At 41.3% G+C, this 71,735-nt stretch overlaps 4 protein-coding genes across 5 annotated transcripts; 2 read left to right on the top strand and 2 right to left on the bottom strand.

Moving 5' to 3' along the window:
* Positions 1 to 15,597: 15,597 nt before the first annotated feature.
* On the bottom strand, positions 15,598 to 30,227 carry LOC127532740 (SPRY domain-containing SOCS box protein 1-like). Its single transcript, XM_051944782.1, has 3 exons — positions 30,167 to 30,227; positions 28,666 to 29,394; positions 15,598 to 15,968 (listed from the first exon to the last, which is right to left on the bottom strand). Exons 1-3 carry the CDS (start codon positions 30,225 to 30,227, stop codon positions 15,598 to 15,600), a joined length of 1,161 nt encoding a protein of 386 aa, XP_051800742.1.
* An 11,901-nt stretch (positions 30,228 to 42,128) lies between these two features.
* Positions 42,129 to 51,578, top strand: LOC110946372 (H-2 class II histocompatibility antigen, E-S beta chain-like). Its single transcript, XM_051944401.1, has 6 exons — positions 42,129 to 42,263; positions 42,743 to 43,015; positions 43,369 to 43,582; positions 50,820 to 50,887; positions 50,964 to 51,077; positions 51,172 to 51,578. Exons 1-6 carry the CDS (start codon positions 42,134 to 42,136, stop codon positions 51,198 to 51,200), a joined length of 828 nt encoding a protein of 275 aa, XP_051800361.1. The 5' UTR covers positions 42,129 to 42,133; the 3' UTR covers positions 51,201 to 51,578.
* Positions 51,579 to 52,950: 1,372 nt separating this feature from the next.
* psmb6 (proteasome 20S subunit beta 6) lies at positions 52,951 to 62,465 on the bottom strand. Its single transcript, XM_051944403.1, has 7 exons — positions 62,325 to 62,465; positions 58,337 to 58,404; positions 58,149 to 58,214; positions 57,254 to 57,319; positions 57,038 to 57,167; positions 54,605 to 54,749; positions 52,951 to 53,130 (listed from the first exon to the last, which is right to left on the bottom strand). The coding sequence occupies exons 1-7, from the start codon at positions 62,421 to 62,423 to the stop codon at positions 53,003 to 53,005; spliced, it is 702 nt and encodes a 233-aa protein (XP_051800363.1). The 5' UTR covers positions 62,424 to 62,465; the 3' UTR covers positions 52,951 to 53,002.
* Positions 62,466 to 62,577: 112 nt separating this feature from the next.
* On the top strand, positions 62,578 to 65,929 carry LOC110972041 (trafficking protein particle complex subunit 1). Of its 2 annotated transcripts, none has more exons than XM_051944457.1 (5): positions 62,578 to 62,664; positions 63,527 to 63,625; positions 63,723 to 63,793; positions 63,889 to 64,027; positions 65,637 to 65,929. In XM_051944457.1, the coding sequence occupies exons 2-5, from the start codon at positions 63,527 to 63,529 to the stop codon at positions 65,763 to 65,765; spliced, it is 438 nt and encodes a 145-aa protein (XP_051800417.1). In that variant the 5' UTR covers positions 62,578 to 62,664; the 3' UTR covers positions 65,766 to 65,929. The 2 variants fall into 2 exon arrangements, with proteins under 2 accessions (XP_051800417.1, XP_051800418.1); XM_051944458.1 differs by having other exon boundaries at positions 62,629 to 62,664; positions 63,500 to 63,625.
* Positions 65,930 to 71,735: the final 5,806 nt, after the last annotated feature.

Raw genomic sequence — 71,735 nt, 5'->3', positions numbered from 1 at the left:
TTCACACATGAATCAGAAATATCCTTATTATATTTATTAAGTTTAACGCGTGTGATGTAAGTTCTCATAATCCACTTATATTGTAACATTCTAAGATTAGTATTTATTGTAAATGACTGATCTGGCACACATCTTTCTCCAATCATCCATAGGAATGATCTCTTGTAAGTCTTTTATCCACATGTTTAGTCTTTTAATAGAAGATTCTGGAGACTTATTTAATAATATTTGATAAAATTTTGATGTTAAACCTTTTTTTAAACAATTACTCATCATTTTTTCTACTGATGAAGTTTCAGGAATAGTTAGTGAATGGTTTTGTTGGGACCTTATAAAATTTCTTATTTGCAAATATTTTTTTAAAAAATGGTTACGAGGGAGGTCATATCCTCTAACAATATCTTCAAACAGTAGTAATTTTCCAGTTTTCACATCATATAAATGATATATTTTTTCCAACCCTTTCAGAGCCCACGCCTTAAAACCTGGATCTGCCCTGCCTGGTGAAAACTTCTCATTTCCCCGGGTTGGGCTGAATATTGATAGAGGATTGATATCCCCACAATGTTTTCTCACTTGGTGCCAGATCTCAATCATGTTCCTGACAATAGGGTGTTTTGTCTTTCGTTTTAACTTATTTCTTTCATCCGAGTACAGGTACATTGGGAAGGACAGACTCAACGGCTGTTCTTCCATATTTCTCCATAAAGGGGCATTGTCATTTGAAAAATAAAACATTAATGACCTAAGTTGTACAGCCCAGTAATACCATAATAAATTTGGACAAAGAGACCCCCTCTGTCATATGGTAAATACAACAGTGACAGCCGTAACCTTGATCTTTTATTATTCCATAAGTATCGGATGAATTGTTTATTAAGGTTAATCAAAAACCTTTCCGGTGGAGGTAATGGTATGTTCTGAAACAAGTACAACAGTTTTGGAAGGATGTTCATTTTTAAGGTGTTAATTTTGCCAATTATTGACATCGGAATGGGTGTCCATCTGTCGAGGGATTTTGTAATTTCTTGCTGTACTGTTTTATAGTTGACATCGACAATTTCCTCAATTGAAGGCATGATGATAATCCCCAAATATGTAAAAGAACTAACAACCTTAAATTGAAGAGCTATGTCAGGCGGGTGCTTGCCCTCTTCTGGGTTTAGAAACAAGATTGAACTCTTAGAGGTATTAATTTTATATCCCGAGTATCTGCCAAAGGATGAGATTACATCTAACAGAGCGGGGATAGACCTTTGCACATTTTTAAGAAACACAATGACATCATCTGCATATAAAGCTAAACGATATTCTAACTGGCCCACCGTTATTCCAGAGATGTCATTGTGTGTTCTTATATAAACTGCTAAAGGTTCAATTACCATTAAAAAGAGCAATGGTGACAGTGGATCGCCTTGTCTACAACCCCTTTTAAGTTTTATAGTTTTCGAAAGATTATAGTTAGTCAATATTTCAGCATATGGTTCGGTATAAAGCAGTTTTATCCAATTACAAAAAGTTTTCCCTAAACCAAAACGCTTTAAAACTTCAAATAAAAAAATCCATTCCACTCTGTCGAAGGCCTTTTCTGCATCCAATGACAGTAGTACAGTATCAGGTGCCCCTTTTTGATAAAATAAAATATTTAAGAGTTCTCGAACATTATGCCATCCCTGTCTACCTTGAACAAATCCATTCTGTTCTATACCTATAATAACTGACATTACTTTTTCAGGTCTTGTAGCTAGGATTTTGCTCAAAATTTTTAAGTCTGCATTTAGGAGACTTATTGGTCTGTAACTTTCGCACTTGTTTTTGGGTTTACCTTCTTTTAGAATTAGAGTAATAAGAGCGCCTCGGAGTGATTGTGGTAATAACCCTTGGCACATAGACTCCTTATACATTTGCAATAAAGGTGTTATCAATTGATTTTTATACAATTTATATATTTCAATGGGTATCCCATCTGGCCCCGGAGATTTCCCTGCTTTAGCATCATGAATGGCTTTTGATATCTCTTCTGGTGATATATCGTCATCAAGTTATTTTTTAAAATCTTCAGATATTGAAGGTAGCTGAATTTTGTCAAAAAAGTTGTTTAGATCACCTATATCAAAATCACTATCCGAACTATATAGTAAACTATAAAATTTTCTAAAAGTCTCGTTAATTTCAATTGGATCTACAATAGTTTCACCTATATCGTTTTCTAGTGATATCATTGCTCTTTCTGTTTGCACTTGTTTGAGACGCCACACAAGCACTTTACCAGCTTTTTCACCTCGCTCATAAAATGTTTGCTTGGTACGAACCAAACTAGCTGTTGCTTTAGCTGCTGACAATTCATTAAATTGTGTTTTAAAAGCAATAATTGTTTATGGAGCTCCCCGGAGCCCGACTGGAAATACTTATTTTCTAACAGTTTTATCTGTATCTCCAAATACTTTTCATGTTCATAGGTTCTTTTAGCTTTACTGCTGGTAATACTTATTATCTGTCCTCTTATGAAGGCTTTAAAAACTTCCCACCTGACACTGCATGATGTTTCGGTTGTATTTGTTTCAAAGTAAAATTTAATTTTATCCTCCAACAACTTAATGAAGTTAGAATCAGATAACCATTTTTTCTTAAACCGCCATCTTGGTGGTTCTGTTTGTAATTTTGGGTCATGGTAAACCAACGCAACAGGCGAATGATCTGATATTGTGATCGTGTTATAAGTACACTGCTTTATCCTATGTCTCAAATTAGCTGAAATCAAAAAAAGTCTATTCGTGAATATGTCTGGTATTTTCCAGAAAAACATGAGAATTGTATCTCAAACGGATTATTCTCCCTCCAAATATCTATCAAATTCATTTCTTTTGAAAAACACTGTATTATCTTTCTAGTACGTGGGTGAGAGTATTCAATACCTGAGCTTCTATCTTTCAGTGGTTTAGAGTACAATTAAAATCACCTGCTATTATATAATTACCCGGGAGTACTGAAAGCTTAAAAATAGATTTTGAAAAAAGTGAGGTTCATCAGTATTTGGCGCATAGATATTAATAAAAACCAGTTGTTCCTGTAATAGTCTTGTTTGAATAATTATATATCTCCCAGCTTTATCTTTAATTACCCTATTTATCTGTAATGGAATAGAATCCTTTATCAAGATTAGTACTCCTGTAGACTGAGAGGCATAAGGTGCAGAAAACATCTTACCCTTCCATCTTCTAGTAATTTTTATCTCATCCTTAGCCAAGAGATGGGTTTCTTGAAGAAACACAATATCTGAATGTGTACTTTTTTTATCAGATTCAACATTTGTTTCATTTTCTTAGGTTTTCTACAATTCCATGATGTAATTTTTAAGTCAAGTCCTTTATGCATTTTGAATTAACAAATAAAGTTATCTTTAATTCTGTGAACATTAGACAATGATCAGATTTAAAATAAAAAAAACTCAAAAAACACAAAAAAATAATCCCTACCCCATAGCTTCATAGCTACCCTTCCCTTCTTGTGTATACTCTGGATAAGAAGCAACTACCACTCCTTGCACAAAGGAGCAGCAAAGCTGTGCTGATTGTTTTCTTCCTTAGATTAAAACCTCTACTTCCTACTAAACAAAAATAAAGGCCACATTTTTAAATAATATTTTAGAGAGAGAAGAAAAAAAAAGTACCTATACACCTATTTATATATCTTATTTTATTTAGAATTGTTACTTTTTATTTACCTTTGAAATATTAAGTAATTTCCTAAGTAGAACGAGAGGTAAAACATATTACTTTCACAATTAATCTTTTCCTTTCTCAAAAAAAAAAGAAACAAAAAAATTATATTTCAAGGCACATTTTTTAAGTTCGATTACTCACTCAGGGTGGTTATATTAAGCAGTCCTTATCCGTATAGTCCTTTTCTTCAGTTCACTAATTAAGCATCCTTCTCCTCTTGAATACAGCGAGCAAAACGTTCAGCCTCAGACGGAGATGTAAAGGTCTGTGTGTGATCCTTGTACGTCACCTGAAGTCGGGCTGGAAAGAAAAATGTACGTTGTTTGATCCCGAGCTCCCAGAACATCTGACGCGATCGGTTGAATTTTTTCCTTTGTTTTACCACTTCAGTTGGCAGATCCTGATAAAAACGCACTTTGTGCTCCTTATAGAAGATCTGCTTTTTCCCCCGTATAGCCTGCATAACCAAAGATTTCTCACGGTCATTCAGGAACTTTATTATTAAGGTCCGCGGGGGTGCACTGGGTCCGCGTCGCTGGCCAACACGATGTGCCCTCTCCAATGTGATTCTTGCGTCCGAGGGAAGCTCCAAAACCTCCGGGATCCACTTTTCCAGAAACAAACACGGATCGTTTTGTTCACAGTCTTCAGGGATCCCAACCAGTCTTAAGTTGTTTCTGTGGGATCTCATCTCCAGGTTAGTGACAGTGTCCTCCAGCATTTTTTTGTTTTGCTGTAAAGTAAGTACTTTTGCTTGGAGCGCTGCCATGACGTCCTCCACAGTGGAGACTCGAGTCTCCACAAGTGTAATACGTTCCATAAACTGTCCCATCTCCCTTTGGATAATGTCAATGGTGGTCTGGATGCCGTCAAGTTTGGCAGAAAAGTTCTTTCTGAGATCGGTAAACTCTTCCTTAAGCTCGCAAATCGCTTTCAATACGGCGTCTTCTTTCCCCATTGTGCCACTAGAGCCTGCGGCTTTGCTACCTTTGTGGTTAGCGTCCTCAGTAGCCACGCCAGTTCCAAAGTCGGTCATTTTCGCTTGGTGGGTTTTAGAACGCGTTACTGCCGCCTTGGTTGGTGCAGATGTCATTTATAAAGTCTTTTAGGTACCTCTAAGGTTTAAATGTGGTCTAAATACGTTACATTCTGGAGGAGAGCACAATTTCACAGTCAGCACGCCGCCATTACCGGAAGTCTAATTTAGTTTAATTTATTTTTTATTCGTAAGTGTGTGTGTGTGTAAAAGTATCTGAGACCCAAAATAACAAATAAAACAAAAACAATAATTCAGATCTACCCTCCATACTCACATGATGTACTATCTCACTGCCCTGATGTGCCCTGAGCTCAACACTAACGCCGCTAGTCTAGAAACGGAGACCAGAGGGAGGACTTCAACAACTAATGGTCTTGATCAGTGGCGGCTGGTGAATTTTTCTCTTGGGGGGCGCACTTAATTTACCAAACCAAATAGCAGAGTCGGCATAACCGGAATACTAGCCTAGCCGCGCTAGACAACACACAGCAACGAATTTAATTCTCTGCCAGGGTCGACAACAAAAACGACAACAGTCATTGAGCTCCATTAGCACCGACTCTGAATAATCTTTCTGTTAACATGTCTGTAGTGCTTCTTCTGTCAACAACATATTTATATTTACATACTCAAATAAACAAAAACAAATCCATACCTGTGAAGCCAACAAACATTGGACATTTTGTTAAAAAAACCTAACCATAAGGCTTAAAGCAGACAGTGCTTCTGTGAGCTAACTTTACATGAACAACCTTACATGACAATGAGAAAACAGCAAATCTGCATATTTAAGATCAAAGCAATAAAAAAATAGTGAAACCATGAGGCATTATACTCTGTATAACTGTGCATGTGACAAATAAAACCTATCTTATCTTATCTTAGGCTTTGAGCCCAAAGTGCTTCTGTCAACTAACATGAAATATTTATAATGAAAATAAAGAAAAACAGGAATTCCTCAGATTTCAGAACATATAAATCAACAGGCTTTCAGTCTAAAGTGCCACTTGTGTCAACTAACATTTATATTGACATTATTAAATGACAAATAAGTAAATCCTCACATTTTAGAGATTAAAGCCAGCACCTCTACATCTGTTATTTTTTGTATGCAAGTTTTGCTCTTCTGTCTTTGAGACATGCAAATTTCTCAATGACTCTGTGGTTAAAATCTGGGGTCTCCCTGACAAGTTTCTTTTCCACAGAGAGCATGGCCAGTGCATAAAGACGATCCTGCGACATCGTGTTCCTGAGGAAGGTCTTGATTCTTTTTAGTGTTGAGAAGCACCTCTCAGATTCAGCTGTCATCATTGGAGTCGTGATGAGGATCTTCAGGAGAGACACAGTCTCTGAGAAGGTGTCCTGAAGATTGTTGCTCATGAAGAGCTGGTACAGAGCCACAGCACCATTGCAACTCCTGAACTCTGTGCTGCTGAAGATGAGCGACAGTTCAGTTTTCAGCTTGCCCTTGTTCAGCATTGGATAGGCCTCCATGGTGGTGTTGAGCGCTGCTTCAGGGAACTGGCTGTTGTACTCCTGGAATCTGTCTCCTTGAAGCAGTGTAGCACTGATTAGGTGTTTGGTGAAGGCAAACCTCTCTTTTGCATGGCCCAGGATTGTGTCACAAACCTATAAAGAAAGACACACATTATATCACACAGAACCTTCATAAAAGTGTCTTGTCCAATTGTTCCCATAACAGCTTACTATGATTATAACACTGTAAAAAAACCATACAACACACTCAGGTCATGTCCATATTATTGAATCTTATTAGGAAAATGTTTATCTACAACAGAATAGCATATACTTTATTGGAGAAATTGGAGGTTTGGGAATATGGCTGTGGACACCCTCATGTCCCTCTTTAATTTACCAGGTTTCAAACATGTTACTTTACAGAGGAAAATAACAGACTTCAGCCTTGAATACCAGTGTTAATTCACAACACGGTCTCACGGGGATTCGTGAAACTGTTACGTAAATTTTTGTTTCTTTTTCGTGCGCACCAACACGATTTCGTCATGTTTTTCGTGCCGCTCACCACAAAATGTTTTTCGTGTTGCTCACAACGAAACCCGCTGTGGTAATCACATCTGAAAGTGGTTTATACCGGCGGATTCATGACGATCTAAGCTGTCCATCGGCGTATACTGCTTGTGTGATCGCGTTTGCGGCCGCCGGCCGCCGGACATGCTTTAAATTCCTATGCTAATTGGTAAGTGTACCACCGGCTTATGGTTAGGTTATGGTTAGGGTTATGGTTAGGGTTATGGTTAGGGACGATGTCATGCAAAATATAGCGTTGGATTTGCCGCGGTTTTACATTAAAAATATAATATACACATTCGTTTGAAATACGTTCTGGGTGGCACGAAAAGTCCGCCGTTTAAAATACATTGGTGCGCATTTCGTGGTGAGCGGCACGAAAAACATGACGAAATCGTGTTGGTGCACACGAAACCGAAACAAAAATTTACGTAACAGTTTCACGAATCCTCGTGAGATCGGGCTGTAATTCAACAGATAATCAATTATTGTTGCTGACATATGTGTATGCACTAGCAGCTGTTGTGCAGTTGAATTCTGTTTCATAAACACCCTGCTATCTACATGTGGCAGTTTGTCCAGCAGGTTTATCAGCGCTACATGGAGCCATGTTGTTCAGATTGCTAAGGCCAGGAGGAACCACTGCCAGCTGATATTAGATATATTTATCAAGCTGTGTGTCCTGATGAGTGGTTAGAAAAGCTTTGATTGTTCAGGTCACCACTCATCAACTTCAGGAAGAGACGACGTCTACATAGAGAAAGAAATAACAACAGGAAGGACAACAGTCACAGACATATGGTAGGATACTAAGTTACCAGAGCCTCAGCTTTCACCCCTGTAGCTATCCTCTGTAGTTCATCTGGTCTCAGTGTGCGGCGCTTCTTGGCCAGCTGCTGCTGAGGCACACAGCTGTGATGTTCTTCACTGACAGTAGGGAGGGAAGAGAAAAAAATTAAACTTTAGTTGCCAGGAAACAGAAAGAAATTAAGTATCACAAATAATGACTTATTATGGTTAACATTAATCAGAAGTTTTTTTATTAGTCATGTGATGTGCACATGACTGAGTGTGAGTTTTTCATTTCACAAAAATTATCCACAAATAAATAATGATGGAAACAAAATCAATCATTGTTACTCATCACTAATACATCCAAGACTGCATTAGTTTGAAATATTTCCTTTAAAACTCAGTTTATTTTATTTTTTCACAATGAACAATAGTGATATATAGTAAATGAACTGGGAATTAAAGGTAATAAAGAAAATGTTAATACTCTGAAAATGATCAGTTCAATCAAAACATTTATTATCTGGACTGATGGTTTAAAAATCTAACTATGTAAAAGGAAAATGATATTATTATATAATAATTTTATTACAGTTTTTGACCTGGACATTTTTGTCCCATAGTACTGCGTATGACACTTTTTGTGAGAGGATGCATAAGGCTTTAATATGGTTACATACAAATGTATTTACCTGATCATCTGCACGTTGTCGGTGAAATGCTTCATCACTCTATGGACAAAGACCGAATCCATGGACCTCTTCTGGAGCTGGCTGTAGAGCATGTCCACATGAGGCATGATGCGAATTCTCAGACTTTTTATCTGAATTAGTGCTCAGTTCAGACAAAGTTATTATTGTGGGTGACTTTAACATTCATGTTGACGTAGACAGCGACAGCCTTACAACAGCTTTTAATTCATTATTAGACTCAACATGTAAATAAACCAACTCATAGTTTTAATCACACTCTTGACCTTGTCCTGACTTATGGCATAGAAATTGAAGAGTTAACAGTATTTCCCCAGAACCCTCTTCTTTCTGACCATTTTATGATAACATTTCAATTTAAAGTAAAGGATTGTTTAGCAGCTGAGAACAAATATCATTACAGTAGGTGTTTGTCTGACAATTCAGTATCTAAATTTAAGGAAATAATACCCTCACTGTTTACTTCAGCAACATTTACTGATAAATCAGAAGGCAGATATTATTATTTTACCCCCACAGAAGTGGATTATTATGTTAATAATGCTTCAGCCTCACTGCGTACAACTCTTGATAGTGTTGCACCTGTAAAAAAGAAAGTTCTATCTCAGAGAAGACTTGCTCCTTGGTATAATTCCAGCTGTGGACTTTAAAGCAGGCATCCCGAAAGCTGGAAAGAAAGTGGTATTCCACTAATTCAGAGGAAGTGTATGTGGCTTGGAAAAATAGTCTAGTAATCTATAAAAAGCTCTTCGTAATGCCAGGACAACTTATTATTCATCTTTAATAGATGAGAACAAGAACAACCCTAGGTTTCTCTTTAGCACTGTAGCCAGGCTGACAAAGAGTCAGAGCTCTGTTGAACCTTGTATTCCTTTAGCTTTAACCAGTAACGACTTCATGAGCTTCTTTACACATAAAATAGTTATGATTAGAGATAAAATTAATCTGACCCTTCCTACAAATGTCACAGATGCTTTTGAATTGGCTGTTAGACCTGATGAATCTTTAGAATTCTTCACTCCTATATGTCTCTCTGAACTAATTTCAACAGTTTCTACATCCAAACCATCAACATGTCTTTTAGATCCTATCCCAACTAGACTCTTCAAGGAGATTTTACCTTTAATTAATTCTTCAATGTTAGATCTGATTAATCTCTCTCTAGTAACAGGCTATGTACCACAGGCTTTTAAGGTTGCTGTCATCAAACCTTTGCTTAAAAAGCCCACTTTAGATCCAGATGTGTTAGCTAACTATAGACCGATATCCAACCTACCATTTCTCTCTAAAATTCTGGAAAGAACAGTTGCAAATCAATTATGTGAACACTTACAAAGGAATAATTTGTTTGAAATGTTTCAGTCAGGCTTCAGAGTGCATCATAGCACAGAAACAGCTCTGGTGAAAGTTACTAATGACCTTCTCATAGCATCAGATAATGGACTAGTCTCTATACTTGTTTTGTTAGATCTTAGTGCAGCGTTTGACACAATCGACCACAACATTTTATTACAGCGTCTAGAACATTCAATTGGCATTAAAGGAACAGCACTGGACTGGTTTAAATCCTACTTATCAGATAGGTTCCAGTTTGTGCATGTCAACAATAACTCTTCTGAGCATACTAAAGTTAATCATGGAGTTCCTCAGGGTTCTGTCTTAGGACCGATACTTTTCACATTTTCCATGCTTCCTTTAGGCAATATTATTAGGAAGCATTGTATTAACTTCCATTGTTATGCAGATGACACACAATTGTATTTATCTGTGAAGCCAGATGAAACTGATCAGTTAGCTAGACTGCAAGATTGTCTTAAGGACATTAAAACCTGGATGACTTTTAACTTCCTACTGCTAAATTCAGACAAAACTGAAGTCATTGTATTTGGCCCCAAACATCTTAGAAACTCGCTTTCAAAGCAAATAGTTACTCTGGATGGCATCACATTGGCCTCCAGTACTACTGTGAGGAATCTTGGAGTTATTTTTGACCAGGACATGTCCTTTAACTCACACATAAAGCAAGTCTGTAGGACTTCCTTTTTTCACCTGCGTAATATTGTAAAAATCAGGAACATTCTGTCTCAGAGTGATGCAGAAAAACTAGTTCATGCTTTTGTTACTTCCAGGCTTGACTATTGTAATTCCTTATTATCGGGTTGTCCAAATAGCTCTCTCAAACATCTACAGTTGATCCAAAACGCTGCTGCGAGAGTACTGACAGGAGTTAGCAAAAGAGATCATATTTCCCCTATACTTGCTTCTCTTCACTGGCTTCCTGTTAAATCCAGAATAGAATTTAAAATCCTTCTTCTGACATATAAAGCTCTTAATAACCAATCTCCATCATATCTTAAAGATCTGATAGTACCTTATTATCCTAGTAGAACTCTTCGCTCTCAAGCTGCAGGCTTACTTGTTGTTCCTAGAATTTCTAAAAGCAGAATGGGAGGCAGAGCCTTCAGTTATCAGCTCCTCTCCTGTGGAACCTGCTCCCAGTTTGGGTTCTGGAGGCAGACACCCTCTCTATTTTTAAGACCAGGCTTAAAACGTTCCTTTTTGACAAATCTTATAGTTGGGGCTGACTGGGTGACCCACAGGGGTTCGGCTTGTGTCTTCATTGCACAGCTGACTCCCTCTTGGACGTCCCTTCGTTCTGCCTCTAGTCATGCTGCTATAGGCCTATAGGCTGCTGGGGGACTTCTCTTGATGCACTGAGCCCTTCTCTATCTACCTTTACATTTAATATGTATACCGTTATTGCAGTACATTCACTCTGTTTCCCCCTGTGCTATTTCTCCGAGTGTCCCTGGTCCCAGAGCTGGATGCTTCAGATCTGTGGTTGATGTTCCACCAGCTGGTCCAGTCTCCATCATGTCCACTGTGGGATGCTGCTGCTGACCTTCCTCCAGCCCTCTGCCTCCAACTCCCCTTTTTCCACCAGTCAACTCTGTATCGCCTTCACTATACTGTTATGCTAACTTACATACTGTTTGAATTTTACTGCTAGCTATATATGGAGTATGTTTAATGTCAGAGCCGTACATCATCAGAGTAAACTATGAGTCAGTTTTCAATGTTAGCTTATACTTTGTCTGTGTCACATATCCTGTCATACATGTATCCAAATGTGTGTTGTGTTTTCCTTGCTTTCCCACCCCTCCCTCTTCTCCCATCCCTCCCCCTTGCCCTCCTCTGTCCCTCTCAACCCCCCTGGCCAGCAGGCAGATGGGTCCCCCCTATATAGAGCCGGGTTCTGCTCGAGGTTTCTTCCCTGTTAAAAGGGTGTTTTCTTGCCACTGTCTCCTTTGGGCTTGCTCTGGGGGTCAGGCATATGGGTTCTGTAAAGCGTCTTGAGACGATTTGACTGTAATTGACGCGATATAAATAAAATTGAATTGAATTGAATTGAAAAGCTCCAGGAAGAAGCAGAAGGTAGCATCCTCCAGGAGTCTCACAAAACCTCCAGCTTCACGGACAGTGCTAGAATCAAAGTCACCTGAGTCCCTGATGGTTTCAAAGCACTGAAGGAGGTCGTCTTTGTGGTCAAACACAGTGTTGACAGCACGGCTGTGGAAGTTCCACCTTACTGTGCCTGCTCTTGGAAGCCTGTGTGCCACCACTCTGTCAAACACACTTGTTCTCTTGGGGGATCTTGAAAAAAATCCTGAGAATCCAGCTTGGTCAGAGAAGAACTGACCAACTTTTGGGATACGGGATGTCACCTGCTGCATGATAATGTTGAGCTGATGAGCATAGCAGTGGACATAGTGTGCATTCGCATACACATCGCTCACTTTCTTCTGTACACCACCTGTGGCTCCTCATGACACTCGCACCATCATAGGCCTGGGAAATGAGCTTGCTCTTCTGGTCATCAGGGAGAATGAGGCTCAGCCTCTCCAAAAGTGCTGTGTAAATGGACTCAGCTGTGGCAGATTGCAGAGGTATAAACTCAAAAAATCTCTCCTGCACTTCATTCATTTTGTCGATGTAGCGGATCATAAGAACAAGCTGACACTGGGTGGAGATGTCCATTGTTTCATCAGCCTGGATGGATATGAAGTCTGCACACTGAACTTCCTCAAAAATGGACTCTCTCCAAACTGTCAGCATGCAGTCAAGGAGTTCATTCTGCACTGTTTTGGATGTCCCTTTAAACACAGTGGCAGTCTGAAGGTGCTCATGGACAGCTGCATCTAGTGATGCTACAAAATCCACCGGCCCTCTGAAAACACCTGGATTTTCAGAGATTTCACTCTCATCATGGCCTCTCAGGGCGAGCTCAAATGCACCACAGAACTTAATGCAGTCTATTATTTTAGACAGCGCATGCCTATTTTTGTTGACCTCCTCGTTAGGTTTACGGATGCCTATCCTGTAGCCATCATCAAGCTGAGCTGCTATGTTAGCTTTCCCAAACATGCCCAGACACATAGTATTTTCCATGTGGCTCCTAGCTTGCTCATGCCTTCTTACTTTCACGGAAAAATGCTTTAAATCCGCCATACCTGTCTGAATCCAGGCTTGATCAGTTCCCTTGGTTTGAAAAAGCAGGCAAGGGAAGCAAAATAAAGCACCTGCCTCACTGCATCCTGTCAACCAAGACGTCTTCTCATACCAGGCCCATGAAAAAGACCGCTTATATCTCCTCCCTGTGTCCTCCGACTGTTGTCTAATTAAGACGTCCGGCCGGTCAGGTCCGAGCTCCTTCACTCTCAGTTTCTCCTGCAGTGTTCTCCTCTCGAACAGTGTTGTTTTCAGTGACTTCACTGAATTTTCTCCTTTTTTGGCTCTCTCTATGACTCGTTGATAATCTTGCTTGCTAATTACTCCTAGGCTGTGTCCGAAATCGCATACTAGCGTACTACATACTACATTCTCAATGAGTATATACTGTATACTACGTACTATAAGTATGATTAGAATGCCAACCGTTCACACTGTAGTATACTACTACGTTTCCCATAATGCATTTCAAACCTCCGACGACAAAAACCGGAAGTACGGCTATCAAATATCTCGGCTGAATGCCGGCTTCAGGTCGATTTTACGCTAACAAACAGTCGCATAATTAATGTTGCAATTTCAAGCCGGCACTCCTCATGCAGTTATTAGCCAGATTATGCGAATCGTTTCAGTTGTAGCTGCAGGCTACTGGAGGTAGCTGCTACTTGTTCTGTATGCAAAGCGAGCTGCTGCAACTAGCTGCTAGCATTCAGTAGCACATTGTGAGGCGTCTGACAAATTTAAAACGTTGGTCAGAAAACGCCTATTTCTCAAATCTGTGGGGTGATTAGGATGACTACTTAACCACATAAAATAAAATAAAAATCGCCCCGGTCCGGCCACAGATCCCGCAGAAGCTTCCATTTCGGTGGGTAGCTTGCAAAGCATTATGGGGCGGTTGAGTATGACTAGTGTGGTCACCGCACATACTTAAAAATTTTCCGGATATAGTATACATCCGGGTATTTCTCGCGTACTCAGTCTTTTCATACTATCTAATGTGAATGCACTACATACTTATTTTGACGTCACACTTAGTATGAGTAGTACGTTAGTATGCCATTTCGGACACAGCCCTACACTCTGCGCTGAACGTCACTTGCTTGGACAGGGACTAGCAAGCGGTGCTATTACAGCTGAAGAATATCAGGTGTTGTGTTATTCCCAACTAATAATTACCCATCAATAAGACAAACAAACAAACACATACACAAGAGAACCGAAAACCAAACAAACAAACAATAAATAAATGAATAATTAGCCAGACAGTACTGAACACCATAGTTGTGGGTGTCATGTTAGTATAGAGTGGAATAGGCCAGAAGATACTAGAGAAAGATACTAGAGAAAAGGAGAGAGGGTTTAGTGTGAGATTAGACTCTGGAGAGTCTCAGCACATTCCGGCGGGTCCCATCACTGCTCAACAGCGGAACTCAACAGGAGCTGGTGGGACCTGAGCAAACATGCACATGCAAGTGTGAAAGACCCCGAAGCCCAGAACAGACATCACAGCAATGCAGTGCCAAGCCGACAGGGCACCCCCCCACAGGCCGAGGAGCCACGGGGCAGCGCCCCTAGAGAGCAACCGGGGCCACCATGTACCACACGGACCCCGAAGACAAGAGGGTGCAGCTACCGACACCCCCAGCATGCCAGAACCGACCCAGGCAAGAGGACCCACCCGCCACCCACCCCCAGGGGGGGCCGACAGCCCCAAGCAACCAGGAAGCCAGACACAGGGGCAGAGCGCCCCACTGAAGGGACGGCAACCAGCCCATCACCGGGCAGACCGCCACGGGAGGCCGGCCAGAGGGAACCGGAGCCGGGACCCAATGCGAGTCCAGAGGACAAAAATGGACAGAGCGGTGGGGCCCGGCAACGCCAATGGGGGGGCACCCCGCATACCCACCCGCACCAGCCCCCGGGCGAGCACAGCACACCCAAGGCCCCCACATCCCGTGACGCGAACCAACCCCCCCACCAGGACAGAGCCACCACACACAACCAGCCCGCGCCATAGCCACAGCACCCACTGGGACAGCCAATCCAGATCCCGCAGCCCAGCAAGAGCCACTGCACCAGCCGGGACCAGTCGGACACGCAGGAGAACCCCCACAGGTCACGGCCCCCCGGCCCCGGGGACCCCCAGTCACAGCGACACGGATGATGGTGCACCCCGCCGCCCCATAGCTGTATGGGGGGCCAGATCCCACCAGCGAGGCCATAACTGTGAAACCCACCCATTACTCTCCTATTAATATGTCTCCCGATCCCTAACGGGAAACATTATCCCAGCACCGTGATAGTGTAACCCTGAGTGTCATGTGGTGCATTAAAAATGGGGAGGCTGGGGGGGTGACAGCCAACCCAGACCTACCCCCAAGGTGAGTGTGTGTGGTGCATTAAAAAAAAGATTGGAGAGCAGGGGAGGCAGGCAAGAGGGTGATGAGGGGGAGACAGGGCCGTATAGCCCTGCCACCCGCCCCACCACAGTGTCCATCGTTCCCACCCCCACCTGCCCTCGGGGCCCTAAATGTTGTGTCCCTATATGTGCCTAAAGGTTGCGATTTACAGTGAGGTGTGAAAAATGTGAAGTGCACAATCAGAGGCAGTCTGGTGTGGATCCGGCCCAAGAGGACAAAGCAGTGGGGGAGGCAGGTAGCAAGACCACCGGTACCGACGCAGAGGGCCCCCAGAGCCAAGAGGCAAGGGACCGGGGAGGGCCCACATGAACCAACTGGCCCAGCTGGCACAACAACCCCCCGGGAGCTGCAGATCAGAGCAGCGCCCCGGCAGGCACCATAGCCCCAACACAGGCCAGCTGCACGCAGCACCCCACCCCGAAGGGGGACCAGGCCGCGCCACAAGGAAGCGAGGGCCGCAAGCCGCCACGCCCACCCAGGAGCCAGTACGCCAAAGAACGCAGGGCGCCCACCCTGCAGCGCCCCCGAGACCCCACCCACCCCACCACACCCCAGGACAGCACCAGGCCTGGGTGGAGGCCCCCAGCCAGCAGAAACTGGACTCCAGTGGGGGCACGCAGGCCAGGATCAAGGCCTGTGCCCAGGTGGGCCGGAGCCACCCCCCCAGAGAGAACACCCAGCTCCCGCGCCAGACCGCCCGCCCACAGAGGGCGCCAACCCAGACCTTGCAAAATCAGGGTTGTGCCAGATTGGGGACAGTATGCTGGGTTTTAATTGGGAGCCTGTGACCTCCAATGTTTTTCACCAAGCAGACAAGGTGGAGGCGATCATTGGGTTCTTGAAGCAGGAGTGATGTTTAAGGGCAGAAGTGATAAAGGGCAGGTCAGAGATTTTGATCTGGTTACAATCTAACTGTTCTAGTTCCAGCCAGGAGTTATATTCTACATGTGGGTGAATCCATTTGGTGATATACTGAAGTTGGTTGGCTAAGTAATAATACATGAAGTTGGGGGCTCCCAGTCCCCCTTCTGATTTATTCCTCTGGAGGGTGGCCAGACTGATTTTAGCTTTTTTGTTCTTTGAATAGAATTTACCAATGGCAGAGTCTAACGATTGAAACCACTTTGATGTGGGTTTCAACGGAATCATGGAAAAGAGGTAGTTGATTTTAGGTAATATTTTCATTTTAACTGTAGCTATTCGTCCCAAAAGGGAGATGGGGAGGTTATTCCATCGCCTTAGATCATCACAGACTTTGTCCAAAAGTGGGGTGTAGTTCAGGTGAACTAACTCTGAGAGTTTGGAGGAAATATTTATGCCCAGATATCTGATGTTACCAGTAGGAATAGAATTGTTCGAGGTTTGGACTGTGGGATTCCATGAGTTTTCTGTTAAAGGTAATATGATTGATTTTGACCAGTTGATGGAGTAGTCTGAAAGACGTGAGAAGGTTGTAATGAGGTTAAATACTTCCTTCACTGAGGTTTTCGGTTCTTGTAGGTAAAGTAAAATGTCGTCTGCGTATAGGTTAATTTTGTGTTCAGTCTCCAAAGCACAGATACCTTTGATATCAGTGCTCTGACGTACAGCTGTTGCTAATGGTTCGATAAAGATCGCAAACAATAAAGGAGAGAGTGGGCATCCTTGTCTCGTTCCCCTTTGCAAACTGAAACTTTGCGAAGTGATTCCATTAGTGGTGACTGTAGCCTTGGGTGAGTAGTACAGGGCTGATATCCACTGGATAAACGACTCTCCGAATCCAAATTTGCGGAGCACAGCGAAGAGAAAGGACCAATTGACTTTGTCAAAGGCTTTTTCTGCATCCAGTGACATAACGATAGCTTCTTTGTTGTGGTGTTGTCAGAGAGATTAGATTAAGAAGTCTTCTGATATTGTTGGTGGAGTGTCGGCCATTTATGAAACCAGTTTGATCATGGTGGATTATTGACGGGATAATTTTCTCCAACCTAGAGGCGAGTGCTTTAGAGATAATTTTGATGTCAGTGTTGATTAGTGACAGAGGTCGATAGCTGGAGGGAAGTGTAGGGTCTTTGTCTGGTTTCAATAATAATTTAATTGCAGCTGTATTCATATGTGAACTTATATAACCATTATTTTTAATCTCTGTCACTGTCCTGAAGAACAGGGGTGCTAACATTGACCAGAATTGTTTAAGAAATTCAGCAGGGAAGCCATCAGGACCAGGTGCCTTACCTGCTGGCATACTGTCTAATGCACACTGTAACTCTTTGATAGATAATGGAGCATCTAGTGTGTCTCTGTAATCTGATGTTAATTCAGGCAAGTTTAGATTGTCAAGAAAGTTATGAATATCTTCTTCGTTTGGGTTGACTGTTGATGAGTATAAGCTTCTGTAATAATTATAGAAAGTCTGATTAATTTCCTGGGGTGACTGAGTGTATTTTCCTGAGGGATCCTGAATTGCTGTTATGAAGGATTTTTTTTTATTGCGCTGGAGTTGGTTCACAAGAAATTTTCCTGTTTTATTGTTGTGTTCAAAATCATTATATCTCAGCTGTTGTAATAAGAACTCTGTTTTCTTTGATAAGATATTATCGAGTTTTAGTTTAACATTTTGTAGTTCAGACCATAATTGATCACTTGGATTTATTGCATAGTTCTCTGTAAGTTCTTTAATTTTTTCCTCAATTTCTTCCTGTAGTTGTTGATCCTTTTTTTCTGGTATGAGGAGTACGATATTATTTTGCCTCTGATTACGGCTTTTCCAGTTTCCCAAAGTAAAGATGGAGATACATCATTAGAGTCATTGTTTTTTAGAAAGTCTGCCCACTCACTTCTTATTATTCGATCAAATTCCTGGTCTTCGAGTAGAGAGTGTCAGGGCTGTGGAGTGGAGAACCCAAATGCAGACACAGTAGACAGTCGGCCTTACTTTATGAAAAAAGGTTTATTAAAATAAAACAACGACTAACTGAAAACAAGACTGAGATGGCTTCTCTAACAAAACTACAGCAAACTACAGAACGAAGGAAAAATACTCACAAAGCAGGAATAAACTACTGAAGGCCAAATGAAAATCATAGAGTCCAAAAATGTATCCAAACGGGGGGAAAACGGTGTAATCCTGTGAGCAGATAATCCAGGGGAAAGGAGGGAGCAGAGACAGGAACGAGGTGAGTCCAAGACGAGATGAGCCAGCGACCACTGAGAACAATGGCCGGGCTTAAGTACAGAGGGGGAACACAGGTGAGATGAATCTGAACTGATTGTGTCAGGTGACAGCAATCAGTGACCGAGAACAGAGAAAGCAGAAAGCAACAGACAAAGGGAGACAGAGGGACCAGAACACAGAAGGGAAAAATAACAACAAATGCAGAATCCTGACAGTACCCCCCCCCCCCCCCCCCCTCTACGTGCGCCTCCTGGCGCACAACAAGGCGAAAACAAAAAAAATAGTATTTCTCGCTGCGCAGCACCCCGAGCGGCGTCTACTCTTTATTATGTCTATGTTGAGCACCCCATTGATTTACACCTGCATTTTGTGCTTCATGGCGCTAGGTGTGCTGTTTGCATGTTGGATATTGTTTTACACAGACACCACCGAAGAAGAAAGGTGCCGGAAGTGCTGCATTTTTTTTTGTTGTTGTTTTTTGTACAGGTCTGATGATTGGTTGGACGCTCATCCCATTCGGCCGCATATGGACAAATAAACAAAATTTTTTATTTATTTTTTCCTTTTTATTGTGATAGTCGCAGTGAAGAGTGACAGGAAAAGGGGACAGTTTAATCCATGAAATATGAAATGGTCCACACTTATATAGCTCCTTTTTAATCTGAACTAGATTCTACAAGTTTTCTAGCTTTTTTTTTTACATTATTTGTCATTTTTTGTATTTAAATGAGCAAAAATATAATTATTTTACAGATATTTGCCACTATTTTAAAGGAAATTCATGTATGTTAGAAACTAAAAACATGCAGATTTTCAGTGTTTTATTTATTTTATTTTACCCATTTATTACAGTTAATAACTAGTTAATTTACAGAAGGTTTTAAATGACTGTTGACTGTAAAAACAAGCAAACAAACCAAAAAAACAGGCAAAAACTGTGAATAATGTCAATCTCAAAACCATTCTGTCTTTTTACAGTGTGTAACCACAGCTTAACTGTATTTTTACTGTAAATTAGCAAAATATATAAATAGAGTTTTTTTTTCTGACATATATTTGCTGTTTTGTTCACTGCTTTTCATTTTTTTTACATATTTTTTCAGGCACCTTTGATGCCACATTTTCACTTTAACACATAATTTTCTTTTTTTCACAGCTTAGCCATAAACTGTGCCGATGTCCCATTCAACATGTTTGTTAATGTTTACTGAACAAACCGACACCCTGCAACCCTTCCTTCTGTCACAGCCAATCATCTAATTATTTACAAAATAAAAAGAATGATTCATCATGAATTCATAAGATGAGGTCAGTGAAAATGTTATTAGACTTAAAGTAGATTCTTTTCAGCTCAGAAAACAAACTTACAAAACGTGAGAAAATGCAGCGCCGAGTTGAAAAAGTACGACACATCACTGCAAATGAAAATAGGTATGCTAAGATAAGACGAGAGTGGAAAAAAGTAAAACACAGGAAGCAATAAAACACTAAGGCAAAATAAAAGATTTACATCCCCTCAATAGATTAGCAAATTGTGAGAAAGCAATACGAACAACACCAAGGGCGTCCCTCAAACCGTATATTACTTCTCAAGACTTCCAGTATGAATAATAGATAACGGCCTTCTCCTGACGCTTGTTCTGAGCAGCAGGTGTCCAACTTTAACTCATATTGCTGCGGTTTTAGTCATACAAGACGTCCGGGTTTAGAGGGATAAATATTCCAGTCATTACTGTAACTCAGTGGAAAACAAGGGGAGAAAAATAGATGAAAGACATGCAGCAAAGGACCACGGACCGGAGTCAAACCCAGGCTGCCGTGTCAGAGACCAGCTCCTGTACATGAGTCGCCTGCTTAACCCACTGAGCTATACGGGTATCAGATACCCAGCAAACAAAATTATTAGTAAATACCAGCACACCGGCCCTTCGGTCAAACGGCCGAATAATGTTTACACAAATTTTGGCCCGAAGCCACATCTAATTGCCGACCCCTGCATTACATTATAAATATGGGACGATGTAATGCAAATATAGCGTTGGATTCGCAACGCTTTTACATTAAAAATATAATATACCGATTCAAAATGCCCTACGTAACTCGCTTAAATCTGACCGAGGAGAAACATGACACACGAGGAATATTTGATTAATTAAACGTTCTATTCAGGTGTGATTAAGATTCAGATATGAAAATAAAATCAAACCTGTAGTTGCAGTAGTTTTAAATACGTTCTGAGTGGCACGAAATATCCTCCATTTGAAATACATTGGTTTGAATTTCGTTGTGTGCACCACGAAAAACATGAGAAAATCGTGAAATTTCCAAAACAGTATGGTGCCGTGACCCGGATGGCAATATACTTCAGAGGAGACTCTTTTCCCAGACCAAGGACACACCAGTGGCTCATCATTCCAAATTGTATTGAGGTAAGGGATCCTTTTGAAAACCCAATTATTGTCACTGTGTGTTGTTGGAGGTCTGTGGAACTGTAGTCCCAAAGAAGTTGACGCCATCCATATTTTGAAGTACACTGTAAAAAAGACAACGACAATCTATTCACCAGAGTGTGTATACTAAACGGTTTGAAGATGGAAAATTAAATATTTAATATCAAACTAAAAAATAAATGTTAAAGCAATAACGTGCACCTCAATCATGAAAAAATATGTTATTGTAAATTACCAGGATTTGCAATTTGTTGTTGGTACAACAAAGCCAAAAAAAATACCCATAATGCAGCTCCGACATTGCCCCACTGGTGCAGGGCAAGTACGGTCTGTCTGGTAGCACACATAGACTGCGGGAGTACTGCACTGAAGGAGAGAAGTTGGAGGAGAAAGTAATACGCCGATTTGAATCCGGTATAAGCGTCCGTCAAAATGTGAAAGTAAGTATTTTGTCTAAAAATGTAAGTGTTGACATTATATAAATGAATATCGAATGTGTCTGAGTAAATTGGTTAGCTTCTCAGTTTAGCTAACATTACTAGCCTGCATGCTAGAAAGTTAACCTAGCTTTGTGTTCCCTCACGACTTGTTTGACAGTCGCACATTTAGTCACACAAGCAAAGTCTCAGCGGTGCTTTCCTCTTCTGCCACCCTCGTTTCGCCTGCCTGCCGGCTGTGTCGCTCGGCTGCCCGCCAGCACGCCATTTCACTCGCGGTGCTGCGGGACATTGCTGTGATACATTGGCATAGCATGACATCGGACATTTTCAAAATGCAACTGTCACAGTGCACACGTTTTATGCAAGCGCATGAAATACGTTAATACGCCATGTTGGTGCCGTTCTGTATACAGTTGAGAACCAATAGATCTGTTGCATGCATGTAAAACCACCAGTTGATGCCTAATAAAATATTATGTATATCTGCTTGCAGCAAATTTTCCAATGATTATGTTTTACATATTTAAGTTTTTCCCCAACCTGTTCTTGACTATTGTTTTTATTTATAGGGAGGGAAAACCACATGCAGTGCAAGCTCTGTTCATTCACGGGAAACGTGGAAAACCTTATCCGACATTACGAAGTGCATCATCGAAGACCTCATCATTGGCCTTGTGTCCATTCCACCTGTGTATGTGTTTTTAGGACTCGGGGAGCTCTGAAATCACATTTATCTAGAGTTCACAGCAAAGGTCAGCAAAGTCATCAGTCGGGCATAATTTTTAAATGTATGCTTTGTGATTTCCATCAATTCTGTTCCGAAGGAGATATCACAAAGCATCTTGGAAATCATCTAAAAGTTCAGGAAACAATTCAGTGTCCTTTTTTAGATTGTCAATTTAAAACAAATAGTTACTCAGGATTTAGGTCACACAGAAGCAGGAAGCACAAAGGGCACACAATCAGTGGCCTAAGGAGTGTTCTTCACTCTAGTGAATTAGTTGGTGTTCCTAAGGTGACCGGTGAAGCCTCAACATCTTTACAGAGAGATTCTGGCAGCTTTTCAGGGGAGGCTCAAACTAATTCTTTAGAGTTTATACCTTATGAATTAATAGAACATAAGATTGCAAAACATTTACTGTCTTTGCAAACAGTCTTACATGTCTCCCGAAGTGCAGTTCAGGAAATAGTTGAGGAAACCAATGATATACTTACAGCTTCAAAGTCCCATTGTTTTCAGTCTGTAGCTGAGGTCCTTCAAAAGCACAACATTGCTACTGACAACAGTCTTATTCGAGATATAGTGGAATCTGTGTTTTTGTCCAATCCATTACTTGTAACAACATCAGGGAAGGGCTGTCTATCTACAGACTACAGAAGGAACCAGTATTTCAAGCAGAATTTCCTTTTCATTGAACCAGTAGAATATCTTTATCAACAAAACAGCAAAAATAAATTTGTCTACGTACCCCTGAAAGCAGTTCTCCAGAATTTATTGAGGCGTCCTGATTTTGTCAGTGTACTGAGTTTCAGACAAGAGCACGTAGCTGGTGTATTCCGATCATTCCAGGATAGCTATTACTTTAAACAGAGTAATACTTGTACAGACACAGAAAAAGACATCACTTTAGCTCTTTACATTGATGAATTCGAAGTTTGCAATCCTTTGGGTACATCAAGGAAGATTCATAAAGTAGTAGGTGTCTATTGGATTGTTTTAAATTTACCAGCAAAGTTCTGGGCCAGTCTTACTTCTATCCAGTTGGCAGCATTAGGAAAAAGTATTGATGTGAAGAAATTTGGTTATGAAAGATATCTGGAACCATTGTTGAAGGATCTGAAATTCATTGAAGAGTATGGAGCAGATCTCTCAGAGAACTTTAGAGTAAAACTTTTCTGTGTCTGTGCAGATAACCTAGGAGCACACAGTTTAGCAGGATTCCAAGAAAGTTTCAGTGTAGATAAATTTTGTCGTTTTTGTTTGGTCAGTCATAGTCAGATAGCAACTGTGAAAGCAAGTGACTTCCATTTGAGAACTGTCGAGCAGCACAATAGATGTGTTGAAGAGCTCCACCAAAATCCAGCTCTTAAGAGCGTGAATGGAGTGAAAGTAGAGTGTGTACTAAGCAAGCACCTTTCTTTTTTCCATCCTGTGACAGGATTCCCTCCAGATATTTTGCACGATTTATTTGAAGGAGTAATTCCAATTGAGTTATCTTTGTGTCTGCAAGACTTGATTTCGAAGAGCTTTTTCACACTTGATAGACTTAATCATATTATTAGGTCATTCCCCTACAAAAACTCTGACAAAGTCAACAAACCAAAGATTATTCCAAAAGCAGCTTTCTCCAAACATTCTATCGGGGGAAATGGACATGAAAATTGGGCATTGTTGAGACTGCTGCCACTCATGATTGGTGACATTGTTCCGGTAAATGAACCATCATGGGAAATTCTAATGGATCTTAAAGAGATAGTGGAAATTGTTGTGTCTGATAAGTTCACAGAGGAGGCATTGTGTTACCTAACATTTAAGCTGTCAGATCACCGCTCACTAGTGAAAGCAACATTCCCCACCTTTGTTTTGAAACCAAAACATCATATTATTGAGCATTACCCACACCTCATACGCTGTTTTGGCCCATTGGTCGATCTCTGGACTATGAGGTTTGAATCCAAACATGGTCTCTTCAAGAAAGTTGCTCGTAATGTGCATAATACAAAGAATTTGCTTCTCTCCTTAGCTACAAAACATCAGCAGTTGATGGCCTACCATTTGGCTGGGCAGAGCCTCTTTAAGTCTGATATCAACACTGAAAAAGTGAAAGCTGTTCGAGTGTCATCTTTGGATTATCCCCGCAGAAATGCTATTCTGGCCAAATTTCCAAATGCTGACATTGTCAATATGTCCTGTAAAGTACAGCTGTTTGGAACAGAATATGCTCAAAACATGATAATCATGTCAGGGCAGAGATTTGGACAGCCAGAGTTTTCCAAGATATTGAGCATTTTAGTCTGTTCTGATAAAGTGTCTTTCCTGTCAAAAAGACTTACTGTGTGGTACTTTGAGCATTATAGATCATTTGAAGTTGAAGACAGTAATTATGCAGAACTATTTGTTCTGGATGCCGATGAGCTGACTCATTATCACCCTTCGACAGCTTATTATGTTGGAGGGAAGCTTTGGGTGACACTGAGAGCACGTTTGTATTAAAGAAGGAAAATGGTAAGTATGCATCTTGAAATTCATCATAACTGTTCATCCTTCTAACAAAGCTTTGTGAGTTAATGTATTTATCTTTTTTTTGTGTGTCAGGCACTGCTACTTCGAGTTGTAATCTCAAAAGAGGAAGCACGGCGTGTTCAGTCGTCTCAAGTTCCAGAAACAGTGGATGCCCTCATTGATCTTCTCAAAGAAAAATTACAACTCCAACGAGACTTTTCGTTACAGTTTGAAGACCCTGATTTCCAAAATGCACTCTGTAATTTGTCAGAGATTTCAGAGCTACCTGATAGCCGCGCTGTCCTCCACATACAGTGGAAAAAAGGCTCTCAGCATGTTGAAAATGACAGCCAGTCTCTTGGTTCCATATCATCCCTGGACACTGTGAGCATGAGCTCTTCTGAAAGCCAGGCAAACAGCCTTTCCCCAAGGTATCTGCGCAGCCTCTCAGAGTGGCCTGATCCATTTCCTATCCAATTCAATTCAATTCAATTTTATTTATATAGCGTCAATTACAGTCAACTCGTCTCAAGACGCTTTACAGAACCCAAATGCCTGACCCCCAGAGCAAGCCCAAAGGCGACAGTGGCAAGGAAAAACACCCTTTTAACAGGGAAGAAACCTCGAGCAGAACCCGGCTCTATATAGGGGGGACCCATCTGCCTGCTGGCCGGGCGGGTTGAGAAGGACAGAAGAGGGCAAGGGGGAGGGATGGGAGAAGAGGGAGGGGTGGGAAAGCAAGGAAAACACAACACACATTTGGATACATGCATGACAGGATATGTGACACAGACAAAGTATAAGCTAACATTGAAAACTGACTCATAATTTACTCTTATGATGTACGGCTCTGACATTAAACATACTCCATATATAGCTAGCAGTAAAATTCAAACAGTATGTAAGTTAGCATAACAGTATAGTGAAGGCAATGCAGAGTTGACTGGTGGAAAAAGGGAGTTGGAAGCAGAGGGCTGGAGGAAGGTCAGCAACAGCATCCCACAGTGGACATGGTGGAGACTGGACCAGCTGGTGGAACATCAACCGCAGATCTGAAGCATCCAGCTCTGGGACCAGGGACACTCGGAGAAATAGCACAGGGGGAAACAGAGTGAATGTACTGCAATAACGGTATGCATATTAAATGTAAAGGTAGATAGAGAAGGGCTCAGTGCGTCAAGAAAAGTCCCCCAGCAGCCTATAGGCCTATAGCAGCATGACTAGAGGCAGAACGAAGGGACGTCCAAGAGGGAGTCAGCTGTGCAATGAAGACACAAGCCGAACCTCTGTGGGTCACCCAGTCAGCCCCAACTATAAGATTTGTCAAAAAGGAACGTTTTAAGCCTGGTCTTAAAAATAGAGAGGGTGTCTGCCTCCCGAACCCAAACTGGGAGCAGGTTCCACAGGAGAGGCGCCTGATAACTGAAGGCTCTGCCTCCCATTCTACTTTTAGAAATTCTAGGAACAACAAGTAAGCCTGCAGCTTGAGAGCGAAGAGTTCTACTAGGATAATAAGGTACTATCAGATCTTTAAGATATGATGGAGATTGGTTATTAAGAGCTTTATATGTCAGAAGAAGGATTTTAAATTCTATTCTGGATTTAACAGGAAGCCAGTGAAGAGAAGCAAGTATAGGGGAAATATGATCTCTTTTGCTAACTCCTGTCAGTACTCTCGCAGCAGCGTTTTGGATCAACTGTAGATGTTTGAGAGAACTATTTGGACAACCCGATAATAAGGAATTGCAATAGTCAAGCCTGGAAGTAACAAAAGCATGAACTAATTTTTCTGCATCACTCTGAGACAGAATGTTCCTGATTTTTACAATATTACGCAGGTGAAAAAAGGAAGTCCTACAGACTTGCTTTATGTGTGAGTTAAAGGACATGTCCTGGTCAAAAATAACTCCAAGATTCCTCACAGTAGTACTGGAGGCCAACGTGATGCCATCCAGAGTAACTATTTGCTTTGAAAGCGAGTTTCTAAGATGTTTGGGGCCAAATACAATGACTTCAGTTTTGTCTGAATTTAGCAGTAGGAAGTTAAAAGTCATCCAGGTTTTAATGTCCTTAAGACAATCTTGCAGTCTAGCTAACTGATCAGTTTCATCTGGCTTCATAGATAAATACAATTGTGTGTCATCTGCATAACAATGATTTATCTCTTGATGTAGAGTTGAAATTGAGAAAAGGCAATGAAACATATGAAAAGACCCAAATCAGCATTGATGTGTCAAGAGACATGAAGATTGAAATTCTTGACAAAATTGCCCAGTCAGCTTTTGACATCAAGGCCTATCCAGAGCATGGTGAAATTGAATCTATTGCTTCAGCTCTGATACTCAAGTACCCTTGCCTAAAGGAGCCTGGTAAAGGCAAGGGATATGAGGGATGGTTGGTTAGCATTCGAAACAAGCTCAATAATTACAGAGCAAAGCTGCGAGAGGCAGGTTGCAGTGAAGTGTCTGTCAATAAAAAGAGAAGAGTAGATGGGGATACAACTAAATACACACTTAAGAGAGCTAGACGTGGAGAAGTAAACTATGTTCCTCAACATCCACAACAACAAGATGATGCGTCACTTGAGAAACAAAGACTTCTCTTGGTGGAAGCATCCAAGAAAGCATGATTTGATCATTCACTTGTGAGGGAGAAGATGGACTTAACATTTTCCCTAAGGAGAAGAGAGATAGTGGAGGAGCAAGCAATGGTGGTGGAAGTCCAAAATAGATGGCCAGCTTTGTTCTTTAAAGAACAGGTACGTGTTTGCTTTTCTGTTCCCTTGTTTTTTTATGTGTGTAATGTTATTTTGAATTCTTATTAATTGTTCTGATTTGTACATATCCTGATGTGTTTTGGCAGATATGTGAGGAGTTTTTCTGCATCACAAACAAGGACTTGCTGGGAACATTCAGAACGACTGTGGACAAATACACACCGAAACTTCTGCAACTGTATCGTGCCCGAAAAGGAGCTTTTGGAAAGGAAATGGAAGATGTCTTGGATAAGCTTGATGATGAGGTACAATGTTGGAAACATTTTATTTTAATCATGTCATGTGGAATAATTTTCTTTGTTGGAAAACTTAAAAAAAAAAAAACTAAATACAGTGTTTATTTGTAGACCTCTAACATTGTCAGACATCGCCAGGATGCTGCGCTTCGAGGCCTTCCAGTTTTCCTTCGGGAGGACCCCAAAGATTTGTTCAGACAAAGTCTCGTAAGTAAGTACAGCATTGGACTACTCTCCCCGCTCATGAACGCTCTCCTCTGTCAGTCATCCTGCTTGGACTCTGTCTGTTCCGTTTGGACTATGCTCCACTATGCGTCTCCCACTTCCCGGATGTTTGTGTCTGCTTCGTCTGTAATTACTTCTGCTCCGTTTGCACCCAATCCTCTGTCTGCTTCTCAGTCTCTGCCCCCCTCCGACTCCGTCTCCCGAAGGCTGGACTTTTTGTGAGTTACCTCTTAGGTTAGTTTTGATTTATGTTTAGTTTTTCCTCGGCCTTCGGGTCCGCCCTTGGTTCTATTTTTCTTATTTAATTCACACCACGGCCGATTGGTTCATCGCTTTTAGTTTAGTTTTCATTACCTTTCTGTTTGTTCCTGTGCTTCTGCATTTTGCGTGTTTATTTTAGTTTAATCAATTAAACCTTGTTTTCTTCAAATCACCTGCCTGTCTGTCTGCCTGCTGCATGGGTTCACACCTGTCCCTTTCGTGACAGAATGCAGCAACTTTTGTGGTATTTGTGGGTTTCATAAAGATTTACCAAAAAGAAAACATCAGCTGATATGATATTCAAACCCTAAGCAGGTTTGGGCTTTTAAAAACAGAAAACATAAATTTTAAATCAAGATTCTGTCCTTGGTGGAGGCAGATTTTATCAGGATATCAATCGTCTGCTGATAGTTTACAAAGAGTAGGGAGGGACAGATGAGAGTTTCAATAATCCATCAACTATCCACACTTTATCTGCAACTCATTTAGAGCTGGGTTTATGGAGCCTAATTTAAAAAATATATATATTTCAAAGCAGCTGTAGAACAACTGATATCTAAAAATTGTGATTTCAATACAGAAATCCCTATTAACCCCGTAAAACCCACTACTGCAAAAATACCACATCCGTTTAAATATTTAGAGTTTATACTCACGTTCAAGTCCGTTTATGTACCGGATTAGTATTTCACAGTGTCCCCACACGGCGCTGACCACTGGGTACAGCTTCCTGCCCTTAAGTCCTCTGAACGCCACCCCTAAATAATGTCCATCAACTATGTAGCCCAGAGTCCCCTCATCCATGTCCAACACCACTAAGAGCGAGTCTGGGACTATGAAGATGTCGTCTGGCTTGAGGAAGGCCGGGTAGGTTTTCCCTGGGTGGTTCTTACCGTCGTGGTAGAGTTTACTTCTGCACAGGTGCCAGCCCCAGGACTCGGCGTTGCTTCCTACCAGGGCCGTGTAGCCCACCGAGTGCAGCGGGGCGTCGCTCGTAGCCACCCCCACCACGGCGTGCGTCCCCCCCTGTCGCATGGGCCAGCTGATCTCCCACACATGCAGTCCCTTGGTGTAGCCCACGCTGCCCCGGATGGCGTCCGTGCTCTGGGGCACGGGGTGCCTGTGGAACACCAGCTTGTTGTCGTTCTTCACAAAGATGTTGAGGGAGCGGTTCTCGTTGTTCCACGAGTTCTGGACCCGGACGTCCACGCCGGCGGGCGGCATGTCCAGCAGCAGGTCCAGTCGAGACGGCTTGGTGTGACTCAGGGCCTGGAGCTCCAACTTCAGGGAAGAAGTCTCCGAATCGGTGGTTGAAGATGCGAGCGAGATCCTGAGCCAGTTCCAGATGCTGGACCTGGTCCTCTCTGACGGGGACGCGAGTCGAACTGAAGGAGAGAGAAAAAAACAAAAAACAATCCACAAAGACGACGTGAAGCTTCCCCAACGGATGAACAAAGGAGTGAAGAAACAAGTTGGAGCCACTCAGAGTCACAGCTGGAGGATTGGTTTCAAGTGTGACTCTACAGGAAGAGATGGTTCCATTCCCTCTCTAATAAAGTCCGTTTCTCCCATACGTATGTTCACAGGAAATTAGACGCAGGTTTAACAATTACTCAAACAGACACATATGAAGATCTAAATGTGGATTCACCTCACATCAGCATCCACTGATGGAGGGAAGGCTGCACCGCCTCAGACCGACTCCACCACTAAAATCTGACATTTATACAAACATGTCGGCTTTAGGATGGAAAACGAGAAGTTCTGCATCACATTAATGATATAAAACCGTATTTTCTGAGCGTTTACATATGTGGTTTTGGTTTTATTTGGAGATATGTGTTACATTTCTGCCTCCATGGGGAATTTATTTTGTATTCAACAGCCATATTTATTTACAGACACACTGTCCGAATTAGTGGAAATAAACAGCAGCACACAGACAAGTCAGACTTTGTTGTAGATTCCTAACAGTAATAGAAAAATACCTCTGGAAAAAAGCTGTCAGTGTCACACTCCTCCTGTGCCAGCCCCCGATCCAGCTAATTGAGCTCAGCTGAGGAGAAGCTCAGCCAAGGAAGCACAGCTGAGCTCCATGATCAATCACTGCAGCATTTAAGCTGGCTTCTCTGCACAACACACTGCCGGTTCATTGACTCATCCACGCTCCTCCGTTCACGCCATATCGCACTCCGTTGGAGTCCTGCACTCCGTTCATCGTCCCCTGCACGTCGTTTTTCTGGACTCTGCTACTCCCTTGGACAACTCTGCTTGTTTCCCTTCCTGCCTCTCACCCCCTCCTGCATCTCAGTCTGCTCTGCTCCTTTTCCCACCTGACTCTGGACTTTATGTGAGTTATTTTCCTGCTACTAAGTTCAGTTTTGATTCAGTTTGTCTCGGCCTACTGGTCCGCCCTCTGTTAGTTAGTTTAGTTTTCCTTCTCCATTGTTTCCCTCCGGCTTTCCTCACTCAGTGTTTCTGTTCATTTAATATTCTGGTTTCTTTTAATAAAATCATATTGAATTCCACCCTCCTGCCAACACCTGCTGCTTGGGTTCAAACTCCCATTTTGACCGTGAGTAGCAGAAACTGAATTATTTCTATTGGGATGCAGATAAAAACCTCAAAATAAACCCCAAAATGATCTGATTAACTGTAAAAAAATACACTTTTGTTTGCTTTTCTTGTCTAAAACGGGTGAATTCTTCCTCTAAGTCATTTTTAAATGGTTTTACTGCAATAAATATTTATTCAGTGACTTCAAACTAACTGAAAAACTGGATTTTAAACCCAGTACATGCTTCAGATCTGATAAAATACAAAGTAGTACTTAAATTTAATATCATTTACTCACTTTTGAATTTACAGAATCTGGAAATATCTGCACCCACTTCCTCATGCACTTTGTATTTATTTACTGAAACTACATATTTACAGGCAAACTGCACCTTCTATGTAATTTCTGCACTATTTTACATTATTATGTTGTCATACATGTGCAGAAATGTGCAGCTAAACTGCTGTTTTTCTTTGTAATTCATCTGTGTATTTACAAAAAAGGAATAGAAATAAAAGTAAATTATATCTGATACCACATAAGTTCCAGTAAAATGGGAGTTTATGGGTTTTATAGTCTACTTATACTGATAAGCGCCTCATGTTAAATCTATCTATTTCTACTTTGAACTATTTTCTTGTGATGCCTTCTTTTACTTGCTGCCAATAACAGTAATTTTTTGTTATTAATATTTCATTTTTCAAACAATATATCAGCAAAAACACAATTTTACATTTAAAAAAAAGTGATGTTTACACCAAATATATTATTATTTTGGGTTATTTACAACCTTTAGTAGAACAAATAAGCATCTATAAAGGTTTCTACAGTTGTACATGAGATTTTTCTTTTATATTTGGAGGTTTCTTGCTGTACCATTAGTAATATCATCTGATTTTGTTTCATCTGATTGCTTAATCTAGTTGTACACACAGAATACATGCAGTATAATATATATATGTTAGAATACATGCAGTAAAATATATATGTTAGAATACATGCAGTAAAATATATATGTCAAAGGTACATCTGCATGCCTACCGTTAAATGAAGTCATCGTCTGTAATAGAACAGGAGCGTTGTAAGGTAGTAGCGTCTGTGTCACGTGAAGTAGCCTTTCTAAAAATAAAAAAAAAGGTGTCTGTTGGCATGGGCGTAACCACCATCTCAGAAGTGAGGGGGACAAATTTTTCAGAGCGATTTATCATTCTCTTACATTTAATTGCACCGTCCTTAGTGGCTAAAGAACCACATAATCCCTAACAGCCACAGTACAATACCAGGGGACCAACTAGGCTAGTTCTTTAAACTATAAAGTATAAAACTTTAAACTATAAAATCTAAAGTTTTAGTGGCCAAACTCTAGTTGAGTTGACAACAATGTCCCTTGAACATCTACTGGACGAGTAGCCAAAGGTGCCAAACACTGAACATGAAATGATCAGTACTGCCTGGTTTCTCCCTGCAATCGATATCTTATTTTCAGGAAGTTATAATCTCTCCTTACCTGTAAAGACCCTACATCCTTGTCCCTGCTGCTGGCCTCTGATCCATCTCCTCCCTGACTCTGCTCTTTCTGTTATGGCAATAAACATAAAAATGTGGTAAGAAAAATTCTGAAATAGCATTAGGAAGAGTAAAAATTGCAGTAGAATTTAACCTCAAAATCACTTTAACCCACAGATACATATATTTTTTTCACCTCTGCAGACCCTGCATGGTCACATTACTGCTGCCTCTGGTCCATCTCCTGCCTGACTCTGCTCTTTGTTATGGAAATAATCATTAAAAAAATGAAAATCAAAATTCTGAGATAGAATTTGAAAGAGAAGCAGTAAAAATAGTTGTAAATTTAACCACTTTTATACCATAGATAGCCTATTCTTTTTTCTCCTCCCTGACTCTCCTCTTTTGGGACCAAAAGACTTAAATACATGGAGAGCAATTGTGAACACATCTTCTGCCCAGAAATGAAAGAGGACTGGGTTTATTCCAAGAATAAACTAATTAGCAGTAATGTAACAGAGGCAACAGCATTTAAATTATTGTTAACTAGCTTAACATATTGATATATTGCCACGTTTTACCTTGTCATCATTTAGCTAACAAGTCTAACATTGTTTACATCCAACAAGGTCACACAACTTACACGGTTTGTTTGGAAAGAACTGTGTAAAGTTTTTTGTTTCTTGCTAGCTCTGGCTGGTTTGCTAAACATTACTCCAGACGCACGTTCATCACTGCTCAGCACAGCAGCACGTCTCCTGTGGAACACCTGCGTTAGCATGCGCTCATGGTGCATTCAAAGACGGCTCGGGAAAACACGTTACTGGATGCTAATAACGGGTTTAGCTGTTGTAACGGCTGATAAAAGTGCGGGAGACAGAGGGGACAGATGTGGAAAGTGCGGGGGACATGTCCCACGCGAACCCCGCGTCCATTATGCCCATGATTGTTAGGGAATTTCTGCGATGTCAGGTGAGGAAACACCAGAGGCGAACTCAGGAACACTCAGATGACTGATGTAGAGAAAGATGCTTTACTGAATTCAGGAGAATTGACATAACAAGTGCATTGTCAGTATCAACTCTGAGGAGTCTCTCTGTCCTTGCAGGGTTTATAGTGTCTGAAAGGGAAAAGAGGCAGGATCTAACCTTGTTGTTGTTGCTATATCAGCAAATAGTTGTCTGTCTGAGCAGTTGGTGTGCTTCTGTGTGTCTCCAATTGGAGTCAAGGGATGACCTTCTGTATGTTGGTTTCGAAATGACCTATTACCTACAATTTTTCCTTAACAAATCCCTCCTTTTGATCGTAAGATCAAACCTAAATGAAAGGAAAAATTTGTGTGTGGAAACTATGGCCAGAGAGCTCCACAAAATTGATTATATAATATTCAACATGTAAGAAATTCATTTTAAAATATAGTAATGTACAATGAAATACACAAATACAATAAAAGTGAACTCAATTTCTGTGGTAAATTTAAATCCTGTAGAAAATTAAATGCAATGAAATTGGAGTAATTAATCACATCTGCTATAACTGTAATTACACATGGTTCAATTAGATGAAATTTCAATATTCTAAACTAACCCAAAATTTAACTTTACTAATTTATTAATACTATATTAATAGTTATACACTCTTGATTTGTTCAACATTAATTCATACATCCGACGAAGAAAAATGCTCTGAAAAAAAACTGATACAATCAATTCTTACAAATTCTTTACCCTTCAACTAACCAAGTCTTCTACACTACTGCAATCATGTAATTAACTGAATGTGTGTTATACACAAAATCATTTCACAATAAGTTTTCTATAGAGACATTATTCCATGAAAAATCAGGTAAGACAGTTATTATTTATGATCATCAAAATTAAAAACAACACTCTATATTGATTAATTAAACACACGTGTAAATGTAGTGCAGTGAAGATGTAACTAAGTGTGTGTGTGAGGTGTGTGTATGTTGTGGTGTTTGTGTGTGTAGCTGTTGCATCCCTCTTACTGACCTGGTCTAAATCATCTTTTATTCGTTCAATTCAACCAGTGTGAACGATGCAGACCCTCCTATTTCTCAGATCAGCGCAACTCAAATGAGCACAATAATGCAACGTGTGAATCAGTGTGAAATCAGCACTTTTAGGAAACAAACTTAATGAGAAAATTCTCTAAAATCAATGAGTATATGATTATATTATGTGATTATAAAACGATTCCCTTGTAATGTTAAATCAGCTGCGGCTGTCTAATACAACACTATCACAGCCTGCGTTATATGCAACTCAATCAATCTATGATTTATGTTTACTAATGAAATGTTTTATTTGTGGTTGATTCTAGCTTTTACCTGATTTCAAATCCATCCCGCCCTTTGAAATGAAAGAATAATGATACCAAAAATCTGAATAACTTGTAAAAATGTGAATTGTACTCAAAATGCATTTGATCAGAATAACCAAACAAGTGAGAATAGTGAAATTACCAGCACAAAGATCATTGTCAGGAGTCTGAGTAGTCCATCACCAAGTTCCAAACAGACTAGAAAAGTTCCCAAAATCAAACGTGTGTACATCATGCTGCTCTTTTAGTCCCTGCGCTGTGTCGTGCACCATGTCTTGTACCTCAGATGTTGCATCAGATATGTATGAACAGCACTCAGGTCCTATGACCTTACAAGTACCTCCTTGTGCTGCTAGGAGCAGATCCAGGGCCATTCTATTTTGCAGAGCCACAGTTTTAACCTCCTGTAACTATTTGTGTTCTGCCATCATAGCACCGCTACACTCATTCAGATGACTTTTAGTACTCCAGATAGAGTGTTTGTTTCTTTGTGTGATATGAAAACACCATATGAGGGTAGAATTACACCCCACACCCGCTGGCTCATGGTGGTTTCTCTCTTGGTCCTACTTTAGGGATCCTGAAATAAGGCCATTTCAGGAGTTTGTACTGCTCTAATTAACGGGACGAGATAAGCTAAGTAACAGACGCCATTTAGCTGTGAGTAAGGCATACAGCTATACGCTTTTTTACTACAAACTAAATACTCTGTGGCAGTGGAGCTCGTTTTAACACAACAGGTGTCTGCATCAAATCTGGACGAGGCGGCGAACCGCAGGTGACAACCACTTTACATTCATGATTGTCATCTGAGTCTGCGATTGGAAGGAACAACATTTAGAACAGTGGCTCGCTTTAGAATGATGTGAGGACTGGACCAAATGATGGACTTGTAGCCTGATTTACGTGCAGCGGTTTATGTGTTGTGTGGCAGCTACATTTAGGATATGTATCACTGAGTGTGGTGCATATAGAAAAAAAAGTTATGTGCCAAGATCATAGGTGCAGATTTCTCTATCCTTTCTGCAATAGCAGCCACAAATCTTATTCCGCCAGGCATACCACATACCACTGTACAGAGCCCAGAAGAGTAATATGCGACTGGGCGATAACGTGATCCATGCTTTTGCACCATCCCTCCTGAAGCAAATCCCTCTCGTTCAGTGACGTACAGATGAAATGGTTGCATGTAGTCTTTGCAAACCCAGGGTTAGAGCTGAAATCAGAGCAGTCATTTACTCTTCAAAGGCCTTGTGCATTCTTTCAGTCCACTGTACCACAGCAGGAGCATCCTGCAGTGTGGCAGCTCGTCCACAGCAGCGTAATCAGAGATCCAGTGACGACAGCAATTCATCATTCATCTCTTTCTTAGTCTTTGGGGGAGCCATATTGCTCAACAGATTCAGTCTTTCATACAACACATGACCCAGCTACTTGACCTTTTACTGCAAAACTGTAACTTCACCAGCGAGGCGCGGTGACCTCTCTCAGCCAACCTTTGTAACAGGAGCACAGAGTCCTGCTGGCAAGCCTCACGTGATGGGGACGCAACCAACAAAACGTCAATGCAGGACAGCAACGTACTTCCACCTGGCAGGTGCAAATCAACTAGATCACGTCCCACCACCGCCACACACACTGTAGGACTCTCACCATAGCCTTGTGGCAGCCTGGTCCACGTCAACTGACGCTCTTTGTACGTAAATGCAAACAGATAACTATCTGGATGCAAAGGGATAGAGAAAAATGCAGAACTCAAATCATTTACTATTGTAAAACTTAGAATCTGGTGGTAAAGATGCCCATGTTGAATTTGTATCTGGAACAATCGTAGCTATTGGGACCACAATATTATTAATTGCTTGCAGGTCCTGAACAAACCTCCATTCCTCCATTCTGGATGTTTTGGTTTCAGAATTGGTAATATAGGTGTATTACAGGGGCTGTATGTTTCCACTAACACCCCTTGGTCTAAAAGGGACTGAATTACACCCTCTATGCCTGTAATTGCTCTTTGTGGTAAATTGTACTGCCTGAAAAAGGCAGAACTGCATTGGATTTCAGTGTAACCACATGAGGTGGAGCAGTGGGCACACGTCCCACATGATTCTTGTGTTTGACCCAGAGGTCACTAGGTACCTCAGATAATTCAGAGGAAGGTCCCTATGACTCAGTGAAAGGCACTTGTTGTAATACAAACAAACTCTCAGGGAGAGTGATAGGCTGTGGTAGCCTAAACAAAAACACATCATCTCCCAAGGATCTTACACCAGCTGTCAGAGGACTGACGACAGTCTGAACGTTGTATCTACTTATCAGTGCTGTTAGTTGTTTTCCATCCGCCCCTGTCAACACAGCGACCTTGATGTGGGGCAGAGTGTCTTCACCTTTATACAGAATTTTCTGAGCTTCTGTCAATTTATTGATTTATTAAAATAATAATAAGAGAACACCTGACACAACATGAAAAGATAATTTTAAGTTCAGCTGTTCTTTTTTTATTGTTACTGTAACTTTTATTTACTCACAGTTTCTTTGTTGGTGAATCTGAGGCTGTTTCTAAATGTTTATAATAAATCTGCTGCCATTTACAGCAAGCAGACAAACAACAGAACACAGATTGCTGGAATGTTTTTGAATTCATATTGTTGCTTGTTAGATGTTATTTCCCAAAGTCCAGCAATAAAGAAAATCACTATATTTGAAGTACAAAGAATACTAGCATGTAATTTACAGAGAAGGTCTCTGCCCATCAACCCAGAGGTGTTCCTGCAGAAATTAGAAAGGAATGTTGAACATCTGTTCTTGCTACTGAAACTGAAATTTGTTCAGAAAATGGTTCTGTGTGAGTTGTGGGAATACAAACAATATCTGCTGATACAGCAGAAAGTGTTGCACCACTGTTAATCAATACTTCAATTTTAGTACCATCTACTTCAACTGGCATAGTCGGACTTTCAGACGGAGAATTAGAGATCCTGATGTTTACAGATTGGAGAGTAGGTTCTGAAACTGTTTCTGCCTCCTGTGGCCTTCCTAGCCACTGGGGAGGAGCCGGCCAAGGTCTCTGCTGCAGACTTTTTACAGGTTGAAAACGACAAAAATAACAACACTAATTTATTTCTTGGACAACAAAATTATGAAAGCATTATTATATTTCTCCCAACAGACGTGTATAAAACTCACGTATGAGACAACGCGCATTTTAAAGAGAGAAAACTACAATTTTTATATATTTTTTTACATCAAAAGACACGCAAACCACATTCTCTCTCTTTTTTTTAAAATCACAACTGACTTCCAAAGCTTAGAAAAAGGAAAATATAATGCGACTTAAACCACTATATGAGCCAATATTTAAAAGGTAACCTATATTTGTAAAAGAAATAGAGTCAAACAGAAATCATAGGTTAAAATGTCATCCACTAATATATGTAGTTATATAAATATATGAATGTGTGTTTTACCCCAAATTAGAATATTATCAAAACTTAAACTACAAATTTGTAAACACAGCTATAGTCTTGGCCAGGGTTTTTTATTCGTGTAACTAAGTCAGAAATAAAAACGAGATTTATCTGTGACACTTATTTTGGGTTCTCAGCAGATTACTCTCTGTGAGCAATACTGTGACAGTAATAAGGAAGATGATACCTCAACAAATTTAACATGAAATTCACACATGAAAACTAGGAACGAATGTAGCCTCAAAGTTTGATTGAATTCTGACTTTTATATTTTGAGGAAGAGCACCAGTATTGATATTGACAAACCTGTCTTGGCTAAACCAGAACCTGGTCACTCATCTCTGAAGTGAGGAGTCATTAATCTGCAGTAATTTGATGGCATTTAAATCATTCAGTCGTATTCACACCGCTTGTCACTGCCCTTCTCAGGATCTCTTTCATCTGCGTAGTCAATCCAAATCTTCACACATTCACTCAAGTTATGCATGATCCCACTGTGGATCACCAAAGCGCTTTGATGCGGCAAAATCAAGCTTCTCTGAATCAAAAGAACCAACATATGGCCATTCCTCTTTAGTCCATTTACACATCTGAGAACTAAATGGTACAACATAACGCCAGCCCTTCACCCTTCCTGTTTCTCCAGCCGGAGTGTCCATAGGAAAGCACACGCGGTATGTTTCAGATTGAGGATCGTTTACAGGATCACTATGTGTGGATGCATCTGTTTTACTTTTAGATGTAGAAATGGATTTTTTCTGTGTGTTTTTGAAGCTTTGAGTGTCATCTATCTTGGACTGTGAAGCACCCATGGTTATCAGCACTCATGCACACACACACCAGCAAGAATGAAAACAAACAATAGATGGATACACATTCCTCTCAACTGCAGCTGAGCTCCTGTGAGTGTGATCATAGATGGAGTTTCCTCAAACTTAACGTGGATTTTCAAGTTTTGGATCTGAGTGTCATCGTATTGACTTTATAGGTCTGTGCATGACCTAGCTCAGGTACAATATTCCTGAGTCTTAAAACCCCGCCGAACCAAAGGCTGTACACCCCCTCAACCTAATGCACTACACTGCATCACACTTTACGCTTATAGGGTGTCCCCTAAGGTCGAGTCTACCCTTCCCCGAAAGGCGACCCAGGTATCCTACTCGATCCTACCTTTGTAGAATTTAGCACTGGTCAAAAAACCCCAAGTCCGAATCAGAAATTTAGCACTGGTCTGACACCCCTAAATTCGAAAAGACATCTAACTGAAATCCACATGCGTACTGCGCCGGACTTGCCTCGTGATTCGACTAGCATTTAATGTTCAAATTGCCTATCTGACGATCGCAGGTCTAAGATTACTTCTAAATTTGGTTAGAAAGTTTTAACAGGTACATAATCTCGACCAAACTCAGACATGGTAGGTTACAAAATTTATTAAAATTTGCACACTTACCAGTCTTTGTTGTGGGGAGATCCTGTTCATGACGCCAATTTGTGAGGGAATTTCTGCGATGTCAGGTGAGGAAACACCAGAGGCGAACTCAGGAACACTCAGATGACTGATGTAGAGAAAAATGCTTTACTGAATTCAGGAGAATTGACATAACAAGTGCATTGTCAGTATCAACTCTGAGGAGTCTCTCTGTCCTTGCAGGGTTTATAGTGTCTGAAAGGGAAAAGAGGCAGGATCTAACCTTGTTGTTGTTGCTATATCAGCAAATAGTTGTCTGTCTGAGCAGTTGGTGTGCTTCTGTGTGTCTCCAATTGGAGTCAAGGGATGACCTTCTGTATGTTGGTTCGAAATGACCTATTACCTACAATTTTTCCTTAACAGTGTCCTCTGCTTGTTTCACAGGGATGTTATCCAGGTGGAATAAACATAATTGGCTACTGTGCTTTGTCCCCCACAGGGCATGATCAGACATGCCTGAGCTTGTGCGAGCAAACTCTAACTTTTTCTTTTGTTGAGCTCATTTAGAACTGGGTGTATGGAGCCTAATTTAACAAACTATATATATATTTATGCAGCTGTAGAACAACTGATATCTAAATAATTGTGATTTCAATACAGAAATACCTTTTAACCCTGTAAAACTCCACTGCTGCAAAAATACAGCCTCTGTACATTATTGTTTAAAAATTATTTATAGAAACTTGTTGTTTTACTTAATTTTTTCTATATCATTTCTTCCTCACATGTGTATCTTTTTAAGTTTTCTTTATTTTTCGTGTGTGTGTGTGTGTGTGTGTGTGTGTGTGTGTGTGTGTGTGTGTGTGTGTGTGTGTGTGTGTGTGTGTGTGTGTGTGTGTGTGTGTGTGTGTGTGTGTGTGCGTTGCAGTGGGGGGATGGGTTTTATTTAATATTTTATTATTATTCATATTCCATAATTTTACCCCTCCCCCCCAGAATTTACTGATGAAGTTAGGTACATCCAGATCGGTCAGTCTCGGCTACGGTTGGCCGTTTAGGGCTCGTAGGCAGGCCAGAGTCACTTGATTGGTTGAAACGCGGTGTAAACATAAAGGAAAGACTTCAGTCGCCATTTTGAGTCCAAGAGCACATGGATCTCTGCAAGCTGAATACAATTATGGGCATAAATACAGTGATTATGAAACGCACGTGTGCACACACGGAGCTGAGCTATTTGTGGATTATTTACTTATTTCTAGACATGCTTTGGACAAAATATTATACTTGATAGTATTGTCTGGATGCCTAAGCTTGGATTCTGGCCGGTTTTTGTTGATTATTTTCATCGTTGACCCATAAAAGACCATCCAAAGGTGAGTTATGCCCTTTGTGTCCCTTTAAATTTTTGTTGTTTGTTGGAGAAATGTGTTTATATTATCCGCTGTGGTAATCACATCTGAAAGTGGTTTATACCGGCGGATTCATGAGACTCTAAGCTTTCTATGGGTGTATAGTGTTTGAATCATCGCGTTGGCAGTGTCGTTCTATTTCGAAAAATGCTTATGCAGATATTAAAACGGCCCGCCAGTGGGCCGGTGAACCTTAACAGGCTTGTGCCATTGCTTCCATGCTACATTCTAAGTGAATATAGGTTCCTACAATTCAGCTACAATTGCCAGGTATATTTCTGTATGGTGTTTCAAATTTGTGCTCCATGTGCCCCCTTTAAACTTTGATCACCTGCCCCTTCAAAGGCTTCTGCACTGCCCTGCTATCTAATGTAGTAAAATCAGGAACATCTGGAACATCTCAGAGTGATGCTGAGGAACTAGTCCATGCATTTAGAACTTCTAGGCTGGACTACTGTGGTTCCTGATGAGCAGGGGGTCCCAATAATTCTCCTAGAAACCTCCAGCCAGAGTTCTGACAGGAACCAGGAACAGAGATCAGAGTTGTCCTGTTAGCTTCTCTTCATGGTTCCCTGTAAAATCCAGGATAGAATCTAAAATCCTTCTTCTAACATCTAAACTCTGAATGAGCAGCTCCATCGTAACTAAAAAACCTGATTGGTCCAGATGATCCTATCAGAACCTGGACTTCTCAGACTGCAGCTTTACTGCTGGTTCCAGAGGTTCCAGAAGCAGAATCTTCAGTTATCAGCTCCTCTGTGGTGGAACCAGCTCCCAGTTTGGTTCTGGAGGCAGACAGCCTCTCTAAGATCAGGACTAGAACGTTCCTCTGAGCTGATAGTTAGAGCTCCTCAGGATCAGATGATCTGTTCCTTAGTTCTGCTGCTGTACAGTTTTTATTAGTTATATTTATTGCTGTTCTCCATCTGCTATCCTGCCACTACCACACTACACCTCCTGCTATCCTCCCTCATCTCCGCTCTCCTTTCCTGAGTCTGGATCTGTCTTCTTCTCCTACCTATCAGGATTTTTTTGCAGTCCATTGCTCCGTCACTCACAGAGAATCCAAAGACCGATGTGGATTGTATGGTTCTCTGTTCTGTCTATAATCATCAGGTCTGTTCCTCACTGTGCTGAGGACTGTGATTGATAAACACAGTATGCTAGGAATCTGCTCTATATAAATAAAAACGAACTGAACTGAATTAATGCTGTAAGAAAACTATTATATAATAAACCAGCTGATTATTGATGTATCAGTGTATTGATCATTGATGGTATCAGGGTATTGATTATTAATGTATCGGTGTATTGATTATTGATGGTATCAGTGTATTGATTATTGATGGTTTCAGGGCATTAATCAGGTCTTGTTGTGCTGAGCAGACTCCAGTCAGACTCTCTGCCTGGTAACAGCTGATGCTGCATCACATGACCCTGTTCTGGTTTTTACAGCAGCTTTCAGTCCCACTGAGTCAGTGTTGGTCAAAGAGTGAACTCAGGAACATGGCTTCATCCTCTGTCAGCTTCTGGATCCTCCTCATCACCGTCTGCAGCACAGGTAGGACCCACACTCTGATCTATACTCTGATCAATAGTCTGATCAATGCTATGATCAATAGTCTGATCAATGCTCTGATCAATGCTCTGATTTATAGTCTGATCTATACTATTGATCAATACTATTGATCAATACTCTGATCAATGATCTGATCAATAGTCTGACCAATGCTCTGATCAATGCTCTGATCTATACTCTGATCAATGATATGATCAATACACTGATCAATGCTCTGATCAATGCTCTGATCAATGCTCTGATCAATACTCTGATCAATACTCTGATCTATAGTCTGATCTATACTCTGATCTATACTCTGATCAATGCTCTGATCAATGCTCTGATCAATGCTCTGATCAATAGTCTGATCAATAGTCTGATCAATGATATGCTCGATACTCTGATCAATAGTCTGATCAATAGTTGGATCAATACTCTGATCAATAGTCTGATCTTTAATTCTGTGTTTCTTTCTTCAGATGGATTCGTGTATTTTCAAACATACTGGTGTGACTTTAACTCCACTGAGCTGAACGACATCGAGTACACTGCGTCTTATTATTACCAGAAGTTGGAGTTCACCAGGTTCAGCAGCAGTTTGGGTAAATATGTTGGATACACTGACTACGGAGTGAAGAACGCAGAAGCATGGAACAATAATCCTGCATATCTCAACCAGGCGAGAGCTCAGAAGGAGACGTACTGCCAACCCAACATTGTTATTGACTACAGCAACATTCTGTCTAAATCAGGTGAGTTGATCCTGACTGTGACTCAAACTGATCAGTTCTTCATCAATAATCAATGATCAATAATGTTATCCATCAGAATAAACAGACTGAATCTGAACTTTAATGGAGGTTAAGGTCTCCATCTGGTGGTCAGACTCTGGTACTACACCTTTGATCTGATTGATATTATTATTATTATTATTATTATTATTATTATTGTTAGTCTGATTCATGATTATGGTTAGCTTCTATTTAGGTTTTTTGACGATGGATGGATTTATGTTTGTGTTGTGTTTAAATGTGAATTTAGCTCCAGTAGAAAATGTAATGTCAGCTTCAGGATCTACCAGGACGAAGTGTTCTCTGTGTTCCAGCTAAACCCTACGTACATCTGTACTCCACGACGCCCCCCTCTGGTCGTCATCCATCCATGCTGGTCTGCAGCATCTACAAGTTCTACCCCAAATACATCAAAGTGAGCTGGTTCAGAGACGGGAAGGAGGTCACCTCAGATGTTACCTCCACCGAGGAGATGGAGAACGGGGACTGGTACTACCAGATCCACTCACACCTGGAGTACACACCCAGGTAAGTCCAGGACCAGATCCACTCTAGGGCTGGGCGATATGGCCAAAAAATAAAATCTCGATTTTTTTTTTTTTTTTTTTTTTTTTTTTTTAATTTTTTTTTAGTCATCTTGGACAATTCCAATTTTAATGGATTTTTGTTGTTTCTTTGCGGTCTGTCTGCTATGACTAGTGCTAGCCATAGGGTTGCCACCTTTCAGAAACGAGAATAAAGGACACCCACCACGACTCCTCAGGGCCACAGTTCAGTAAAGTTGAAAAGACATTCACAGATTCAGACTTCCGGCAGTGATTCTGTTAACGCTACAGTGTATCAGAGTGAGATTATTGAATATTTGTGTCTTTCTTCGCTGTTGCAGCAGTTTTGCAATTTGCAGCCGGTCCCTGTTCACAGCCGGCTGCTCATAGACACCAATGTTATTTCTGCAACTTGAAAGACAGCTACTTTTGATAAAACTGGGCTTGTAGCACAACATCTGCCTTACAACGATGGGAAAGAGGCATCGTTTATGTTTTGACAACATATATCTAATGAGTTATTGATGCTGGAAGTCTGAATCTGTGAATATCTTTCCAACTTTACCAAACCTGGGGCCACAACCACCCAAGGAGTGGTTTATTTAATTTAGAAAACAGCATTTAGTCATACCTAAAGCTTTAAGTGCTTTATTAACACAAAACTAAGAGTTCTGTGTTGTTTTATGATCACAGGTTCTGTCTAAAAAGATGTGGCATCATTTTAAACAGTGAAACCAAACTAATAAATGTAATGACCAACCAGTGTGGAATACTGGATTCTGCACAAACTGAATGCACAATACTGGACAAAGAAATCCTCTACAGATATTTTTCCATCTAAATCTTATCTTAACACAGTTAATGTATGAACTTATTTATGTGTGTCTGAATGTATTTATTGACTTATTTATTTAGTACCGATAACATATCAGAGTTCTGAGTGAGTTTTTCTTTAGATAGGAAAAGGGCATTTATTGATCACATACAGGCTATTAAATAAATGATATTTAAAATACTATTAAACACCTTATGTATTTATTGAGTCAGTAAAATCCTGTAGAGTCTACGGCCACATCTGTCTGACTATAATCATCCTCTGGTAAATTCACAACCATGTGCTGATGTCTCTTACCAAAGGGACTTCAGGAGATGATTAGATGATGATAAACTGTGACCTGCTGGTTGGTTGTCTCTGTTCTCATGTTTCTTACATGTTGGTCTCCTGATGCTGCCTTACTTCAGTCTATGAGCAACAGAAAACACCGTTTGCCCTGTACCTATTGCCAGGGTTCCAGTCTTCCAGTCTGTGCTTTTGAAAACGTTTTTGCTTCTTTGGTGGTGGAGTTTTGGGTGTAGACATTTTTAAACACGTGGGAGCAGCAGCGTCTGTAACCAGGAAACCCGCGGCAGAACCGGCAAACAGACCTGCTGGACCTCACATCGGATCTTCGCTACATGGGTCTAAGGAAGATGAAACTGGCTGCCCTTAATATTTCCTGTGTTTTATTTTGTTTATTATGCACTTTTGATGCCTGTGTGACAGACGTGTGTGGGACATTTATGAAAATACGCAACAATTAGCGTCCCGCATTGAATCAATACGGGAAAAGCGCCCGCAGCTACGGGAGTGCAGCATAGGGTTGCCACCCGTTCCTTAAAATACGGAATCGTCTTTTATTTGACTAATAATTGTAGCGTCCCGTATGGGAGACGCCAGTGTTTACAAACAGTGACGTCACGAAGTCACGTGATTACCGCGCTGGTTGGCAAGAGGAACTAGAGGAACAATGGCTGATGATAACAATGCGAACTATCCTTCCGTGAAATTGTCCGATTATGCTCAATCCTTATCACCTGAGGCCCGACAAATATACGTGAGTAAGCTGAGATATCAGGGAAGCAGTGAAACCTTGCCAGATCCCTACAATTTGAAGACTGGGTGGGTTGACGATCCTTCATTGTGGCCGGACATTTCCTTCACCGACATTTATTTTTACTTGATTGACACCGCTGGGCAGTTCACCCACCCAAAAATATATAATGAGTTTGAGTTTATTTCGAGCTTTTACAAGGTAAAGTTTATACATGTTGTGAACAGTACTTTGGCAGTTTTTCTACTATTTCAAGATGTTTTGATACAATTTCTTTGATCCTCATAAACATATCAAACATGTCATACAAAAAGAAAAAAATGAAAAAAAAGAAACCCCACACAAGAAAACCCACACAAAAAAGAAAAACAAAAGCTCGAAAGGGAGTGGGGAGAAGTAAAACTTATTAAGCTCCCACCCCCTTTACACCAATATTTACAAGCTGCATGCAATATGTCTTTTCTCGGATACTTCATCATTCTGTGCGTTGGAATAATATAAATATACAATTATACATTTACATCTACCCATATCTATTTATACAACCTTATATACTTGTCTACCTATGCAACATACGCTCATAGCTCTTTCTGTACACCTATTTACACATACACATATATATATATATATATATATATATATATATATCTACACGTACAGACAGACCCATAATATATCTAGGTATATGTGTATATCCTGTATACATACATACCTTTTAGATGATACATTGTAATGACTAAACAATAACATACAGAATAATTGTTGTTCTAGTTTTACATTCATAAGATAAACCATTGAGGTCAGTAGAATGGCCGCTCCAGACAATCTCCCCATGCCAGGGCCACGGCGAATCGGTAGTCCGAGAGCACCACACGGCGGCTGAGCGACAGCACACAAGAGCCCCTTCTTCCCATGCTGCAGCCATCCCAAATGTGACGTGTATAATTTTGTACACTTTTTTTCTATAATTATTAGGTCCTTGCCTTGTACAAAACGAGCCATGACAACTGTGTGTGTCCAAGCTCCCTCTGCTGGTCAAGGAGATTCCCTGGTTCATCCCTTCCTTACACTGAACGAGCCATAACAGCTGTGTGTGTCATAACTCCCTCTGTAGGTCAGGGAGATGCCAATAACAATCCCTTCCTTGTGCAGTATGAGCCTTAACAGCTTTGTGTCACTGCTCCCTCTGTTCATCAGGGAGTTCTCATTGTAATTTTCTTTAGTTTGCGTGTTATTTTATTTTTATTTTAATTTTGATAACTCCAGCACGTCAGTTAGGAGCCCCTGAATCAGCAGCCCGCCACAGAATCGTACCCCGGCCCACCGACCACCACCGCCCCGACAGTAGGAGCCAGGCGAGAGCAAACACACCACCGACCACTAGCATTTTCATAATTTCCATCATTTTCCGACTTATCTACAGTATGGATACTCATATAATACAATGATAATTGTCTATGACACAACTCTTAACAATAATATAATGGTATAATGTTCACTATACAGAGACCATACTAAATGAAAATAAAAATACTACATCCAATGTTAACAATGGACTGTGTTAATAAGTATCATCATTTACCATCTATGTAATATTATTGCTATTACCATCATGAATATGTTTAATACCATATAACCCTCAATTATTTCCACCCAACAATACTCAATAGATATATAGATATATACAATCACATACTTATTGTTATTCATAATAAAATAATAAAATTCATAATTCCTGGTAATATATATGTTGACAAGAAAAGAAAAGAAAAAAAATATATATAATAATAATATTCTCAATATGTTATTATAAAGGTTTATGTATTTCTTTATACCTACATATTCTTCATAGCAGTTGAATACTTCAGTCACCAATATCATCATTTATTTTCCTCTTTCATATACTGTGTCCATAACATCAGTTTGTACCGTGATTTGAACTTATGGATTGTCTTGCATTGCTTTAGTTCATTATCCAAATTGTTCCATAGTTTGACCCCACACACACTAACACACCAGCTTCTCCTGGTGGTTTTCACCGCAGGAAGTTTAAATTTACTATATCCCCTTAATGTATACCCAGAGTTCCTCAAAATAAATAATCGTTGTATGTTCTGTGGAAGATTGAATTTACTGGCATTCAAACATAAGAGAGCCGTTTTGAGCCTAACCAAGTCCATTAATTTTAAAATCTTACATTGCAAAAACAGTCTGTCTGTGTGCTCAAAATAAGCTACTTTGTTAATAACTCTTATCGCTCGCTTCTGAAGTATACAAAGGGGATGCAGTAAAGTCTTGTAGTTGTTTCCCCAGATCTCAATTCCATATGTCAAGTATGGGAGAACTAAGGCACAGTATAGTACATGTAGTGCCTTATACTCTAGAATTAATTTTACTTTATTAATAATTAATATACTTTTAGAAACTTTTGACTGTGTGTATCTGATATGAGGTTTCCAGCTAAGTTTTTCATCCATGATGATACCCAAGAATTTCATCTCCGGTACCCTCTCAATTCTACTGCCCTCTATATATACTGGTAAATCTAAGGTTATATTATGATTCCCAAAAAGCATGATTTTGGTTTTGCTTGTGTTTAATGATAGTTTGTTTACATTCATCCAATCTTTTAGTTTGTTTAATTCTGTATTTAAATTGGTGATGAGATCATTGTAATCATCATTAGAGTAAAAAATGTTTGTATCATCTGCGAACAATATCAATTTTAGTAGGTCTGAGACTTTGAAAATATCGTTTATATACAAGTTAAATAATTTTGGTCCCAATATTGATCCCTGGGGCACGCCGCAAGCAATATTCAACAATCCAGAAGCCTTGGTACCCATTGATACAAACTGCTGTCTTTCAGTTAAATAGCTATTAAGCCAGTTCAGCGCCACTCCTCTAATTCTGTACGTTTCAAGTTTTCTTCGAAGTATGGAATGATCCAGTGTATCGAAAGCTTTTTGTAGGTCTACAAAAACTCCCACTGCATATTTCCGTGATTTAATTCATAATTATGAATTAAAAATAATATATCTTCTGTTAATCTTCAACAAGATGTCAAAGAAACGTCACAACATTGCTGTATTTTTTGTCTGCAGTATGGCTTCTATGTAACAGTAACAGACCCACAGCATTGGTGATCGAAAATAGGACAATTCTAAAAAACGATGGCTAGACGCATACAGAAACAAATATGGTTACAAATAGGAGGCTGCTGGCTTAAGGAGATGTTATTGAATATGCTTCATTCGACTTTAGTATAGTTTCATCGCCTAAAAAGCGATCGGTAACACATGACAACACTGAACCAAACCGAAAGTGGAGAGATCGCTTCACGCGAAGGATGCGACACTAAATCAATATCTTTTGGTAAATAAGCTCAAAATTGGACGTACTAAACATGCTAAACTGTTGAATAGTTTACCTGAAGAAAAGTGGGAGCCACAAACACGATCTCTGCTGCTTTCCTGTTGATGGCTGAAGCCACCGCCATCTTCTCTCTCCTGACATCGGTATTCGGTGAAATTCCAAGCCTGATCCCTTCTCAAAACGCTTCGTACAACCAACAACTACACACGCTATTACCATTGTGGTAAATACATGTGCAATTTCATTCATGAAAAGCGATAACTTTACGCATTTGTTTCAAACCCGATACCGTTCTCGTAGCAAGCCGTTATGTTACTGCCGGTTCTTGCCAACCAGTAGCGGTCTTGTACCACGTGACCATAACAAATGACGACATGCTGGCGTCTCCCATAGATCCTATACCGCACTCCCGTAGCTGCAGCACTCTTCCCATTCTTTAGGATGCCTCTGCCGGAGGTGCTGAAAGATGTTAGCTGTGCTGCTACTCTTCGTTTTCACAGTACTTTCGCAAACCTTGCACATGACTGTAGTTTGCTCTGTGTCAGTCTGGTCAAAGCCGAACCACTTCCATATAATCGATGTAACATGAGGCCCTTTTCTCGCGACCAACTCTTCGTCTGCTGTTCTGTCCGCCATGACGGGGGTGTGAGTGTTTTGGCGGAAGGAGAGCTCTAGAGATAGTAAGAGTTGCGACACTCATGCTCTTGCAGCGGGGGGGTCACGTGGTTCATGTAAGCCTGAATAGTTCCAAACAGGCAGCGCTGTCATTTCCTTCTATGGGACTGAGAGCGGCGATTTCACGGTAAAAAAGGAATAAAATCACACCTCCAAGTACTTGTTTGATTATTAATTCATTGGAGTATGTATGTAAATGTCAGTTTTACATTTTGAGCCGTAAGGTGACATATTAAAGACACTTTTGGGGTTTTGGAGGGAATGTTTCACATTCGTGTTAGCATGGAAAATCGACTTTTACACAGAAATGTAAGATGATTGAAGATGTTAATTTTTGCCCAGCTGGATTATTGTATTTCCAGACAATGTCTATATTTCTCTGATTCACTTACCCGTAGTCTGGGAGTTATTGAAAAGCAGAGTAACAACAGTCCATTCAGCAGATAGTGTCCAGCCACTGTGCACAGGCCATCGCTGTGGCACAGGTTGCAACTAACAAGGATCGCTGCTGCTTCCAGAAGATGACAGCATCCCACTTTTTTCACTCACATGTTTTCCAATCCTATTATCTGGCATTTCAGATCCAACAAATGAATAAATGAATTCTGTCAGTTGTGTTCAAATTTTAAGGTGTCAGGGGGTGCACAATTAAATCAAACGTCAGCAGAGAAGATTTGTTTCTTTTGTTTTATCTTTTTTCACCACTCTTTTAGTGATGTTCTGTCAGTGTGAAAAAGGCGTGGGAGAAATAAAGGACGCATGTGGAACTCACATCAATATGTTGTTTCCTCCTCCATTTCAACGTTGCACTTCCTGAAAAAGTTGTCCAGAGTGAGCATCGATGCAGACTCGCTATTTAAGGGCTGAACAGTCCACTCTCCCTCCGCACTACGCGGTTTGGGACGGCCCTTAATATGGAGGACCCTCCACGGGAACGCGCAAACAGAGGAGTAGTGTGTAGGGATAGTGTGTAGGGATAGTGTGTAGGGGGCGGTTTGGGATGCAGCCTATCTCTAGGGCTCTGGGCGGAAGGAGATGAGAGGCGGAAGCAAACGCCAGTGCACAAGCCGTGAAAGGCAGAAGAATAATCTGTATTATATATTTAAGCTCACCTCGATTTTACGATTTCACAAATTTTCAAATCATCAGGTTTTAAAAATGCGAATTAATCGAATTAATTCGTTTTATCGCCCAGCCCTAATCCACTCACACCTGGAGTACACACCCAGGTAAAACCAGGACCAGGTCTAGATCCAGGTCCAGGTTGATGGATCAGTGATGGTGTTTGTGTTGCTGCAGGTCTGGAGAGAAGATCTCCTGTGTGGTGGAACACGCCAGCCTGAAAGACCCTCTGAGAACCGACTGGGGTAAAGACCTGTCTGTCTGTCTGTCTATCTCTAACCTGTTTGTCTGTCTCTAACCTGTCTCTCTGTCTGTCCTCAGATCCGTCCATGCCTGAGTCTGAGAGGAACAAGATCGCTATCGGAGCCTCAGGACTGGTTCTGGGTCTGGTCTTATCTCTGGCTGGATTCATCTACTACAAGAGGAAGGCCCGAGGTCAGACCAGTTTATACCAGTTCAGACCAGTTTAAACCAGTTTATTGATGTCAGTATGTGTTGTTGACCTTCTCTTTGTCTCTTCTGTTTCCAGGACGTACTCTGGTTCCAACCACTAACTGAGGACGGATCCTGGTCCTAGTTCTGGTCCTGTTTGTCAGATGGGATAATATTGAGTTTCTGCTTTAACCTGCTTCCTGTTTTCAGCAGACAGACAATTAGATTAGATAAAGACTTTATTAATCAGTTCCATCAGAATCCACACAGAAAGATTGAGAGTCTGGACTGTTCTAGACCTGATCCAGGACTGGACCTCTGATGCTTAGCTGGTCTTAGACCAGTTCCAGGTCCTGGTTCTACTGGTCCTGGTCCAGGTTCTGGTTCTGCTGCTTCTTGTATCTGCTTCTAAATCATGTAATCAGGACTTTGATTCTGCTGCAGCTCGTCTGATTCACATTCTGACATTTTTACTGGATGTTTAATAAACTGTTTCCAACTCTGCTCTGTCAGTCAGCTGCTTTTTACCTGGACGGACACGGACAGGTGTGTTCAGGTCACTGACCCTACACCCAGCACCACATTACACCTGTTTAGACCAGTTTAATACCAGCCTGTACCAGTCTATACTAGTTTATAACAGTTTAAAGCCAAGGAAAAACCACTTTATACCAACCTATATTGGTTTATACCAGTTTAACATTCATTTAATCACAATTAAATTCCGTTCATACCAGTTTACACCAGTATAAAGGAGCAGCTAGAGTGTGACCAGTCAGATTCCAGTCAGAACCTGGTTGTTCTGGTTGATCCACTGATCCAGAGTCTGATGATAGAAAGTCATTCCAGATGTTACACTGCCACCTACAGGCTGAACTCTGCAGCAGATTTTACAAGAAACTGAAACATCCCAGAGTTTCTGATCTTCATCTGAACCTCATCAGTCTATTGATCAGAGACACACCTGGACTAGAGACACCCACTCTGAAGGAGAGACGAGAGACGACACCAAGACTCTGACTCCTCTTAAACGTCATCTGAACATAAAATTACAGCTTCCACGAGTTTAAATCAACTAGTAATGGTTATTTTATGGATATTTAAAAGGAAAAAATATGTATTCAGGACAGAAAATTGTTAAGTATTTCAAATAATTTTACTGTTATTTTACTGTAATTATCAGCTTTGTTAGCTCACACTAGCTGATGCTAAAACTGTCTATGAGCTCAAAATGTATTAAAACAAAGCTTAAAGCCAGACTTTAACCAGAATAGAACTAGCATTTAAACTCAGAATAACACTGGACTAATAATCATCTGAAAATCCTGATTTAAACTGGATCAAATTTTAAAATCAAACTTCAAACTCTGATAAAAGGGGTATAAACAGACACAGCACTACAACATAAACAATACACTGGATTAACACTGAAAATATAAATTTAAACTGGATAAAACAAATAATCTGAAACTGTCATTTTGTGGAATAAAACCCAACTTTAAACTGGTGGAAACTGAATTAAAACTCAGTCGATACCAGAAAAAAAAATCAGATTTAAACTGGATTCACATTCAGAGTAAAATGGGAATAAAACAGTTGTACATTGGATTAAAACTCTGACCAACACTGGACATAAAATCCTATTTAACCTGGATTAAAACTCCGATCTAAACTGCATTTTTCTTCATATTTAAACTCAATAAAAACTTTTGAATTCCACTGGAATCCATATTTAATATTATAGAGGTTACAAAAAAATGATTTACACCAGAAATAAGCCTGACTTAACCTCCAGATTAATCTGGACTAAAACTGTAAACAGCAATAAAATCATCTATTTCTGGTTCTTCACCTGCTTCCCAGTAAAAGACACGAGCACGGCTGACAGAAACCTTTATTAAAGACATACAGGTGTGAACTCAGCATGCTCAGTGTGTGGAGAACTTTGGCAGCTGGTTCCCCAGAATGACTCGTCGCTCCACCCCGTCCTCAGAGATGGTCGCCAACCGGACCACACCACCACTGGAGCCGTCCCTCTCCATCGCCAGAGACAGGGCTGGACAGGTGGGGGACAGGGGAGAGACAGAGGTGGGGAACAGGGGAGAGACATGAGAGAGACAGGGGAAAGACAGGTGAGACAGGGACAGGTGAAAAACAGGTGAAAGACAGGTTAAAAACAGGTGAATATGCAGTATGTATGTAGTTCAAACGGGTGTGGGTGGAGCCTGTGGTGAAACAGTGGACTGCAACTCCCAGCATCCCTTGCAGCAGGAGCAGTCTACCTGCAGCTCCCAGCATCCCTTGCAGCAGGAGCAGTCTACCTGCAGCTCCCAGCATGCCTTGCAGCAGCAGTCTACCTGCAGCTCCCAGCATGCCTTGCAGCAGCAGCAGTCTACCTGCAGCTCCCAGCATGCCTTGCAGCAGCAGCAGCAGTCTACCTGCAGCTCCCAGCATCCCTTGCAGCAGAAGCAGTCTACCTGCAGCTCCCAGCATCCCTTGCAGCAGAAGCAGTCTACCTGCAGCTCCCAGCATGCCTTGCAGGAGAAGCAGTCTACCTGCAGCTCCCAGCATGCCTTGCAGGAGAAGCAGTCTACCTGCAGCTCCCAGCATCCCTTGCAGCAGGAGCAGTCTACCTGCAGCTCCCAGCATCCCTTGCAGCAGAAGCAGTCTACCTGCAGCTCCCAGCATCCCTTGCAGCAGAAGCAGTCTACCTGCAGCTCCCAGCATCCCTTGCAGCAGAAGCAGTCTACCTGCAGCTCCCAGCATCCCTTGCAGCAGAAGCAGTCTACCTGCAGCTCCCAGCATCCCTTGCAGCAGAAGCAGTCTACCTGCAGCTCCCAGCATCCCTTGCAGCAGGAGCAGTCTACCTGCAGCTCCCAGCATCCCTTGCAGCAGGAGCAGTCTACCTGCAGCTCCCAGCATGCCTTGCAGGAGCAGTCTACCTGCAGCTCCCAGCATGCCTTGCAGCAGGAGCAGTCTACCTGCAGCTCCCAGCATGCCTTGCAGCAGGAGCAGTCTACCTGCAGCTCCCAGCATGCCTTGCAGCAGGAGCAGTCTACCTGCAGCTCCCAGCATGCCTTGCAGCAGCAGCAGCAGTCTACCTGCAGCTCCCAGCATGCTTTGCAGCAGGAGCAGTCTACCTGCAGCTCCCAGCATGCCTTGCAGCAGCAGCAGCAGTCTACCTGCAGCTCCCAGCATGCTTTGCAGCAGGAGCAGTCTACCTGCAGCTCCCAGCATGCCTTGCAGCAGCAGCAGCAGTCTACCTGCAGCTCCCAGCATGCTTTGCAGCAGGAGCAGTCTACCTGCAGCTCCCAGCATGCCTTGCAGCAGCAGCAGCAGTCTACCTGCAGCTCCCAGCATGCTTTGCAGCAGGAGCAGTCTACCTGCAGCTCCCAGCATGCCTTGCAGCAGGAGCCTAGCTGCCGCTCCCAGCATGCCTTGCAGCAGATGCCCACCTACAGCTCCCAGCATGCCTTGCAGCAGATGCCCACCTACAGCTCCCAGCATGCCTTGCAGCAGCAGCAGCCTACCTGCAGCGGTTAGCTCCAGACACTGGTCCTTGGTGAGTCCTGGTTTGTAGTTGGAGTCCATGAAGCCGTAGATGTAGGTGGATCCACTACCTCCCACTGATACAGGCTGTCTCACCAGCATCCCACCAATGGGAACACAGTACACCTGACACAGGTCACACACACACACACACAGGTGAGCAGGGAGACATGTAATACACACATAACAACCAGACAGGTAACAGACAGGTGAGTAGAAGATAAATCTGGCGGCTAAGCAAAGAAGTATAGGTGTGTATTACAGGTACACATACATACATATATAATACAGGTGTATATACAGGTATATATTACAAGTGTAAGTATTACAGGTAGTGATGGTCCTCTGATACCCAAGGCTTCAACACATGCGCGGTAGCTCATGAAGCAATCGTATCGAGCCACTGTGCCAACGCTTGATTTGGTCATGTGACTCGTGACGTTTGAATCACTTCAGTGACGTTTGAAGCACTCAACTGCTTCGAATCACCTGATTGGTTCGGTTTGTTTTGTGAATCACTCGGCGGGATTGAGTGTGTTCCGGGATAGGAGATCCCAGAGTGTCGTTTATTTGAATGATTTTCCACAGAGTAGGTTGGTTTTGTTGCTGCCGATAGATAGATAGATTAGATAGATTAGATAGATTAGATAGATAGATTAGATAGATTAGATAGATTAGATAGATAGATAGATAGATAGATAGATCGATCTGCAGCAGGAGCCAATCAGGAAAAGGTCCTGTGTATGGCATAATTTCCATTTGCTGCCTGATATCAAGGTAACTACGACTGTTAAAAAAACGAAAAGAGTGGAAAGAAGATCTAAAGATGGCCATAACATCAGAGGACTGGGAACTGATTTGCACCAAAGCCCACACTCAATCAATCAATACCTGATTTAAATCGCTATAATACAAATGGTTGTTGAGAACATATACTACACCATTTAAATTAAATTAACAGCAACATCCCAGATTTATGTGTTAAATGTAATGAGGCAAACGGAACTTTATACCATTGTATGTGGGATTGCCCAAAGGTTAAAAAAATTCTGGGGGAAGATTTAACAAACAATAGAAAATATTATTTCTAAAAATATTACAATGAACCCTGCTCACTTTATTTTGGGACTTTATCCAAGGTGACATAAGTACACCAAGAGTGAGCGTATAATAATAGATTCAAGCCTCCTGCATTCAAAAACATTACATTACAACATTTTTTTGGAAAAAACTTGCATACCAAGATTAGTAGACTGGGTGAGGCAGATGTTAATAACCTTTCCTCTCGAAAGAGTGACACATGTACGAAAAGGGAGACAGGATTTGTTTGAGAAAACGTGGGGACCCTTTATTGCTTTTGTGAAACCCATGAATTTAACAGATGAAAGTGATGAGGTGGAATGAACAGCTGTGATGTAAACCTCGTGGAACTGCCAGAATGAGAGGAATGACAGGATTACCTGCTGTTCTGTATAAACTACTGTATTTATGTATTTGCATGTATGAGAACATGTTTATTTCATTTCCCCCCCCATCTTTTTCTCTTCATTTCCTTATTTTATGAGGATCTGTTTAACGTGCAAGTACCACATTATGGTTAAAAATATTTGCATAACTGAGTAAGTCTTGTAAGGTATACTGCAATGCATATATGTACCTGCATACAAAACTGTTAATACATTGTTCAAAAAAATCATATCCAGTTACACAAGCACACCCTCTTTACCAATTAACCCAAGACATACTTTGCCAAAATCCATAATATAATCTGTATTTGCACCAGCCTCATGTGAAAATTGCATCAGTCTGTACTTCTAGAGCACATCTCATGAATGTAGCAGCACCGTTTAAATGTTTCATAACACAGAATATCAGTGAAGAGTATATAGGGTTACAGACAGACATGGCAGATAAGAAACAGGCTCTTCAGTAGTTATTGTCATTATTATTGCTGGTAATATTATTATTATTGTAGCCACTAGAACAGATACAATCATCTAATGTAGTGGAACAGGAACGTGCATGGCGAATCAAATCCAAAACAATCCATGAACCAATCAGAAACATGAATCAATTGCACTTCATTTTATTGACCACTAGATGTCCTACTCGAGCACTGAGTGTCAGTGAAGCCTCGAGTAATGAAGCATGTATTGGATAAAGTGTTGAAGCTTCAACAGAGCCTCGATTAGCCATCACTAATTACAGGTATATAATACAGATGTGTAATACAGATGTGTGTACAGATGGATAATACAGGTGTATATATATATATATATATATATATATATATATACCTACCTGGTATATATTACCTGGTATATATATTGTGTACAGGTATATATTACAAGTGTAAATATCACAGGTGTGTAATACAGGTGTGTGTACAGGTGTATATAATCCAGGTGTGTTACCTGTCCTCCCTTCCTCCTGTCCCAACCTGCCACCAGGATCCCTGCTGTCAGCTCCTCTCTGTAGCGGTAGCAGCTCGCTCTGAACAGGTTGGCAGCCGTCTCCACCAATGGGGGCTCATCCAGCTCGATGCTGGGGGGCGGGACCACAGGTACAGGTGAGTGTCAGCCTCACCTGGCTGGACATGGAGGCTGCCAATCAAACTGTGTGTGTGTTACCTGTGGAAGCCCAGCTGGTAGGTGACCACATCAGCGATGGCCTGAGTGTCAGCGGCTGATCCAGACCTGCAACACAAACAGGAGGTTCTACAAGGTTCCTCAGCTCTGCGTTCTAAGAGGTCCACAGAAAACTGTTCTGAAGCTGTGGAATGTAGGAAAATCCGATGTTTTTACATTTACTGGGATTTGAAGCTCCTTGAGGTTTCGAAATGACTTTAGAAGTTCCTGGACTGTTAAAGGTTCCTGTGACAGGTCTTAGTTTCCTAAAAGGTTCCCAGGCTTCAGTCAAAGTTTAATGAAATGTTGATGTTTTCATGAGGTCCCCTGTAGAGATCAGTGAGTTCCCTATGAGGTTTCAGTGTCCTGAAAAAGTTCTGAGCTTCCTTTAAAGGTTCCTACGGTCTGAAGAAGCTACAAGTCTTTAAAAGTTCCTTTAAAGGGTTCTGGTTATAAAAAGGCCTCTAGCTAAGTAAGGCTCCTATAAAACGTCACCAACAGTTGCTGGGTTCCTAAAACGTTCCTGAAAAAATTCCAATTGTTCTAAAATCCAATTAAAGATTCCTCAGTTCCTATAAAAAGAATGGATGTTCAAAATGTTCTCCTGAATTCTCCTTCAAACTGTTGTAGCTTCTGGAAAACACTCCTTGTGAAATACAAAGTCCTAATAAAAGGTTCTGTCTTCTTAAAGTTTTAAATCGATCTTTTAAAGGGTTTCAAAGATCTGAAAAGTTTCCCATAACAGTCTGAGTTCCTCAAACAGTCCTTGAAGTGTTCTATCAACCAGCTGTAGGCCACATTAGACCTTCTTAAGAGTACTGAGACATTAAAACATACAGTAAATAAATAATAGACGTACTGGAGCTGGATGTTCTCAGAGTTTCAGAGGTGAACTGACCTGCAGCAGAAGATCCGGTCGTGGATCGGAGTCAGTTTGTCCGTCACTCTGTTGGCGATGTAAGCTCTGACACACAGACAGACGGGTTAGAGACAGACAGACAACGTAGAGAGAGACAGACAGCGTAGAGACAGACAGGTTCACTACATCCAGTACTATCAGCATTACAGACTGGAGGATTTTCTCACCCTGTAGTCGTACGAGAGTCAGCTCCAATCACGACTCCTCCATCGTACTCCACTGCCATGATGGTGGTCTGATGGACAGACAGGGGGAAGACAGATGAACGGACAGACAGACACTGAGGTAAAATTGGTTTTATATTCGACATTCGCTTGTTTTTTCCGTTTCTAGCCTAAATAGCGTCGCGAAAACCGCACCAATTCCAGCCAGGTTGGTATTATTTTGTACAGTTAAGTCAGAGAGACATTTCACAGTTGCCATCAACTCACCATCCACAATAATTGTGGCGAAAACTAAAAGGAGCAATGCTGAATGTCCGTCGGAGTTCCGTGTGGCAGCCGGAGCGTTTCGGGACCGTCGCAAAATTGCAATCGGTGATTTTTCTGTTTGGACAATCATACCCCATACAAATACTGTCTGTTTAACTTTATTATACATCTTTCACAAGCATTATCTAGAAGAAAATGCATATAAAACACTTCACAAAGAAGAAGTGTTCAGTCAACAAGAGTTATTTCTATTTCCATTTTTGGAAATTGTTCTCAGAGATTCCAGCAGACCAACCACAAAATATTTGTCATGTGTTCTGCTGTTCTTTTACGACCATTATGTCCAACAGATAAAACATTTCAATATATACCAGAAAAAAAATGTGTGTCCATTGAGTGTGATATCAATATTTCTCCATTTTATTTTGAAATAGGTCACAACAATTTAATCTGACCAACACCAATCTACTCATCATCTATTTGTATGGTTGATATTGATCTTTCACAAACATTATCTCTCAGAAAATCATGTATAAAATATTCTAGAAACTGTGACTAATCATTGAACATATTTTTGGAACATTTCTCAGTTTTATTTTGAAATAGCTCACAGGAACTTCCACCTATGAACACCAAGGTCAATATTGATCTTTCACAACCATTATCTCTTAGAAAATCTGCTGAACATATTCCAAGAACTATTAGTATTAACTGTGTATCTTTTAGGCATATTACTTAGTTTTATTTTGAAATGGCTCACAGGAAACTTGACCTACAAACACCATTCAACTTGTTATCTGTTGTTGTTAAGGTCAATATTGATCTTTCACAACCATTATCTGTAAGAAAATCTGCTGAACATATTCCAAGAACTATTAGTAATAACTGTATATTTTAGGCATATTACTTAGTTTTATTTTGAAATGGCTCACAGGAAACTTGATCTACAAACACCATTCAACTTGTTATCTGTTGTTAAGGTCAATATTGATCTTTCACAACCATTATCTCTGAGAAAATCTTAGAGCTCAGAGACAGAATTGTGGCAAACCGTGACGCACAGACAACGTCATGACGCAAATTGCGTCATTTCTGTTTCTTCTGTTTACCTCTCCTTGTGTATTTCCGGTGGGTCATGTGCCAGACGCGGCATACAAGTAGTTGCCGTACTGAAAAGACCAAGATTCCTTTTGGATGAAACATGCGCAGAACGCAAATTAATGTTTCTTTCTATGGGGATATTCCGATGCTGTACATAATATGACGAGATATTCGGGTTAGAAAAGGAGTAACCCAGGGGTCTTATTCGGGTTTTTAAAAACCGGAATATTAGCATATTCGGGTTTTTGCGGGTGTTTACATGGCCGTACGCAAACGGGTTATTGCTAATTCCGGTTATGGAAGGGTTTTTGAGTGCATATAAACGTAGTCATTGACAAGGATCACATGGGTGAAGTTCCATCACATACGGTGGAAAAACGTTAATTTTATTATCATACTGTATTATATTCCTGTATTATAATAATCTTTATTTTGATGAATATGCACATCTACAGGGAGATACTTTGTTTGCTATTAAAAAATAAAGAACATAATTACACACGCGTTGTGAAGTTTTTCATGTGTGGTGACGATGGAATTAAGAACAGATTATGACTACTATATAATTTGTTCAATAAAACAAATCAATGAAACAAACAAAACATAAGACTGAAAAAAAAATGTCTGAAATACTAAAAACCTATGTTCACTGATTACTTAGTCTAAGTAATACTTACTTTTTTGACTGAAGGCTTCCTGTCAGCTATTTCAAAATAACATTGAGTAATATTCATAAAATATAAACAATTATTACCAATAGTTTCGAGAATATTTTCAGCAGATTTTCTTAGAGATAATGGTTGTGAAAGATCAATATTGGCCTTAACAACAGATAACAAGTTGAATGGTGTTTGTAGGTCAAGTTTCCTGTCAGCTATTTCAAAATAAAAGAGTATTATGCCTAAATATACACAGTTATTACTAATAGTTCTTGGAATATGTTCAGCAGATTTTCTTAGATATAATGGTTGTGAAAGATCAATGTTGACCTTAACAACAGATAAGTTGAATGGTGTCAGTAGATCAAGTTTCCTGTGAGCCATTTCAAAATAAAACTAAGTATTATACCTAAAACATACACAGTTATTACTTATAGTTTCGGGAATATGTTCAGCAGATTATCTTTCAGATAATGGTTGTGAAAGATCAATATTGACCTTAACAACAGATAACAAGTTGAATGGTGTTCGTAGGTAGAAGTTCCTGTGAGCTATTTCAAAATAAAAGTAAGTAATATGCCTAAAATATACACAGTTATCACTAATAGTTCTTGGAATATGTTCAGCAGATTATCTTTCAGATAATGGTTGTGAAAGATCAATATTGACCTTAACAACAGATAAGTTGAATGGTGTTTGTAGGTCAAATTTCCTGTGAGCTATTTCAAAATAAAACTAACTAAGTCTAAAATATACACAGTTATTAGTTATGGTTTTGGGAATATTTTTACCACATTTTCTAAGAAAGATCAATATCAACCATACAAATAGATGATGAGTAGATTGGTGTTGGTCAGATTAAATTGTTGTGACCTATTTCAAAATAAAATGGAGAAATATTGATATCACACTCAATGGACACACATTTTTTTTCTGGTATATATTGAAATGTTTTATGTGTAGGACATAATGGTCGTAAAAGAACAGCAGAACACATGACAAATATTTTGTGGTTGGTCTGCTGGAATCTCTGAGAACAATTTCCAAAAATGGAAATAGAAATAACTCTTGTTGACTGAACACTTCTTCTTTGTGAAGTGTTTTATATGCATTTTCTTCTAGATAATGCTTGTGAAAGATGTATAATAAAGTTAAACAGACAGTATTTGTATGGGGTATGATTGTCCAAACAGAAAAATCACCGATTGCAATTTTGCGACGGTCCCGAAACGCTCCGGCTGCCACACGGAACTCCGACGGACATTCAGCATTGCTCCTTTTAGTTTTCGCCACAATTATTGTGGATGGTGAGTTGATGGCAACTGTGAAATGTCTCTCTGACTTAACTGTACAAAATAATACCAACCTGGCTGGAATTGGTGCGGTTTTCGCGACGCTATTTAGGCTAGAAACGGAAAAAACAAGCGAATGTCGAATATAAAACCAATTTTACCGCGCCCGTTAGCATCACACTGGGCATTCTGTTTACATCAGCAGCTAACAGTAAACTAACTCTGAGGTATCTCCAACCATCTCCCTGCATCACTGAGCTTCATGTTCCTCCTCGTGTCAACCCTTTAAGCTTAACGTTTCACTGGATGAGCTCATTATCGGACATCCATCATTCTACGGACGACCTGTCCGATAATAAACTTCTCAGCATTAGCTGCGGTTAGCCAGTCATCCCGCCTGACCACGGTGACCCAAACGCCCCTTTAAAGAACAGGTTAAGCTTCCACAGAAGCTCAGTCCAGCGCAATTCGACCCGGTTCAGTGTCTCTCCGGTCAGAACTTCACTTAGAACCTACCAGGCAGTGATCTATCTGTCGGTGCTAACGTTAGCCGCCGTTAGCTGCTGCAGAACTGCTGTCTCATTCAGCCACTCTGAGCTAATTAAAACCCCTCCATCTGGAGAGAACCGGGTCAGGCTTGGTCCGTATCGGTCCGGCAGCCCCTGTACTCACCCCGGTGCTGACTTCCTGGCTGGTCCAGTCAGGAGTCATGTCGTTTTTAGAGGAAAGCTGTTGCGAGAAGTTCATCATCATCGCTGCTGCTGCCGCCATCTTGTCTCTATTTATTAAACTGAGTAGAGCTGTCCGTTACCTGCCGCTGTGGTCCGCTAGATTCATAAAACTAGAAGAGTTATAGGCTGAGGATAAACCACAGACACACTTATACTATTAAATTATTGTTTATGTCTTCGGAAACTTGAATATAACTTTCTAAAACTCCGTAAAGCAGTTTTGGTCAGGCATGTAGGCGGACAGTTCTGCAGCGGGGTCCTTGGAGGAACAGGAAGAGAAGGTAAGCACTGCAGCCGAAAACTAAAATATAAAAAAAACAACATCTTAATGAATTAGTTCTCCTTTTAATCCCATATTTGTGGCTATAATACTTTGATTATACGAGTCAAATAAAACGGGTTCACTTAAAACATATTTTAGATGATTTTCTGCTCTTGTACTGTCCGTCCCGTGTTGAGTGAATTCAGAGGAAAAACTGAATTTATTTAAAAGAGTTTATATCCAGACATTTACAACCACACTAGAAACATCATACAGGTGATTTAAAATACATACAGACTCTGAGGATTGTAGAGGAGCTGCTGTTAATGCGGTGGACACCTGGTATTTATTGAAACTGCATTAAATATAGTGGAAGATTTCATGCTGGAGAACAGATTTTAAGAGACACAGAATTAACATAAAAGTGCCTCAAATTTTTGTCCAGTTTTTATTTTGTGTTTGTCAGAGTTAAGTATCGTCTGTCTGAGCTCAAAAACACCTTGAACTGGCAGCACAGTGGCTCATGTTGGACTGAAATAGAAGTTTTATTAAACTCCAGTAGAGCAGATGAAGCACTGAGCTGTCGGCTGTTCCTATAACTGATTAATTGATTTGAGTATTTTTAAAATAAAAACGTCTAAATTCTCTGATTTCACCTTATTCTGTGAATAATTTCGTTTTTTCCCTCTGTGACAGTAAACTGAAGACATTGGATGAAACTCTGATCCACATTTTTCCTGTTTTCTGATATTTTAGAGCAAACAGCTGATCAGTAAATCCACAGAGTAACAGACAGATGCAGTGATCATGGTGTGTGTGTGTGTGTGTGTGTGTGTGTGTGTGTGTGTGAACAGTGATTATTAGTGTTTGTTGTGTTTCAGATGACAGTTCATAACTTGTACATCTTTGACCGTAATGGAAACTGTTTGTATTATAATGAATGGAACCGCAAGAAGCAGGCGGGGATCTCCAAGGACGAGGTGAACACAAAATACACACATTTAGACACACTTATACACATGTACACACACACACACCTTCAGACTCAGCCTCATGTTGACCTGTGTGTGTCTGCAGGAGTATAAACTGATGTATGGGATGCTGTTCTCCATCCGCTCCTTCGTCAGCAAGATGTCTCCTCTGGACATGTATCCTTCACTGCACCTGTCTGTCTGTCTGTCTGTCTGTCTGTCTGTCTGTCTGTCTGCCTGTCTGTGGTCCTTAGCAGTCCGTCTGTCCTCAGGAAGGAGGGCTTTCTGTCCTTCCAGACCAGCAGGTATCGTCTCCACTACTATGAGACTCCCAGTGGACTGAAGTTTGTCATGAACACGGATCTGTCAGTGAGCAACGCTAGAGAGACGCTGCAGCACATCTACAGCAATGTAAGGGACACGTGGACACATAGAGACACTGCATCACATCTACAGCAACATAAGAGACACATAGAGACACATGGAGACACATAGAGACACATGGAGACACTGCAGCACATCTACAGCAACATAATGGACACATAGAGACACATAGAGTCCCAATCACGTGATCAATCGTAAAGCTGACTCCCATCCCACGGGAATCCTGAAAAAATGTCAGTCTCTAACGCACAGTTCAATTCAATTCAATTCAATTCAATTTTATTTATATAGCGTCAATTACGGTCAAATCGTCTCAAGACGCTTTACAGAACCCATATGCCTGACCCCCAGAGCAGCCCAAAGGAGACAGTGGCAGGAAAACACCCTTTTAACAGGGAAGAAACCTCGAGCAGAACCCGGCTCTATATGGGGGGACCCATCTGCCTGCTGGCCGGGGGGGTTGAGAGGGACAGAGGAGGGCAAGGGGGAGGGATGGGAGAAGAGGGAGGGGTGGGAAAGCAAGGAAAACACAACACACATTTGGATACATGTATGACAGGATATGTGACACAGACAAAGTATAAGCTAACATTGAAAACTGACTCATAGTTTACTCTGATGATGTACGGCTCTGACATTAAACATACTCCATATATAGCTAGCAGTAAAATTCAAACAGTATGTAAGTTAGCATAACAGTATAGTGAAGGTGATGCAGAGTTAACTGGTGGAAAAGGGGAATTGGAAGCAGAGGGCTGGAGGAAGGTCAGCAGCAGCATCCCACAGTGGACATGATGGAGACTGGACCAGCTGGTGGAACATCAACCGCAGATCTGAAGCATCCAGCTCTGGGACCAGGGACACTCGGAGAAATAGCACAGGGGGAAACAGAGTGAATGTACTGCAATAACGGTATACATATTAACCCTTTAAGCTTCAGTGTACCGCCGGCGGTACACCTACTAATTTGCATAGGAATTTCAGGAATGTCCGACGGCTGCAAACGCGATTATACAAACACTATACACCGATGGAAAGCTTAGATTCTCATGAATCTGCCGGTATAAACCACTTTCAGATGTGATTACCACAGCGGGTGAGAAAAACACATTTGTCCGACAAAAACAAATATCCATCCATCCGTTCTCTATACACGGCTTCAACGCACACAGCGCGACTCACATTTCCGGGTTTATTATTACACACAGATGAAAATATTCCACAAAAAACGGCCATAATCCAACCTTTTACATCCAGACAACACAAGCCAGTAAACTATTTTGTCCAAAACATGTCCTGAAGTCGGTATAAAATCCCCGAATCGGTCGTTTTCAAGGAAATGCACCTCGCGATGCGCGTCCAATATTCCCTGTATGTCTCATCATATTTTTTATTTAAAAATAGAATATTAGCGATTTTTTGTACTGAAAACGGCTGGAATTGACTGAAGCTTAAAGGGTTAAATGTAAAGGTAGATAGAGAAGGGCTCAGTGCGTCAAGAGAAGTCCCCCAGCAGCCTATAGGCCTATAGCAGTGACTCTTATGTATCCTCACTGACTCTTAATTGTCCTGACTGACTGTTAACGTGTCTTTAATGACTCTAACGTGTCCTGACTGACGTGTTTTTCCGTTCCAGCTGTACGTGGAGCTGATTGTGAAGAATCCAGTTTGTTCTTCGTCTCCCAGTCTGGACAGTGAACTGTTCAGCAGCCGACTGGACGCCTTCATCAGAGCTCTGCCTTACTACAGCCCCAGAGCAGCCTGATGGCAGCAACGCAGGACGTGTTGGAGTACACGCAGTACATAGAACACACAGTACATAGAACACAGAGTACTTGTCCACACAGTGACACAGTTTTGTTGTATTTATTGTGAGCTTGAATGTGATGTTTTCTATGTAAAGCAGAATGAAACTAATGTGAAAAATGATCCTGAGCTCTGAGCTTCTGTTACCAGCTGATTCCATGATCAATGAATCTATCGATCAATAAGTCTGTGAGTCAGTGAGTCCATCAGTCAGTCTGTGGATCAGACAGGAAAACTGTCCAAGCTGAAAATGAAAACAGCAGCTTGTTAATCAGACTGATTCCACTGGATTCACTGTCAGAACGTTCAGAAAACAGACAAAATGATTATCCGTTGATTGATTTATTGATTGATTGATAATGTGTTCATATTCACCACCATCATAATGAGACTGAAACTTTTCCACACAAATGTTTCTGAAAAGACTCAAACGTTTGCAGCCTTTAAACGTGAACAAACACCACAGAAGAAGAAACGTACTGTCTCCGTTTGTGACGTTCCTTCAGGTGTTTATGTCTCACCTGCAGCTCTTTGACGAGGTTCTGGTTCTGGTAGGTCTCTGACTAGAATGAGAGCTGAGCTGTGATTGGACGCTGACAGTAAACATGTTGATGATGTAACAGCTGAGCTCATTAACTGTGATTAACAGCTGGATTAATGTGGACTGACCTCAACCTCCAGCTGCATCCTTCAGCTGCAAACTGGTTTCTGAGGGTTCACTGGAGAGCAACAGAAAAGAAATATAATGTAGAAACATAAAGAAATACAACAGCTGATATAGATATATAGAAATATATATGTACTGGACCCACCAACACCTTCCAAACCCAGGCACTGGTGCATCATGGGTTATTCAGGCAGTGACTGATGGCATGTTCTGATTGTGTGTGTGTGTGTGTGTGTGTGTTCTAGCTTTTGCTACATTGTGGGGGACCAAATGTCCCCACAACGGTAGGAAAACCGAAAACTATGTCACTTGTGAGGACCTCATTTTGGTCTCCACAAGTTTAAACAGTGTTTTCTTGGCCATGTTGTTGTTACTGAAAAAAGTAAAAGTGCAAAAACGTTTCTTTAGGGTTAGCCATTGTTTTGGTCTGGGTTAGGGTTTAGATATGAATGGGAGTCAATGGTAAGTCCCCACAATGATAGAAAAACAATATGTGTGTGTGTGAGCAGATAATCCGTGTGCCAAAATAATCTCTAATCCACTGAAAAACATACTGCCAACCAACAGCTGCAGAAACACTCATTGGTCTGTCCATCTCTGAGAACCTCCACCATCAGCTAGCTCAGAGACTAGGACAGCTACAGAGGGTCAGAACATGATGATATGAACATGGTTCTAAAAGGAGCAGAACCTTCTCAGTTCTGGACCTATGGACTAATCATAGAACCACTAATCAGGAGGTCTAGATGGAGTGATAGTTCCACTAATCAGGAGGTCTAGAAGGAGTCATAGTTCCACTAATCAGGAGGTCTAGAAGGAGTCATAGTTCCACTAATCAGGAGGTCTAGAAGGAGTCATAGTTCCACTGATCAGGAGGTCTAGAAGGAGTCATAGTTCCACTAATCAGGAGGTCTAGAAGGAGACATAGTTCCACTAATCAGGAGGTCTAGAAGGAGTCATAGTTCCACTAATCAGGAGGTCTAGAAGGAGTCATAGTTCCACTAATCAGGAGGTCTAGAAGGAGTCATAGTTCCACTAATCAGGAGGTCTAGAAGGAGTCATAGTTCCACTAATCAGGAGGTCTAGAAGGAGACATAGTTCCACTAATCAGGAGGTCTAGAAGGAGTCATAGTTCCACTAATCAGGAGGTCTAGAAGGAGTCATAGTTCCACTAATCAGGAGGTCTAGAAGGAGTCATAGTTCCACTAATCAGGAGGTCTAGAAGGAGTCAGTACCATTAATCAGGAGGTCTAGAAGGAGTCATAGTTCCACTAATCAGGAGGTCTAGAAGGAGTCATAGTTCCACTAATCAGGAGGTCTAGAAGGAGTCAGTACCATTAATCAGGAGGTCTAGAAGCAGTCATAGTATCACTAATCAGAGCTTCCAGATGAAAGTTTGCTGAAGAACATGAGAAGAAGCCTGATGGATGCTGGAGAACATTGTTTGGTGAGATGAAGATCAATGAGTTCAGATGGAGTCCAGATGTTTGGTGAGAACCTGACCAGGACTACCACAGTGGATGGATGGTCCTGATAGTGAAGCACGGAGGAGGTGGTATGATGATCTGGAGCTGCATGCGGTCAGAAGGTTTCAGCTGTAGAACCTGAATTTAATATGGGATCTAAACTGTAGTTACTCTGTCAAGGAATGCTGGAGTTATGTGACAATCGATGTCTGTCTGTCAGCAACATTACTCTAATAGCCTGGATCCATGGATTGGTTAAAGATTTCTGCATCATTGTCAGATAGCAGCATGGCGTCACTGTAACCATGACAACCAGTGAACACTACATCAGCTGATTGTGATCCTACTACAAATCCACCTCTGAGGACTTATCAGGACTTATCCATGAGAAATGATTCAAGGAACAGCTGATTAAACTGTGGGGGTGTTTCTGAGTCCCATCAATTCCCACCGCCGCTACTGCATACACTCAACAAAAACATAAACCAACACTTTTGTTTTTGCTCCCATTTTTTATGAGATGAACTCAAAGATCTAAAACTTTTTCCACATACACAATATCACCATTTCTCTCAAATATTGTTCACAAATCTGTCTAAATGTGTGATAGTGAGCACTTCTCCTTTGCTGAGATAATCCATCCCACCTCACAGGTGTTCCATATCAAGATGCTGATTAGACACCATGATTAGTGCACAGGTGTGCCTTAGACTGCCCACAATAAAAGGACACTCTGAAAGGTGCAGTTTGATTTTATTGGGGGGTCCACTCCTCTTCAATGGCTGTGTGAAGTTGCTGGATATTGGCAGGAACTGGTCCACGCTGTCGTATACGTCGATCCAGAGCATCCAAACATGCTCAATGGGTGACATGTCCGGTGAGTCTGCTGGCCATGCAAGAACTGGGACGTTTTCAGCTTCCAACAATTGTGTACAGATCCTTGCAGCATGGGGCCGTGCATTATCCTGCTACAACATGAGGTGATGTTCTTGAATGTATGGCACAACAACGGGCCTCAGGATCTCGTCACGGTATCTCTGTGCATTCAAAATGCCATCAATAAAATGCACCTGTGTTCTTGGTCCATAACAGACGACTGCCCATACCATAACCCCACCGCCACCATGGACCACTCCATCCACAACACTGACATCAGAAAACCACACACGCTGTCTGCCATCTGCCCTGAACAGTGTAAACCGGGATTCATCCGTGAAGAGAACACCTCTCCAACGTGCCAGACTCCATCCAATGTGAGCATTTGAACACTCAGGTCGGTTACGACGACGAACTGGAGTCAGATGGAGACCCCGATGAGGACGACGAGCAGCAGATGAGCTTCCCTGAGACGCTTTCTGACAGTTTGTGCAGAAATTCTTTGGTTATGCAAATCCATTGTTTCAGCAGCTGTCCCAGTGGCTGGTCTCAGACCATCTTGGAGGTGAACATGCTGGATGTGGAGGTCCTGGGCTGCTGTGGTTACACGTGGTCTGTGGTTGTGAGACTGGTTGGATGTACTGCCAAATTCTCTGAAACTCCTTTGGAGACGGCTTATGGTAGAGAAATGAACATTCAATACACCAGCAACAGCTCTGGTTGACATTCCTGCTGTCAGCATGCCAACTGCATGCTCCCTCAAATCTTGCCACATCTGTGGCATTGTGCTGTGATAGAACTGCACCTTTCAGAGTGTCCTTTTATTGTGGGCAGTCTAAGGCACACCTGTGCACTAATCATGGTGTCTAATCAGCATCTTGATATGGCACACCTGTGAGGTGGGATGGATTATCTCAGCAAAGGAGAAGTGCTCACTATCACAGATTTAGACAGATTTGTGAACAATATGAGAGAAATGGTGATATTGTGTATGTGGAAAAAGTTTTAGATCTTTGAGTTCATCTCATAAAAAATGGGAGCAAAAACAAAAGTGTTGCATTTATATTTTTGTTGAGTGTATTTAGGTCACGTGACTCGGTATTCAATTCATCCATCCATCCATCCATCCATCCATCCATCCATCCATCCATCCATCCATCCATCCATCCATCCATTTTCTTCTGCTTATCCGGGGCCGGGTCGCGGAGGCAGCAGGTGAAGCAGGTCCTTCCAGACGTCCCTCCCCCCAGCGACGCTTTCCAGCTCTTCCTGGGGGATCCCGAGGCGTTCCCAGGCCAGACGAGATATATAATCCCTCCAGTGAGTTCTGGGTCTACCTCGGGGTCTCCTCCCAGATGGACGTGCTCGGAAAACCTCCAAAGGAAGTCTCCCTGGAGGATCTGAATTAGTTGGCCAAACCACCTCAACTGGCTCCTTTCTAAGCGAAGGAGCAGCAGCTCTACTCCGGGCTCCCTCCGGATGTCTGAGCTCCTCACCCTATCTCTAAGGCTGAGTCCAGCCACCCTACGGAGGAAGCTCATTTTGGCCGCTTGTATCGGCGATCTTGTTCTTTTGGTCACTACCCAGAGCTCATGACCATAGGTGAGGGTTGGAACGTAGATGGATGGTAAATCGAGAGCTTCGCCTTACGGCTCAGCTTCCTCTTCACCACGACGGTTCGGTACAACGCCCGCATTACTGCTGACGCCGCACCAATCCGCCTGTCCATCTCTCGCTCCATTTTCCCATCACGCGTGAACAAGATCCCGAGATACTTAAACTCCTTCGCTTGGGGAAGCAACTCCCCCTCAACCCGGAGGAAGCACTCCACCGGTTTCCGGCAGAGAACCATGGCCTCGGAGTTGGAGGTGCTGATACGCATCCCTGCCGCTTCACACTCGGCCGCAAACCGCTCCAGTGCATGCTGAAGGTCACGGTCTGAGGACGCCAACAAAACCACATCATCCACAAAAAGCAGAGATGCGATCCTGAGGCTCCCAAACCAAAAACCCTCCCCACCATGACTGCGCCCTGAAATCCTGTCCATGAAAACCAAAAACAGAATTGGAGACAAGGGGCAGCCCTGGCGGAGTCCAACACCCACCGGAATGTCACTCCGCCCATTCTACCTGCCCCGGGAATTCCCCCAGATATCAATCACGACTGTGTATATTCCCCCGAAAGCAAACCCGTCCATTGCAACGAGCACTGTTTTTGATGTAGTACAGAAATTGCAGTCCATGTCACCTGAAGCACCACATTTCATACTGGGAGATTCCAATCATGTGTCTCTGAAAAAGTCCTTAAAGAACTTTTATCAGTATGTTACTTGTGCAACTAGGAAGGACAAGACACTAGACCTCTGCTATGGCACAGTAAAGGGAGCTTATAAATCAATTCAGCTCCCTCCATGAGGTTCTGCTGACCACAATTGTGTGCTCCTTCTCCCTGTATATAAAACCGTGCTGAAAAGTGGAAAAACTCAGACAAAAGAGATCAAAGTATGGTCAGAGGAATCGTCTGCTCGTCTCCAAGGGTGGTTTGACTGCACCGACTGGGAGATGTTTAAAAACTGTTGCACAGACATTGATGAACTCACTGATGTCATTTGTTCGTATGTGACTTTTTGTGAGAATATGGTAATTCCTACCAAAACAATTAAGTTGTACCCCAATAGTAAACCATGGATGTCCAAGGAAGTCAGGGCCCTCCTACAGCAGAAGAAGCTGTCCTTTAAGCACGGAGGACCTTCTGAGGTACAAGTAGCAAAAAGAGAGCTAAGAAATGGAATTTTACGGGCCAAAGAAAAATTTAAATCCAAAGTTGAGAGTAAACTGGCAGAGAAGAGCCTTTCCGCTGCATGGTCTGGCATTAAGACTATGGCAGGCATAAAACAGACGAAGAGCACTGCCATCACTGT

The sequence above is a fragment of the Acanthochromis polyacanthus genome, chromosome 24, assembly GCF_021347895.1.
Source record: "Acanthochromis polyacanthus isolate Apoly-LR-REF ecotype Palm Island chromosome 24, KAUST_Apoly_ChrSc, whole genome shotgun sequence".
NCBI classification, from domain to species: domain Eukaryota; kingdom Metazoa; phylum Chordata; class Actinopteri; family Pomacentridae; genus Acanthochromis; species Acanthochromis polyacanthus.
Note: the sequence above shows the minus strand (reverse complement) of the source record. Positions and strands in the feature narration are given on the sequence as shown.

What these genes read in the sequence shown, in the direction of transcription:
- LOC127532740 (XM_051944782.1), bottom strand. Translation starts at nt 30,227, where the DNA reads ATGAACGGAGTGCAGGACTCCAACGGAGTGCGATATGGCGTGAACGGA. An exon ending in GAACGGAGGAGCGTGGATGA is followed by an intron (nt 29,395 to 30,166) that starts GTCAATGAACCG and finishes TCTCTCCTTCAG; the next exon opens with TTCGACTCGCGTCCCCGTCA. An exon ending in GTACATAAACGGACTTGAAC is followed by an intron (nt 15,969 to 28,665) that starts GTGAGTATAAAC and finishes TGATTTTGCAAG; the next exon opens with GTCTGGGTTGGCGCCCTCTG.
- LOC110946372 (XM_051944401.1), top strand. Translation starts at nt 42,134, where the DNA reads ATGACCCTGTTCTGGTTTTTACAGCAGCTTTCAGTCCCACTGAGTCAG. An exon ending in CATCACCGTCTGCAGCACAG is followed by an intron (nt 42,264 to 42,742) that starts GTAGGACCCACA and finishes TTCTTTCTTCAG; the next exon opens with ATGGATTCGTGTATTTTCAA. An exon ending in CACCTGGAGTACACACCCAG is followed by an intron (nt 43,583 to 50,819) that starts GTAAGTCCAGGA and finishes GTGTTGCTGCAG; the next exon opens with GTCTGGAGAGAAGATCTCCT.
- psmb6 (XM_051944403.1), bottom strand. Translation starts at nt 62,423, where the DNA reads ATGGCGGCAGCAGCAGCGATGATGATGAACTTCTCGCAACAGCTTTCC. An exon ending in TACCAGCTGGGCTTCCACAG is followed by an intron (nt 57,168 to 57,253) that starts GTAACACACACA and finishes CCCGCCCCCCAG; the next exon opens with CATCGAGCTGGATGAGCCCC. An exon ending in TCTGGAGCTAACCGCTGCAG is followed by an intron (nt 53,131 to 54,604) that starts GTAGGCTGCTGC and finishes CCACCTGTCCAG; the next exon opens with CCCTGTCTCTGGCGATGGAG.
- LOC110972041 (XM_051944457.1), top strand. Translation starts at nt 63,527, where the DNA reads ATGACAGTTCATAACTTGTACATCTTTGACCGTAATGGAAACTGTTTG. An exon ending in CGGGGATCTCCAAGGACGAG is followed by an intron (nt 63,626 to 63,722) that starts GTGAACACAAAA and finishes GTGTGTCTGCAG; the next exon opens with GAGTATAAACTGATGTATGG. An exon ending in AAGATGTCTCCTCTGGACAT is followed by an intron (nt 63,794 to 63,888) that starts GTATCCTTCACT and finishes GTCTGTCCTCAG; the next exon opens with GAAGGAGGGCTTTCTGTCCT.